Source organism: Cibotium barometz, chromosome 14, assembly GCF_041138505.1.
Source record: "Cibotium barometz isolate CiBa-2024 chromosome 14, ASM4113850v1, whole genome shotgun sequence".
Lineage (NCBI taxonomy): Eukaryota > Viridiplantae > Streptophyta > Polypodiopsida > Cyatheales > Cibotiaceae > Cibotium > Cibotium barometz.
The window spans coordinates 36,989,333-37,050,280 of record NC_141059.1 but is presented as its reverse complement, the minus strand read 5'-3'; the positions used below and the strand labels follow the sequence as shown (position 1 = coordinate 37,050,280).

The 60,948-nt window shown below is 42.5% G+C and overlaps 2 protein-coding genes and 1 long non-coding RNA gene across 4 annotated transcripts in view; 1 reads left to right on the top strand and 2 right to left on the bottom strand.

Annotated features, from left to right (window-relative positions):
• Positions 1 to 895: 895 nt before the first annotated feature.
• Positions 896 to 3,291, bottom strand: LOC147631979 (uncharacterized). The gene is made up of 2 exons (XR_015267271.1): positions 2,365 to 3,291; positions 896 to 2,241 (listed from the first exon to the last, which is right to left on the bottom strand). It is a non-coding gene; the product is annotated as an uncharacterized LOC147631979 (long non-coding RNA).
• A 5,149-nt stretch (positions 3,292 to 8,440) lies between these two features.
• On the bottom strand, positions 8,441 to 34,251 carry LOC147631978 (uncharacterized). The gene is made up of 2 exons (XM_086808514.1): positions 34,104 to 34,251; positions 8,441 to 11,132 (listed from the first exon to the last, which is right to left on the bottom strand). The coding sequence occupies exon 2, from the start codon at positions 11,130 to 11,132 to the stop codon at positions 8,892 to 8,894; it is 2,241 nt and encodes a 746-aa protein (XP_086664640.1). The 5' UTR covers positions 34,104 to 34,251; the 3' UTR covers positions 8,441 to 8,891.
• A 26,613-nt stretch (positions 34,252 to 60,864) lies between these two features.
• Positions 60,865 to 60,948, top strand: part of LOC147631977 (protein TOPLESS-RELATED PROTEIN 2-like) — a 7,852-nt gene continuing 7,768 nt past the window's right edge. Inside the window, exon 1 of one of the 2 annotated variants that reach the window (XR_015267270.1) lies at positions 60,865 to 60,948. This exon is cut by the window's right edge and continues 224 nt beyond it. The gene's annotated coding sequence lies outside the window, so the exon portion shown is untranslated. The other variant, XM_086807912.1, reaches the window with a different exon arrangement.

Here is a 60,948-nt window from a genome sequence, read left to right as displayed (position 1 = left end):
TCGATGAACAACCTAGCTAACTTAGGAGTTTTCATTGTTTTTTTAGTAGGTATATACTTGGCCATCTTGGTTAGTTGGTCAACCACTACCCAAACCGAATCATTCCTTCAATTCGTTCTAGGTAAATCGGTGATGAAATCCATGGAAATACTTTCCCATTTCCCTTTGGAAATATCCAATGAATTCAACAAACCTTCAACCTTGAGGCGCTCATGTTTAGTGACCCAACACTTCTTGCATTTTAGCACAAAGTCCTAGACGTCCTTAAACAAAATAGCTAAGTTAGCAAGGCAATTCATTGAAAATATCTATCGACTATATGGCTTACCTGCCAATATAGTTAGTGATAGAGATACAAAGTTTAATAGTCATTTTTGGTGTGCTGTGTTTAAGAGATTGGACACCATGCTAAGTATGAGCACGGTTGATCATCCTCAAAGCGATGGTTAAACCGAGAGAGTCAACCAAGTCTTGGAAGATATGCTATGAGCATATGTACGTAAAAAGCAAACCAATTGGGAAGATTATTTATCCATATTGGAATTTTCTTATAATAGTGCCAAACATTCAACAACGGAATTTAGTCCATTAACCATGAGCTCCAGTGGCCGTTGGACTCGAGAAAGAAAAGATACAAAAGGTTAAAGATTTTCTTCAAGATCTCCAAGAGATGACAAAAATCACGAAATATAATGTTAAGAGTGCACAACACCATGCTAAACATTATGCTAACAAAGATCATAGACAAATCATCTTTGAGGAAGGTGATAAAGTGTTTTTAAAGGTTCCGGCACACTCTGCATCTTTGAAAACAGGGAGAAGTCCGAAGCTATCCCCAAGGTATTGTATGTGAGAAAGAAGAGATGAGAGAAAAGACAATGTACTCAAGAACTCATCAATGAACCACTAGCCAACTTGATTAGAAATGAACTACAATGTCTCATATATATAGGCACAAGATGAACGGATCTCTAGATAAGTTCCTCCACCCAAAAATGTGTAAATAGGAAAAAATAGAAATGAATGCTATAAATCCCAAAAATACCTAGAGGCTAAAGAGTGTGCCACTAGCGTGACACTATCTGGAGATGACACCTATCCAACACCTCCTCTTCAGGTCCAGATGGGAGGACCAACGCCAACGCGCTAAAGAAGATAATCCAAGGTAGGTCGAGGAAGAGGCTTAGTAAACAAATCAGCAACAATATCTTTGGTAGGACAATACTCAAGCTGAATGCGACCTTCAGAAGTCCAATCACGAACAAAATGAAAATGAACATCAATGTGTTTGGATCGTCCCTGAATAACTAGATTTTTGGCTAAAGCAATAGCACTCTGTGAATCTGAGTAGATGAGTGTCGAAGTAGATGAACATCCAAGGTGATTCAGAATTTGCTGAAGCCAAAGTGCTTCAGAAGTGGCATCAAGATATGACTTGTACTTTGCTTCTGTCGATGAAGAAGAAGTAATTCGCTGCTTTTGACATTTCCAAGAAACAAGTCCTTTACCAAGCATAAAACAATAGCCTGACGTGGAACGCCTAGTATAAATACACCCTACCCAATCAAAATCTGAGTAACCAATAAGTGTATCTCCACCTGCATAAGAAATGCCATACTCAAGAGTTCCATGAAGATATCGAAGAACCCTCAAAGCTGCCTGCCAATGCGATCGACGAGGCTGTGAATAGAATTAGCTGAGAATACTCATAGCATAGGAGAGATCTGGCCGAGTGTTAACCAAATAAAGTAGAGAGCCAATAAGTTGGCGATACTCTGTAGAATCAACCGGAATCATCAATAGATATGTATGATGCCGCTACGAATCAACGAGCTTGAATACCATTGTTGAGGTAGCCATGACTACGTTACTCCCTTCTTCATGACAAGGGTGCTAAGAGCTCTAGGTTCTCCTCCCAACCACAACCAAAATAAACATGACCCTCTAAGATTGGACCCAACTCTTTTATTAGCTAGTTGCTCTTCACATGTGCCCGCCACTCTCACTAGCGTCCGGCCACTCGGGTCCGTACCTTGTCATTTTGGCTCCCCTAAACCCCTGTTCAAATAGTTGGGCTCTCTAAGCTCCCACTAATTTCGTTGTCATGACAAGGGGAATATCAAGATCTACGTCAATGGTAGAAACATTCCCAGCCTTTCCGCCGCGAGACCAAGGGAGATCGTACCATCTTAGCTTGGTGAGACGAGTGGTCACTAGTTGACGTACATGGTCAAGCTCAACCTGAGACAACGAGGATAACATATGAGAAAAACCCCCTAAACCACCTCCTGGGTGAGAATCAGTTGATAAATAACAAAATGCAATAAATAAATAAATAAATGACAGGGTGAGAACAGGAACTACCATAAAGTGTGACGTCCGCCGCTAGAGACGTGGTCTCGGCAATGTCAATGTGTCGGCAGTCGAGGCTTTGCGGCGTTGGGCGACAATCTCCTGCCCTCTAGGGTGATGCTAGAAAGAGAGAAGAAATATTGCCTCCTTTTGTTGCCCCTTCAAGCAAAAATGAGAGAGAGAGAGAGAGAGAGAGACGGAGCTGCGTCTACGCATATAGGCGCCTGCCTCGTGCTTTGTGTTGTTGTTGTGTTGCGTGACTGCCTGGGTTGCTGCACAATCACAAAGAGAGAGAGGCTTTAGAGCCCTTGTGTGGGGGTGTGTGTCTCTCGGTTACACCCTCCAAACCACTGCACCAAGGGCTTCTTGATGATTGTGCTGCGCTTGTAGGGGCCAGCAAGAGAAAGAGAGTGATAGTCTCTCCCTCCTTGCTACTACGTAGAGGTTGGAAGAGAGAGAGCGAGAAGGTGACCTCCCTCCTACTGCTGTGCACACATTGGAAGAGGGAGAGAGGAGTGAGCCCCCCTTCCTTGTTGCTATGCACATTGTAAGAGAGAGAGAGAGAGAGAGAGAGAGAGAGAGAGAGAAAAGTTGCCGAGAGAGAGAGAGAGACGCCCAAACCACCCCGCTAACCAGCTCTTTGTGGCTCTAACCCCCCAGCTCAAGCTTCTCACATACAACCAATCTCCTCAGTCGACCCTGCAATAGTGTTGGTCGGGGCCTGCTGCGCATGCAATGTGGCTGAGAGGATATGGCGATATGTCATGTGCGCCTCTCGCCTTAAGCTCCCCCCGGTTGCTACGCACATCGAAAGAGAGCTTCACGATAGATAGATGCTAAGCCTTGTTGTAGTCTGCCGAAACGGCCTCCTTAAAAAAGCCCACACATAGTTTTCCTTGGAGGCTTACCAGCTTCAAGCTCCTCCACACATAGAGCCGTGGTGCAATTCTGTCGTGGAGAGAGATAAAATGATCCCTCCACTACACAAAAAAAAAAATCTTGATAAGGTTGATAAACCTTTGTGGGCCCGACCCCTCTTCACACGACTAAGATGAGAACCAGGCTCTATACCAATGTCATGTTACGGTAGCATCAATGCGTCGATTGACGGAGGAAGAGAGCTCTAGATCACCATAGAGGGAATAGGGTGTATGATGGCCTGCTTGCCCACACATACCCGACCGCCCACAAAACTACGCACGGGCGCTCCCTGAACCCCGGCTCGCTCACTGCCCACGCTCTGGTGGGCGGTCTCGAAGTCCTCTAGACCAACCGAGCCAGATAGACCAATTGTAGGAGGGTGGTTGATTCGGTCCATCTAGACCAATCGTAAAGGGTGGTCTACAATATAACCAACCCTAGGTACTATATATTGGCAGGTTCAGTAGCCTCTTCTATTCTATTGAGATCATCGATTGAGATCTATCTTCACTACATTATGGCCCTTACTAGTGTATGACATTCTCTATCTCATAGTCTACCTAGATCACGATTAAAGATCCTTGTAAGTGTATAGGTGGATAGATGCCATCAAATTCAATTTATAATAGTTATTTAGTATTATTCTCTCTCTCTCTTGCTCTTATTTCTTTTATGGAAGATTCTATCATGTGTGAGCACACAAGTCGTATTTTCTTAGCCATCCAAGAATATAGAAGCCATAACTCTTTTTGAAGATATCATTTTCTAACCAAGGATGTCCAAGGTTATGTATTGATGAAGTGACAAAAATGTTAACAAAGGTAAAATGTTTAAAGTAGCTGGTTTGCTACACCCATTAGAGATCCTAGTTGGAAAATTGGAGTATTTCCATGGATTTATTGTAGGACTATCATGACACTGAATGTGCACGATTCCAATGTAGGTATTAGTTAACCAATTGAAAAAAATGGCACATTTTATTCCAATAAAAAAGAACGTTCAAACTCTCCAAAATAGCTTGGCGATTTATGGAGAATACATATAGGCTTTATGGGCTACCAGTTGGTATTATTAGTGATCTAAATAGTAAATTTAATAGTTATTTTTGGAGGGTTGTCATTGAGAGGTTGGATAGAGGTTACATGTGAACATTCTTGTAACCAATTTATATGGTAGTGATGTGTGGACATAGGCTAATAATGGGTTGGAACACTTTTCTCCTCTTTAGGAGGTTATTTTCCTCGAGCTTTCTTACACACTCTCTTATGAGTAAGTGTATAAGTGACCTTATCATGATTATTGCTTTTGAGATTGTGCATAAATTTGCTCAACTGGGAGACCATAAATTGAATGTTTGGCCTCGCATTGCATAGATAGTTGAGGTGCCCAATAGTTTGTTGATAAAGTGATACATCAAATAGGTCACCCGTAGATACTGAACCTAGCACTTATCTATATTGGTGTAGCAATAGGCTTAAAATCTTCAAGACCGTAGTCTCTATATGTACTTTGACTACGACATCATAATACCATCACCATACTATATAAACTGTATGCCCAAATAATAATGCAATGATCCCAAATCTGTCATCTCAAATGACACATGTAACTGAGCCTTGAAGGCTAAAATATTCTCTTTACATTAGGGCGTGTGAGCAACATGTCATCAACATATAAAATAATGATAAAAAATAGTCCTTACTCCTTTTTACATACAAGCCCTCTTTACATAAAGGGTACTCTCAATTGAAATGTTGCAAAAACCATTTGCAACCAAGCATGCATGTATCTTCTCATAATATGCTCTGGGAGCCTGCTTTAATGCCATATAAACTTCACCTATATACTTTAGACTCTTGTCCCTTCTAAATAAAACCATGAGGCTGAGATACATAAACTAATATGCTGCCAATGTAATAACACAATGGATTTAGAGCTTTCTTTAAGACCATATAAAGCTTTTCTTAACTTGTATACTTTAGACTCTTGTTCCTTCTGAATAAAACCATGAGACTGTTATACAGAAACCTCCTCATGCAAATCACCATTCAAAAAGGTAGTCTTGATATCCAACTAATGTATAACCATCCATAATACGTTGCCAATGCAATAATACACTGGATTATAGTCATACGAGATGTGAGGGAAAGGTCTTATTATAATCTATGCCCTTCTCCTGAGCATAACCCTTTGCAGTAAGCCTTGCATTGTAGCGGTCACAACACTACCATCAGCTTAATGCTTAAGCTTATAAAACCACTTCATATGAACCAATTACTTTTTTACCATAAGATAAATCTACCAAATACCAAGTGTCATTTTTATAAAACCACTTCATATGAACCAATTACCTTTTTTACCATAAGGTAAATCTGCCAAATACCAAGTGTCATTTTTAAGGATCGAGTCTACTCATCCTGCATGGCTTGCATCCAATGATCAATTTCTTGTGCTTAGCAAATAAGAGAAAGAATAACATACATGATGAGAACTTGCACGTGTTCTGCTAGGCAAAGGTGTAGCTAATTTGCTATCCCACACAATGTCTACACACCAACCATTTTGGCATACTCTTAGGGATGCTTGTATTTCTCTGTCATTTCCTTATCCACTGCATCATCCACAAATGATTCATCAGTAGCTAATCTATGGGCTGAAATTCAATCTAATGTTCAATCGGTATGAGTTGATTTGCAGCACCTTGTTGAGCATTCATTAATAGCTGATCTATAGGCTGAAATTCAATCTAATTTTCAATCGGTATGGGTTGATTTGCAGCACCTTGTTGAGCATTCATTTGCTCCACATATGGTTGTCCAGCATTTCACAAAGGTAGGAGTGCATCAGAGATATCTTGTGAGCATACAATTCACTATTTTTTGTCGTTAAACTAAGTACATCTCTATCACACCAAAATCCGCCTTGTGGGCAATGGTAAAGTCTATACCCTTTGCTTTCTGAGTTGTATCCACATAAATGCATTTTACTAGCTTATCATCGAGCTTGTTGCATTGTTACTTAGGCACAAGAGCATAAGCAAGTTAACAAAAAACACACAAATGAGCCATAGAGGGCTTGCTGCCATTCCAAGCTTCATAAGGGGTAATGATCTTCAAAGCTTTGGTGGGGCATCTATTTAGCACATAAGTGGCACACATAAATGCCTCCAACTAAAAACATGAGGCAAATCATGGCCTTTAACCATGTAAGCCATAACTCCTTTCATATATACTTGAATTTGTATAAAAAGTGCCACCTATACAAATTCAACCATAGAAACAAAGTGTTTAAAGCATGTAAAAAACCTTTGACTTTTCCTTCAATAGATATACCTAGGTTTGACTATAGTAGTCATCATCAATAAAAGTCACAAAGTAGAGATACTCCCCCGTCGATGGTGTCCTCGTAGAACCACATACATCACTATGTATAAGCTGTAATTTCTAGACGACTCTTACTAATCCATCTTTCGTGAATGATGCGTGTTGTATCTTTGCCCAAAATGCATCCCTCACATACATGTTTGATAGGGGCTTTAAGCTTGGCAACTTTGACACCATCTCTTTCTTTTTAATGTGCAATAAACTATCAAAATTCAAGTGACCATAGCGAGCATTTCGCCATAGCTTTGCATCACTCATAGCATGTAATTGAACAAGCATTATGTACCAGTCTCTCATACATGTCCAGCCTAAAAAGCCAATGGCTTATAGTACCGAACACGAATGTGATGTCTCCATCATTTTGGTAATAAATTATACACCTGTCCTTACCAATAAATATGACCATTAGACCCACCCTAGCAATGGCAGAGACTAACATCAATGTCTTTTGAATGCCCGACACAAATAAGACTTCTAAGAGAGTATTGTTCCACCATTTACAGTAGTGAGCACAACCACATTTCACTAGATATGAGGAGTTGTTTGCACATGTGACTCTGCCTCCTTGAGGAGTACGGGAAGAACACAAATCATGCTGCTAAGTAATGTGCTTGCTAGAGCATCACTTTCAAAATACCAAACATGATGTTAATCTATCACTAACATGTATACATCATGGATAGAAGGGTCATAAACTAAAGTGCACACTAATCATCATGTGCATAGTTTGCTGACTTTTTCTTTTCAGCACTTGGTGTTGATACATCAACCACATCCACATGTATGCCGGACTCTTTATTCTTCTTCTCCAACCTTTTTCTACATTCATTAATATAATGGCTTGGCTTTCAACATAGGGGTGCTCTCAAGTTGGTGACTCCATCAAATGCTTTCCCTCTCTTTCTAATTGTATGAACCAAGGGAGAGGCAATGGCAAGACCCTTCAGCGCATCAATCCCACCTCACCTTCTCATTTGCATGCCGTACCAGCTGTTCATCAAAAAGATACCACATTCCACACACTCCAACATCTACTGGTCTAGGGCATGTTAGGGCCCATTTTCTGTAAGAACAGAATTTCCACTCACTGATGATTTCCTACTTTCTCTGGAGATCTTGCACTGAGGGCATAGTCCACCACTGTGGGTCCACTAATATAAGCCCAAATGCCACTATTTATGAGATTATCCTGCAATCCACCAGGTTTGGTATTTTCCCTCCACTCATGACCACCAGAGCAGGCTGGCCCATCTCCTCACTGGTATGATATGGCACACTATTGGCCCTTATGGTTCATGAGCAGATGACACTTACCCATCAAGCACCACCGACACCAAGGGGGCAGGTGCTTGAAGGATGAAGGCTAGCCCAGCTCCCCACTCTGAGGATGTCGCACGATTGGGATTCCAACTGTTTTATGAGTGGTAACATGGTTTATAGTCATGAGCACCTCCCTGGTACCATTCAAGAGGCCTTTCTTGTCCAGAGGCAAGGATGGGATCACTTGGCAGTACAGACCACTACTTACGCTCTTTTGCCCCTCCATGAACTGCCAGCTATGGAGAGAAACCTTTTCTTTCTAGACTTTTACACTTTCTCATATGTACTAAGGAAGGGATCTCTTTTTTGGGGGACTTTTTTTAAAAGCACCTTCGTTCTTTCTGGAAAGAAAAAAAGCACCACTCCTTGGGAGAGTCCTGGGCCAACTGGGAATGTTGCGTAATAAAATCAAAGAAAAAATGCTTCATAGTGGAAAAGGGGAGGTTTCATTCAAGTCCAGAATCTTCAACAAAAATTACATGCATTGGTTAGCCAGCTTGAATAATTCAAGCCAAAGAAGCTTCTACAACCAGGTCTGGCCGTATAAGGTTAGCCATGCCAAACACAAGACTAGCAATCTTCCATCACCAGCAAGTAAGATAACACTTCATGTGTAAATCAGGGCCTGCACAGAAGGGAAAGGTAAGGGTGGGGTGCACAGGGGGGGCAGCACACAGTGTAACTGCACTGCTGTGAAAACTGTGATTTTGACACTTCAGGAAACCTGCACAGAAGGGAAAGGTAAGGTTGGGGGGCGGGGGGGGGGGGGGGGGGGGGATGGAATGGAATGGAGCAGCACACACTGTAGCCGCACTGCTGTGAAAACTGTGCTTTTGAGACTTCTGGAAATTGTTACAAGGGTTTGTTTAGGGCACATCTACTTGACAGAGCATATCCACACAACTTCTTGCACCACTACTCAGAGCGTTTCTCCAACCATCCACTACTGCTCCTCACAAACGTGTCCTTGATACCGAACTCTTCATTCTGTGCCTTCCTTTTCTCATAATTTGCAGTAGAAATCGGTCCCCTTTTAAGCCGCCGATATAGCATCGCCTCCCAAGGCCATAACCGAGCTGCACCAAAACTCTCAGAAGCCAACTCTTGACCACCATCATGCACACCAGCTCCTCTATGTCCCTCTTTCATGATGGCCACATAAATGCTGCATTTCGTGTCCAAAACCTGACCAGGATGGACTGGTTCTGAGCCCTTGAGACTCGCTTCTCCTGCACCTTTTGAATCCCTTGAGTGGTGTTCATTCACAGTAGTGGAATGATGAACAGAAGGCTCAGCAGCACTGGATTTGATGCTTTTCGAACCATGTTTCCGACCATTTGATTGTAATCCGCTTTCATAATGAGGCCCTTCAGTGCCAGTCAAGTTGTATTTCTGCTTCTTGGCCTCTCTTGACCCTAGATGTCTTCTATCTTTCCTCTTTGCATATCCCTGGTCGGAATCCCGACCCTCTGATGAGTATTTACTCCCGTCTTTTTCCTGCATGTCTTCATCGGTGACTCTTCCACTGACCTGCTTTTCTTGCAGTCCTAATCCCATTGCAGGCTTGTATGAGATAGCCACTTCCCTGTCAGTTTCATGTTTTGGAGACCTTGATCCTCCCTTGGAGTTACTGCAAGGTGAACCAGCCTCCACTGACTTGAGAGACTGAGAGGGAACATCATGCAACCCTGGTGAGTGTAATTGTGATGACCGGGACTCAGACTTGGTTTGGGATCTCCTAGAAGGCGAACTTCCTGAGCGTGATCCGGACAGAGAGCTGGCAGATCGTGAACGGGACCTTGATGGCTGAGATCGAGATGACCGAGAATGAGAGACAGAGCTTGACGACTGCAAGTGGGACTTGGAGGACTGCGACCTTGAAGCTATTGAACGAGACCAAGAACCCGATCGTGAGTGAGATCGTGATCCTGAGGGAGAGCTGGAAGAAGACCCGGGACTCCGTGAGAGGGATAGTGAATCTGAAGATGACCTTCGCCGCTTCCTTGTGGAGCGTGACGACTTCTTATTAGACTTTTTATGTTTATGTCTTCTCTTGCTCCTCCCTCTGCTCGAAGAGTCCTTCGGACTCTCAGACCTGTGACGCCTCCGTCTGCTCTTTTCGTGAGATTTGGTGTCTACTGGATCGTAATGTCTTCTATCAACTGTAGAGTCACGTTTTCTCAGATGACTCCTTGCATAGCTTGCTTCCATGTCTCTATTGAACACTCTTCTGGAGCCATCCGTGCCTCTAAACCGACCACCACCCATGCCTCTGAAGCCCCCACCACCACGAAAGTACCTGAATTCATTTCTCCTTCCGTCATAACCACCATCCCTTGGGAGCATGTTATTCAGTCTCGGCCTTGATCGGCATTGCCACTTTACATGACCTAGTTGACCGCAGTTGTAGCATCTTTCCTGAGGTCTTCCTATGGCAGCATCACGGCCTCTTTTATACTGATCAAATGAGTTGCGATATCCACGTGAAGACTGCTCATGGTGCTTATCCTCAGGAGATCCTTGAGCCTTCTCATGTACGCTGCCTCTGGTGTCCTTCCTATCTTTGCCATCCAAAGGGTCGTCCTCATCCTCCCTAACACCCTCACCCATTATGTGCTCGAGAGAACCCTCCATATGGGGGTCCCAACGACCATTGTCTAATGGATCCACGTCCTTTGGCTCTTCCTCAAACAACGATTCTTCCAATCCTGGATCTTTCCACTCCTCTTCTCTCGCAATACTTGTCGCCATGTCTTCCCTCGTTTCACTGGCCCTTGAACCATCCTTCACCTCATCCAGAAGCTTAGCTTCTCTCCTGTCATCGTCCGACCCTCCCTCTGACTCCAAAGATGTCGGCCTCCTGTTAACTTGGCTCTGATACTTATCCCAGGAAGCCCTCCCCACAGAATTTCCCTTGTCAGAAACTCTTTGAAAAGGTCGATGTCTTTTGGCCCAGGATATGTAGGGTTGTTCCCCACATATTGACCTCCCATGCAAGGCTTTTAGTGCTCTCTCAGCATCACGATGCTCCTCATAAACAACAAAGCCGAAGCCATTTTTCAGTTCTAGATTGCTTCTGCCAAACCTCCTGAATGCATTCTCAAGTTCCCGATGCCGGACATGGGATGAAAGGTTCCCCACAAACAGCGATGACATCTAGCAAAAAAACAAGTTACAACTCTTTGTTAAAAACGTAACAAAGGTTCAGAACTTTGTTAACATTACAGAACATGCAGCTTAGACATCAGATGTAAATACCATGAGAAAGAACAGCTTGTCATTACTTTAGCAGTAGCTGATCATCTTAAACAGGCTCCTGTTATCACAAGGATGGGCTGACCTCTCTGACAACCCATGCACTCAATACCCAAAACAACCAATAGCCCACAAACAGGAAGCAAGGAGCAAGTTACAGCAGGGGCATCAAAAGAAGCCTTGGAAACCGTGAACAAAACTGGACCTCAAACACGCGATCCTCAACCCAGCTACCCAACTAGCCGCTCAGGTCAAAAAGAATGAAGTTTCTCTGGCAGTATATCTCTGTACATACAAGTTATGCCCTTCCATACTAACCTCTTGGACTCCCAAAAAAAAAAGTTACGTGCCCAATGCCCATCACGAGACCTCCTAGTTGTCCATAAATTTGCTGAAAGCTGCACATACTGCTGAGAGACATTTTGCTTAGCATTGTTACTGCTCTAGCTGCTTATCCCTCAGGTTTCTGCCCCATGTTTCGATTGACACAGTCCTTTGATACTTGAGTCCTTTGGACAAGGTTGGTGCAAATGTGATTATGCTCCTGTACGGTCATTGCTCTATGGACCTCTCCCTAGGGTTTGTCATCGACAAGTTCGCAAGGCATATGCATATGAAGGTCGCAAGCTGGAGCTTTCCCCCAACATGCACACGACAATCCCTCATGTAACTATTTGGCCCTCCTAGCTCTATTTCACATAATAAAATCCATGCCCAGACACCAGACATGTGGAAAAAGACATGGGGACAAGGTCCATAAGAATTGATTAAGAAAAAACACCATTCTTGGTCAAAAAGCAAGAAAAAGCAAAAAGTCAAACAGGGTTGACCACGAGCCAAGGGCACCATTGGAAAGAGGAGACTAAGCCAGACCAAAAAGCTAAAAGCCGCTTTCTCAAAAAGCAACTCTAAGGCCAAAAAGCAAGGGCCTGAAGTTGTAAAAGCACAAATCAAGAACTTTGGTATTATTAATAATATTTAATAAAAAGACAAAAGCAAAGCAAAAGCATTACATTTTGGCAAAAAGCAAGGCTTCCCCAAGTATAAAAGAAGCATGAGCCTCTCTTGAGCATCAAGTTGAAGAAGAACCTCTTCATTGCGTTGCCATCTTCATTCAAGCATGGAGATTATCTTCTTCATCATCATCTATGAACCAAATCATGGAGTTTTTCATTGCTACCTGCTGATTTTAGAGCGCCTCCAGCAACTGTAATGCCACGTCACCATTTTCCGTGCGACTATACGTACATAAAATTCCAAAATTCCAAAAACTGCTCAAAAAACCCTAAAAACTGCTTTTTGGATGTTTTTATCGCCCAAAAACCATTAAAACACGTTTTATATCAGTTTTCTTGGGAGAAAGAGCTTTTCCATGGTTTTCTTCATGGACAACGCTATAGGAGTTGTGAAAAATACTCATGGGATGAGCGAGTGTTTCTTGGACTTGGACATATAGCTCGGACATGGAGAACTTGGACATAGAGCTTGGACGTGGAACATGAAGCTTGGATATAAACATGGAACTTGGACATATAGATTGGACATGAACATGGAACTTGGACTTGGATCTGGACTTCGACTTGGATTTGTATTCATTGGACTTGGATTCTGTCATGTGCATGAAAGATGCCATGGACTGTCATGTGCATCAGCAATGCCATGGACCTTCTCAAGACTAAATCCAGAAGGGGCAAGCAGATAAAGACTATGAACCAGTAGAAGATGGACTTGGAGCAAAGATGGATCAGAAGGGCTGTCGGCTGCAAGGAAAAGGGGATGTTGGCTGTCGGCTGACGTCAGCAGGAATGGTGGGCAGCAGGCGCATCAATGACAATGACCAGCAGTCGGGTAGCACCAAAAAGGACCAGTCGGCTGATATAAATGACATTTAACTCATTTATGACTGGCCGACCAGCAGTCGGCCAGTTTCCCAGCAGTCCTAGAAGTCCAAGAGCAGGTATAAAAGGCCAAGGGTGCTCCTCATTGTAAGCATTCTCTCCCACTAGGGGATTGGGTCACTAGAGGTCCCAAAGGGGACAGAATTTAGGTTTAATCACCTTTTTATGAAGGCAGCCAAGGGCTGCAAAGACATGTACCCTTTTTGTACAATAGATATACTGAAATTCCAGCACTTCTCACTCTCTCTCTCTACTCTCTCTCTACCTGCGTTTTTGCATCAGATGGTGCGTTTTTGCATCAGAAGGTTTCCAAGAGTGTTTAGGGCTGAAAGAAGACTACCCAGAGCTTCCGCGCGTTACATTGGTATCAGAGCATCAGGCTCAGCCAAGCTAAACACTGATTCAGTCCCATATGATGGTGTACAGGTCCAAGGTACAGGAAAGTACACGGATTCGAAGCCCAAGGCGGGAACACAGATCGGGAAGAACTCCCAGGAGGTTTGTTGGTGGTGTTCCACAGTGCCAGATGGGGATGGCAGTTCCGTGAGCGAGATGGGTTCTAAGGGGACGGTCCCAAGGGAGGTTGATCCTCCAAGGGTGATGTGAGAGTGCCAGACTCAGTTCCAGGAACGAAGACCAAGACGGTGTTCAGAGCCAGGGCAGGAATGGATTGTGGACTAGAGGAAGACCAGATGCATAGATCTTCATCAGAGACAGAGTGGTTTGGAGAACAGATCGGATTTTCAGAGAAAAAGGTTTGCCAGGGATGGATGATGACAGAGGGACTTCGGAACAGGATTGGGATGATGACAGTCATCCAAGAGCAGGTTGGATTCCCGTCATCAAGTTTAGCAGAGGGGGATGTCATGTGCATCAGCAATGCCATGGACCTTCTCAAGACTAAATCCAGAAGGGGCAAGCAGATAAAGACTATGAACCAGTAGAAGATGGACTTGGAGCAAAGATGGATCAGAAGGGCTGTCGACTGCAAGGAAAAGGGGATGTTGGCTGTCGGCTGACGTCAGCAGGAATGGTGGGCAGCAAGCGCATCAATGACAATGACCAGCAATCGGGCAGCACCAAAAAGGACCAGTCGGCTGATATAAATAACATTTAACTCATTTATGACTGGCCGACCAGCAGTCGGCCAGTTTCCCAGCAGTCCTAGAAGTCCAAGAGCAGGTATAAAAGGCCAAGGGTGCTCCTCATTGTAAGCATTCTCTCCCACTAGGGGATTGGGTCACTAGAGGTCCCAAAGGGGACAGAATTTAGGTTTAATCACCTTTTTATGAAGGCAGCCAAGGGCTGCAAAGACATGTACCCTTTTTGTACAATAGATATACTGAAATTCCAGCACTTCTCACTCTCTCTCTCTACTCTCTCTCTACCTGCGTTTTTGCATCAGAAGGTTTCCAAGAGTGTTTAGGGCTGAAAGAAGACTACCCAGAGCTTCCCCGCGTTACATGGACATTCTCAAATGCTGGTCTAGAAGAGGCACCAGATAAAGAGTATGAACCAGATAGAATCAGAGATTGGAGCACAGAGTGCTATGGGCAATATGGACTAGAGCAAGGCTTGGAGAGCAAGAGGAAAAGCCTGTCGGCTGCACACAGATGACATAAGCTGAAGATCACAGCCTGTCGGCTGTACCAGAGGAGGTCGGCTGCAAGAAGGCGGTCCAGTACATTGTGTGGCGCAGCCCGACCAGCAAAAGAGGAATCCAAGCATCAGTCGGCTGGTCCGACAGCAGTCGGCCAGCTCATGCAATATTCCAGAAGAACTATAAATAGCAAGCGTAGCTCTTCATTCAAGTCATTCATTCCTTTATGGGGATGGGTCCTTAGGGTCCAAGTAGGGACCAGATTTTGGTAATGTTCACCTTTTGTTATGAAGACAGCCTAGGGCTGTAGATTAGGTATCTTTTTGTACCATATTAATATACTGAATTTCCAGCATATCTCTCTCTCTCTACTCTCTCTTCATGTCTGCGTTTTGCATCAGCATGTTGCCAGTGGTGTTTAGGGCTAAAAGAAGACCCCCAGAGCTTCCGCGTGTTACAGATTCATTGGATTTAGATTTGGATATTTGGATTTGGTATTAGCCCAGTGAGAGATACTTGTGGGTCATCCCCGTGGTGTGCTCAACATCACAGATCTTGTACGTCAACATTGACATCGACTTGGATATCCTACATCGGCATATTTGTTTGTTTTGTATTCATTGATTGTATCGATCCTGGCCAACGTGCCCGTGGATTATTCCTCAATAAATTCCTGAAAGGGGGCGAGGCCTGTTCCCCGCTTAATGTGGTGTATTGTGCAAGATCCCCATTCCCTTTTCTCTCTCCCCTTGCTTCTTCTATTCCTCTTGCTTGAGTGATTAGGCTACTAACTCTAATCTAACATGTGTGGTGTGATTAGGGTTAGGGTTTGGGAATGATTAGTGCTAATCACTTGTCCTCTTATTCTTATCTCTTGCTTCTTCTCTTCCTCTTGCTTGAGTGATTAGGCTACCAATGTGATTGTCTTCCATGGATATCCCACACGATCTTTGTGATAGAGGTTGCACCACCTATTGGATTAGAAAAACTTCCTCAGTGTAACAACGAGTGCGGGAGGATGGCAATTACGAGTGGCTAGGGTGGAGCTCTTGAGCCTAGCTTGGGCAGGTCCTTGAATGACCAACTGAAGTGCATGTTGGAGTGGGATTTTTACAGCAGGTTTCTCCACATCATGGCGTTACATTGGCTTTAACGCTCTCTAATGAAGACCAAATTAAAAGTCTTGAGAATGTGAAGAAGCAAGCCATAAAGAAGCAAAGTGCAGTGATCCAAAACCTGCTTCACTAGAACCTCCCAATAAGCACAAAATTTCCTTTGATACATTGGACCTCTCAGGACACTTCTGCTTTCATGTCTCAAGCTATGGAGCTGTTATGGAAAACAAAGTCTTCTGTGCTAAAGCTTTAAGACTTATGCGGATGGCAAAAGTTTGTTCCCCGAGGATGCATGGCGGATTGAATGTGCTGAATATTGTGCATCATGTCTTGGCAAGGAAAATTCCTCTCCTACTCACCTTTTTTCGTCAGACGCAGCATATGCTTGCAACCATGTGCACGGCCTTACGCACTTCTGGACATGGTGCATAAATCACTGATCACTGGGAGGTCATTTTGGGCAGATTTGTAGGTTCTATCCCGAGCTGCCCTTTTGCCACTTCACTTATTTTGCGATTGGAAACAGGTCCTTTCGCATGCTCATTGGGCAACCTTCCTTTTCTCATGCCAATTCCCTTCGGCAGGAAAGCATTTACTGGAGTGCTGTTTTTGATTCTCCATTGGCCCTGCAAGACCATGGGCCTCATGAACGGAACAACCATGAGGTTGTTACACAAATTCTTGATGGGAACCGTGGCCATGACATCAGAAGAGTACCATGACTTTCAGCAGATCAGACGACCTCTCAGAGATGAAGAATTTATTTCTTAGAGAACCAAAAGAGAACACGAGCAAAGAAGGGCTCAAATGTTTACAGATTTCATCAAGGATTGAGTCATTGATGTAATATGCGGAAGCTCCGGAGAAAGATCGGTAACTTCAAAGCTCAGAAATTCAGCACTCTTTTCGCGACGGAACTTAACGCACAACACTTGAAAGGAGAAGTGCAAAAAATAGAGAGAGAAGGGGGAGATGGAGAGGACACAGTATTGGGTCCCAATTACCCTCTGTAGGGCCCCCACCACGGATGGTGTATTTGCTTTATTAGAATGATGTAAATCTGAAAACAAATACAGAATTCTTGACCTTTCTTGGCTGGGAAATCCCTGCCCCTGACCTTCAGAAGTCCCCCCCTTTGCTTAGCAATCTCCTTGGCTTGTCTAGTCCTTGATTGGCTTGAGCTCTTGGTGAATACTAAGATGAATGATGGGATTGTGGACCTCTCCTATTTATACTACCCTGCAGCAGTAGTCGGCCAGTATAAGAGCGGCCAGTAGACAAATCCCACGACTGAGTAAATTCAGCATTAAATGCTCAAAAAAATCCTAATAAATGCTGCGTATTTTCCCTAGCAAGCTGGGGAGGCAGGCGCTTGCTTCTAGAAGGCTGGGCATAGCCTTTGCCCACAATCCATGGGCTGGGCAGCCTGTATGGGCTGCCCCATACTTGCCCTACAGCCCTATGAAGGCTGTAACCTCCTGAAAATAGCCTTATTCTTGCCTTAGGGCTGTCCTACAGCCCTTCCATGGCTGGTGGGTCTAGCCTGGGCCTTACTGGCCCACATGGGGATGGTTCTACACCATTCCCATGCCCACACTAAGATCCGGGGTAGCCCTATGGGCTGGCCCCTTGTCCTAAACATAATCTACTCAGTGATCTGGCATCCGGTACCATAGCAGATACACAGAACCACTAACATCATTCTAGAGGGAGACTCACAGCGCGGACTGGCACTGTTTCATGTGCAGGACAGTGCACATCTGACCTTGGACTCGTGTGCAAGACAATGCACACCTGACCTCGGACGACTGAGATGGATCCCTGGATGACTCGTCCCGGACTGGGCTCACATGGGACCAGTTCACCATCCCAGGTCCTGCACCTTCTATACAGAAATGTCTACGTGGCATCCAAGTGCGGGATGCACGTGACATCCCCTTCTCCTTAACTTGACGGAAGCTGCATAGCCTCCAAATAATCCGTCAATAACGCCGGATAGTCTTCAAAGAACTCTTTGTCGAGCCATACCGCTTCATGAGTTCCTCGGTCCTGAAACTTCGTAAGGAGCTGTCGTAGTCTTCGGCCTGAGCCATGCTTGAAACGATGCGGAAGGATCTGTTCTGGAACCATTACTTCTGCTTCATCCACAATGTCTCGTTCCGCTTCGTCTTTGACCTCTGAAGGGGGTGGTGGACCTGCATATGGCTTTAACCAACTGACATGAAATACATCGTGCATAGTCCAACTCGGAGGTAGCTTTAACTGCATAGACACCTCATTAATCTTTTTCCGGATGGGGAAAGGTCCGAAGCTCTTGAAAGACAACTTTGGGCATCGCTTGCCCACCTGTTTCAGTCTTTGCTTTATAATCCGAAGATAAACCCAATCTCCTTCCGAAAACTTCATATCCCTTCGGTCTTTATTGGCCTGTCGAGTGTAGGTTAGCCAATCTGTCCTTTACTAACTCTAAAATCTCCTGGTAAGACTCCGTCACTCTGTTCGCCTCCGATACTGAAGACGAAGTCCTGGTTAACGACTGGAAAGGTCTTCCAAACGCTGCCTCATATGCAGTCCTGCCAATAGCTGAAGAAAAAGAGTCATTCAAAACAGCTTGAACTAAAGGCAAAAACGATTCCCACTTACCTTGCTGATCGTGGACATAACGCTTCAGCACATCAAAGGCCAACTGGTTGTATCTCTCTGTCTGGCCGTCTGTCTGTGGGTGGAATGCACTGGAAAAACTCAGCTTAGTACCAAAATTATCAAACAATGCCCTCCAAAAATGACTGGTAAACTTGGCATCTCGGTCTGACACTATGGTTCTAGGAATCCCGCCAATCAGGTACCAATGCCGAATGAATAACTGGGCAACATCCTCGGCGGTCACATTGGCCCTGCAAGGAATAAGCATAACAAATTTGCTAAACCTATCAACAACAGTTAAGCATTGCGTATTACGCTTACTCGGACTGGGAGGCAGATTTGTGACAAAGTCCATCGAAATGTCCTGGAAAGGACCCTCAGGAATTGGCAAGGGCTGTAACAACCCTATCTTCTTTCCACGAGGAGCTTTCACCTTTTGACAAATGTCACAACGTTGTACATATGTAAACACATCACGCCTCATCTTTGGCCAATAGTATTGCCGTTCTAATTTCTCCAGAGTCGAATTCATGCCCCTGTGACCACTTGTAATGGCGTCATGGGCATCATGGAGAAGAGCTGCCCAGAATGACTTCATGACACATAGTCGGCCTTTGTAGAAAAGCCAACCATCGCGTATCAGAAAATGGCATGGTCTTGTGGCATCCAAAGCCTGTTTCCACTGAGTACCGAATTCCTCGGAATCCGCGTACGCGTGCTTCATGTCCTCTAGTCCTATACCAACAAGGTCAAGTCTAGTGGTCTGAATCGTAGATACTTGTCCCTTCCTGCTTAAAGCATCGGCCACTGGATTGGCCTTTCCTGGAAGGTACTCAATCATACCACCGAACTGCTGGAATATCCGACTCCAGGGGTGTTGTCGATCACTCCACTGTGCACTTGGCATCGTCTGAATCCAACGCAATGTCTGATGGTCAGTGCAAACCTCGAAGTCACGGCCATACAGGAAATGTTTCCAATGTTTCAAGGCCTGTATAACTGCTAGGAGTTCACAATCATAGACTGAGTAGTTCTTTTCGGCGGGCAGTAACTTACGAGACATGTAAGCTACTGGATGACCATTCTGTTGCAATACACCTCCAATTGCGATGTTACTCACATCGGTGATCACTTGAAATGGTTCGTCCCACGAGACAAGGGCTAAACAAGGCACTTCTGATAAAGCCACCTTGAGGTTCTGGAATGCCTCCAACGCTCGTGGAGTCATTCGTATCTTTTGCCTTCTTGTTTTCACTCCCTTTAGCAGATCGGTGAGATCTACCGAGAGATCGGTGAGATCTGCCGAGAGATCTGAAAACTTGTCGATGCGGATGGAATATGCCAAGCATATACCCACAAATGATCTAATGTCATAAGCCGTCTGAGGTACTTCCCAGTTAACAATCTCGGCCACTTTAGCCGGATCAAGTCGAATGCCTTCAGCACTAATTATATATCCTAAGTAATGCACCTGGAACAGATAAAATTCTGACTTCTTTTCATTGACGTAGAGCTCGTTGCTTTCCAGCAACTTAAGGACTTTCTCCACATCAATGTCATGCTGCTCAACTGTAGCTGAAAATATGAGTATATCGTCCAGAAATATGAACACACTTTCCAATCAAATCCCGGAAAATACGCATCATCATGCGGTTAAATGTAGCTGGGACGTTCGTCAAACCAAATGGCATGACCACAAATTCATAGTGGGCCCGTTCTGTACGGAAGGCTGTCTTGGGGATGTCCCCCTCGACAATCCGTACCTGGTGGTATCCACTCTTTAAATCCAGTTTTGAGAACACCTTTGCTCCATTTAGCCTCTCGAGAATATAGTCAATTCGAGCCATCAAGAATCTGCTCTTGATAGTCAGCTTGTTGAGTGCACGATAATCGACACACAACCGGGAAGACCCATCTTTCTTCTTGACAAACAAGATCGGTGCTGCAAATGGCGACACGCTGGGGCGGATGAAGCCAGCTTGCAACAATTCTTGATAGTCAGCTTGTTGAGTGCACGATAATCAACACACAACCGGGAAGACCCATCTTTCTTCTTGACAAACAAGATCGGTGCTGCAAATGGCGACACGCTGGGACGCATGAAGCCAGCTTGCAACAATTCTTGGAGTTGGCGGTCCAACTCCGATTCCATTGCCTTAGAAAGGCGATACGAAAACTTGCTCGGGGGTTCCGAGCCTGGGAGGAGGTCAATCCTGTGATCCTCCGGTCTGGACAGGGAGAGCTAGGGAGGGAGGCTGTCCCGAAGAAAAATCCTCTGGAACTTTTCATGGAGAACCAAGTACTTCTCGAAAGCACTGGCCACCGTCTGGGCTGTCTGGATGTAAATCATCGCACACTGTGCGCCTTTCCTGACTGCTCGCCTAGCCTGCAACAAGTGGCTTATGAGCGAAAAGTTCGGAATACCTGGCTCACACTTAATGGTCACTGGTGTGTTTGACACATTCCGATTGATCTGGAACGTGTGCTTGTCCCACTTGACATCAAGAAGAAACTTGTGAAACCACTTGATACCCAAAATTATGTCTGCTCCTACAAGAGGGGCAACCATAAAGTCGCGCACAAACTCTATGACCTGAATCACTAACTTAGCACCTAGAGATTCTGTAGGGATGAAAGAGTGCACGAGATGAAGGCCGGATGCAATGGCTTGAAGCCTTGAGCAAGAGAAATGGAGCGTGAGCCTCTATGAGGGTGAGCGTGGAGATTCGAAAATCAGAGAGAGAGAGAAAACGTACGATTCTTGGAGTTGGGGTAATGCTTGTGTGCTTTAGAAGCCCACTTACCCTTTTTTATTGTTGTGGCCTTTGGGCCTTTAAAAAAAAATAGTCCTAGGCCAAGTTCAATGTGAACTTGGCCAAGACTTTAAAAGTATACATTGAGCCTTATAAAAGGCTATATACAAATACAAGGGAGGCATTTAGCCTTTAACCCAACAACCTCCCACTTAAAGGCATAAATGGCGCCTTTCAGCTATGTAACTCCCACCATCTGTATGCATAGCTGATGTTGTGCTTTGGGTAAGCACTTAGTGAGAGCATCTGCAGGGTTTTGTGACGTATGGACTTTAACCATAGTGAGAAGTCCATCCTCAAGCACCTCTCGAATGAAGTGATAACGCACATCAATATGCTTTGTGCGCGCATGAAACATGGCATTCTTTGCCAGACATATGGCACTCTGGCTATCACAACCAAGCATAGGTGCCTTGTCAGGCAAACCAAACTCCCTGCATAAACGTGCCAACCATATGGCTTCCTTGGAAGCCTCAGTGGCTGAAATATATTCAGCCTCTGTAGTAGACAGTGCAACTATAATTTGTAGTCTAGAGCACCATGAGACGGCACCTCCTGCAAGAGTAAACACACAACCACTTGTGGATTTGCGTGTATCCACATCACCTGCCATGTCAGAGTCACAAAATCCCTTCAACTCCAAAGGACCCTTACCATAACAGAGGCATTTGTTTTTAGTCCCTTTCAAGTACCTCATAATGGACTTTATTGCATCCCAATGCAATTTGCCTAGATTAGCCATAAAACGGCTCACAACTCCCACTGCATGGGCTATGTCAGGCCTAGTAGCAACCATAGCATACATAAGTGAACCACAAGCTGATGCATAAGGAACACTTTGCATCTCATTGGTTGCCGTGTCAGACTTGGGACAATCTTCCTTGGAGAATTTCACATGTGGCTGTAATGGCACACTAAGTGGCTTTGCATCAGCCATGTTAAACCTGTCCAGCACCTTTTCAATGTATTTTTCTTGCAACAAATACAATATGCGCTGGTCTCTTTGCCTTCTAATTCTCACTCCAAGAACATGCTCTGCTGCCCCAAGGTCTTTCATAGAAAACGCAGATTTCAGCTGTTGCTTAAGAGCATCAACAGTGCCTCTTTTCTTACCAGCAATCAGCATATCATCGACATAGAGCACAAGAATGATAGGGCTGCCATCCTCATCAAGTTTTGTATACAAACAGTGATCTGCATGGCTTCTTTTGTAACCATGTTTGAGCATAAACGCATCAAACTTTTTGTACCACTGTTTAGAAGCTTGCTTCAGCCCGTATAAGCTTCTATTGAGCTTACATACCATGTGTTCCTTTCCGGGAATCACAAAACCCTCGGGCTGTTTCATATAAAGCTCTTCCTCAACATCACCATGCAAAAAAGCTGTATGTACATCCATTTGGTCTAATTCCAAATCAAGGACAGCCGCTATGGCAAACAAGACACGCAAAGTGGTCATCTTCACAACAGGAGAGAACACTTCCTGAAAGTCTATGCCTTTTGTTTGCGCATATCCCTTTGCAACCAGCCTTGCTTTATACTTGGGTTTTGCATCAACTGTCTTGATTTTATACACCCATTTGTTAGGAATGGCCTTCCTACCTTTGGGCAATTCAACCAAGTCCCAAGTATCATTAGCATGCAAAGCTTTAACCTCTTCCTGCATAGCAAGCTCCCACTTGCTGCTGTGCTCACATGTCTTTGCCTCCTTGTAAGTAAGAGGCTCCCCCTCATCTGTCAACATAATGTAATGCAAAGAGGGATCGTATCTACTCACATTCCGTCTTGGACGAGTAGAACGCCTCACCCAATGATCCACATTATCCGGAAATGGGTTTACATCAGGTGGGATAACACCATCATCAAGTATGGGCTGCTGTCCATCAATTTCAGCACCATTTTCAGCATTGATAGGCTGCTGTCCAAGCCCTTCAGGAGCCTCATTTTGCTGTCCAACATTATCTGGCTCAAACACCACTGGCTCATCAACATTTTCAGTCATATGTGGTGCATCCTGAGGGTCTAAAAGAGGCCTAATAGGTGGCTGTACATGCTGAAATTTGACCTTTTTATGGTCACCATGAGAGGCACAATTGTGTTTAAGCAGCTTTGCCTCATTAAACACAACATCCCGGCTGCGTACAACCTTTCTGAGTGAAGGTAACCAAATCCTGTAACCCATTTCGCCTTCTTCACCATATCCCATGAAGAGGCCTTTAATGGACTTGGCATCGAGTTTACTTCTCAACTCAGGTCTAATATGTGCAAAAGCTTCACAGCCAAAGACGCGTAAGTGATCATATGAAGCAGGTTTGCCAGACCAAACCTCTTCAGGGATGTCACCTTTGATAGACATGTGAGGGGATCGATTGCATATGTGTACTGCAGTTTTCAAAGCCTCTCCCCAAAAACCATGTGGGAGATTAGCTGTGGACAGCATGCATCTCACCCTCTCACAAAGTGTCCTATTGTATCTTTCAGCCACACCATTAGAAGAGGGGCTGTATGGAACAGTAAGCTCCCTCTTAATGCCTAAATTTTCACAAAATCTCGTAAATTCAGCACTTGTGAACTCCCCCCCATTGTCTGTACGCAAGCATTTCAGCTTTCTACCTGTTTGGGTGGTCACAAATGCATGAAAGCGCTTAAACGCAGCAAAGGCTTCATCCTTAGATTTAATCAAAGAAACCCAAATTTTTCTAGAATGGTCATCCACAAAAGAGACAAAATAATTTGCACCCCCCATAGACTTGGCGGGCATGCTACACACATCAGAATGGACAAGATCAAGCACACATGGCTTACGAGAGACACCGGAGTAATAAGAACGCTTCACTTGCTTGCCATATTGACATTCATTACAAAATTCAAGCTTTGTGCCTTTAGCATCAAGCTTATTCAAGTTACAAAGCTTCGTGAGGCCCTTTTGGCTCATATGGCCAAGCCTCTTATGCCACAATTCCATATGGGAATTAATTTCAGCCAAGGCAATAAACTTGCCCAACAAGGCCTTGCCATGCAAGCAGTAAAGTGTCCCTTTCTTTGTGCCTTTCACAATCAGCCTTGAGCCTTTAGTCATTTTCCATGATCCTCTCTCAAACAAGATGCTGTAACCATGCATATCCATCTGCCCAACAGAAAGCAGACTCTTCTTGATTCCCGGCACATATCTAACATCATGCAGCACAAGCTCATTCGTGCCATCCGTAGAAAGATGCACCGTGCCAATACCCTCAATGGAACATGCATGATTGTTTCCAAGGTATACATGGCCATGGCTGCCTGCAGTAAACGTGGAAAAACACTCCTTAATAGGAGTCACATGAAACGAGGCACCGGAATCAACAATCCAAGTCTGAGACAATGCATCGTTCACAGTCAACAAAGCATTAATGAGATCACTTTTAGTGATCTGCATATCATGTGTATGAACATAGAGAGAGGCATCAAACTCATGGACATCATCAGCTGACAAAGTAGCACATAGAATGTCCTCTACATCTGACAGTTCCTCAATAACAACACTTGAGGCCACATTGGCCTTCTCTTTGTCCTTAGAGCTGTCCTGTGCATCTACCTTGACTTCCTTCTTCTCTTTCTTTTTGTCTCCGCCATTCTTTCTTCTTTCCAATTCTGCTTTGTAGAACTTGCAATCAGGTTTCTTGTGACCTTTCTTGCCACACTGATAGCAAGTCACATCACTTTTGCCCTTGCTGGCATTTCCCCTTTCCTTACTCTTACTCTTACCTCTCTGTGCATAGGCAGTCTTCTTCTCTGTCCTGCCTCTAACCATGTTGGCTGCACTGCCTCCCTCTCCACTTGCTTTCCTCCTGATTTCCTCGTTCAAGATTGAACCCCTAACACCATCAAAGGTCAGATTGGGGTTGTTAGACAACGAAACCACCAATGTTTCCCAAGAATCAGGTAACGTCATAAGCAAGAAGATAGCTTTCAGCTTATCCTCAAAGGGAGGCATGCCAGAATCCTGTAACTGTGATAAAGTACCTGTAAACAACGACAAGTGCTCTGCAGCGCTCTTGGACTCATCCAGCTGCATGCCAACAAGTTTTCGCATCAAATGCACTTGGTTGACCGGCGTTGTATTTTCATACGTTGCCTTTAACTTTGCCCATAGCTCAAAAGCAGTGACAAGACCTTTGAGATCAACCAAGATCTCGTCAGAAACGGCCATCTTTATGTACGTAATAGCCTTCTTGTTCAAAGTAGCCCATGCATCCTCAGACATGTCCCCTGGCTTCTCTGCCTCTAATGCCCTGTCACAATCCTTGAGGAAGAGGATTCCTTGAATCCTTTCCTTCCATAGGTCAAAACCTGTACCCTCAAACCGCCGGATCTCAAAGAGATTCTTCACGTTGGAGGATGACGCCATAGCTGCACAAAAGGGCTAACAATCTGAAATTTTGGGCAAAAATGCACCAAAATTGGAGTATAGCCTCACAGAAGTGTGCACTGCAGCTCTAAATGGTCACAGGAGCAATTTAAGGCAAAACGGGTCCGTTTGGGCACAAAAATCAATTCTGAATTTTCAGCGCAGAAAATTACAGCAAGTTGATTTGTGCCTAAAAACAACAAATTTTGTTGTTTTTACCCTCAAAAGACATACATAAGGCTAATTCACAGCCTGTAGAAGCATGTAGCATGAAAAGCCCCAATTTGTAGCATCAAGTTTGCATGGAATTGAGCCACAAATGGTCATACATGAGCAAATTTGGTCAATTGTGCATAAATTATGTCAATTTGCATTTCCCTCAATGTAAATGCATCCCCCGCACGCTTATAAAAACCTGCGCAAATCTGAAATTTGCTGTAAACCTCTGTTTTGGCGACCTGTTTGCGGCAATTTCGGTGTTTTCGGGTTGTGGGAAGCAAGAGGAATCGTTCCCTCAAGTTAAAACATCAAATAAAAACCTGTGTTTTTGCTGTCATAACCTGTTTTTGCCCTAATTTCAGCCTGTTTAGGGCTGTTTTGGCACTGTAGGTACCCTAAAGTACTCCGGAAGCAAGGGGCTTCGCGATAGAAGCGCCAAATCTTGCTAAAAAACACCTGTTTTGCTGCTGTCCAGCCACCTGCACTTTCTGTTTTGTAACCCTAATATGCTCTGATACCAGTTGTAGGGATGAAAGAGTGCACGAGATGAAGGCCGGATGCAATGGCTTGAAGCCTTGAGCAAGAGAAATGGAGCGTGAGCCTCTATGAGGGTGAGCGTGGAGATTCGAAAATCAGAGAGAGAGAGAGAAAACGTACGATTCTTGGAGTTGGGGTAATGCTTGTGTGCTTTAGAAGCCCACTTACCCCTTTTTATTGTTGTGGCCTTTGGGCCTTTAAAAAAAAATAGTCCTAGGCCAAGTTCAATGTGAACTTGGCCAAGACTTTAAAAGTATACATTGAGCCTTATAAAAGGCTATATACAAATACAAGGGAGGCATTTAGCCTTTAACCCAACAGATTCATACTTGACGCTCGTTGTCATACCTGTGCTAAAACCCTCAACCTGTTTGTCCACCGGAGTCAGCTCAAAACGGGCACGCCTAGCAGCCTGTTCCGTGACCACATTCTCCGTGCTGCCGCTGTCAAACAAGACGACGACTCTCTGGCCACCTATGTAGCAAAGGACTTGAGCAATTCGTTGCGCTCATACTCCTAGTCATGGGCGCCCTTCTGCTTATCTTCGAGCTCCCGGCTAATAATTGCTCCAACTGAAGCACCAGGGTTTGAAGAACTAGGGTTAGCCGCTGGGGTCTGTGTGGGAGCTGAGCTCACCACAAAAGTTGTGGAGGCGGCGGCGGCCTTTGGAGGCTTCTTCGGACAATCCCGAGAAGTATGTCCTTTTATATGACAAAAGAAACATCTACCCTCCTTGTACTGAGAAAGCTCCTCAACACTCAACTTGCCACCTGTCTTGCTTGCCTCCGCTTTTTGGTCTGGAGTAAGCTGAGACGCATTGTTCGAGTTCTTGGAGCCAGAGGCTCCCGGGCTCTGTCCTGGGAAAGAGCCCGTCTGGTTCTGGCTTTTGCCCCCCAAGGTGTTAGCCCTGGGAGAAGCCGTCTGGGAAGTCTTGGGCTTGCCGCCATTGTGTTTCAGTTCTGCACTCTGCGCAAGCGAGAGTGCGTCCTCAAAGGTGGCTGGCCTAAACATACGCACCTGCCATTGGATTTGCGTGTCCAGGCCATACAAAAACTGCCCTTTCTTGTCCGTATCAGATAAGCCTAATTGCAGACATAAGATCGAAATTTTATTGGCAAACTGAAGGACTGGTTGCGCGTTCTGACGCGCTCCCCTGAACTCGTCTTCGAGTCGCTCAAGGTAGTGGGGCGGTAGAAACCGTTGCTTAAGGTCACGGACGAACTCGTCCCACACATAAGCTGCCATACCTGCTCTAGTGTGGGCATGAGCCCACTGAGTCCACCAAGGAATGGCCTCACCTTCCAAGTACCAACTAGCTAAGATCACTTTGTCAGTATCTGTTTTCCTCACTGCGGCAAAGTAAGCTTCAAATTGATGTAACCATGAATAAAGAGTTGTGGGATCGAGTTTACCATTATTACTTACTGGAATTCATTTTCTCGAGAAAATGATTCGAGGGCGTCGCCGGTGTCAATCTGGTGTCCAAAGCTCTGAGGTAACGCTCGTGTTCCACGCGTCGCATGGCATTGTCTTCTCGTTGTCGGATCTCCAATGCACGCATCTGCAACTCAAGCAAGGAGCTTGGCTGCGGCTGTGACCCCGCGAGAGGGACCCTGTGACGAGGATCTGGTATCTAGGATACGGAAGGAGAGGGAGGAGGAGATGGAAAACGCGACGCTGGAGGGCGGGTACGCTCCTCCAGAGCCAAGATCCGCGCCTTCTGCTCATCCAACTTGGCTGTCTGTTCTGCGAGTGCTCGCATCATCTGCTGGAACATGTCTGTGACACTCAAGCCTCGTGCCCTGGGTGGGCTGCCTGGTGCACTCTGGTCCCATGGTTCTGGGTCTCTCTCGTCGCCGAAGCTCGCCATAGCAGGAAAATGCAATTCCTTTCCGAAACGCAATCTGACCATCCACTATCTGTGTGGGAGACTTCTGGAGGCTAAAAACCAACCGTCCTTCGAGGGACAGGAGTCACTCCGAAAGGGGTAGTCCACCGGCGTCTAAAAACCAACCACACGAGCGAGAAAAATTTTTTGGTTTTCTTTGCTGAATCTTTGTCCTTGAAGTAGGCTCTGATACCACTGTAATGGGCGGAAGCTCCAGAGAAAGATCGGTAACTTCAAAACTCAGAATTCAGCACTCTTTTCGCGACGGAACTTAACGCACAACACTTGAAAGGAGAAGTGCAAAAAATAGAGAGAGAAGGGGGAGATGGAGAGGACACAGTATTGGGTCCCAATTACCCTCTGTAGGGCCCCCACCACGGATGGTGTATTTGCTTTATTAGAATGATGTAAATCTGAAAACAAATACAAAATTCTTGACCTTTCTTGGCTAGGAAATGCCTACCCTTGACCTTCAGAAGTCCACCCCTTTGCTTAGCAATCTCTCTTCACTGTATATATATTGGACTGGAACTGATCGTTATTTTACTTGTAATGGTTACTTAGACATGCTCTAGTTGGGTGGCAACAATGCCGGATAGCCCAAGGAGCAAGATTTGTATATGGGAGGCAACGATGCCAGATGACCCATTGGACAACAATGATGCCAAATATATTGGACTTTGCAGTCGGCGGGCGATCATTGCGACCAGATGGCCCAGATGATTGTATTGGATTTCGCAGTTGGGCGGTCATTGCGACCAGATGGCCCAGATGACTGTATTGGATTTCGTAGTCGGGCGGTCATTGCGACCAAATGGCCCAGATGACTGTATTGGATTTTGCAATCGGGCGGTCATTGCGACCAGATGGCCCAGATGACTTGGATTTCATAGTTGGACGGTCAATGCGACCAGATGGCCCAGATGACTATTGATGAACTCTCGGGTGGTCCCAATGCCCAAATGGCCTTGAGGATAGTCTAAGCGGTCCTAGTGGGCAGATGGCTCAGCACGGTTTCAATGAGACCAGACAGGACAATCCATGAACAGGAGGATCATTACTTGTGCATTGCATACTGATGTATGTCTAAATTTCTTTGACTTTGTGTGCTGTTTTTGATGTATGGACAATGCTTGGATTTATGGCATGTGATTATTGATAGTCCACTAGGCTCAAGACTACCTGGCCAGTACTTGGAATACCCAGTAGACGCGAATGATGCATACTTGTTTGTTGACTAGCTTGTGTCTAGTTTTTGCAGGAGATAAGTATGCATTTATTTTATCTAACACATGTGACAAGCCATGAAGATGTACCATCAAGAACAAGGACATCGGTCAAAGAAAAGGCACTGAGATATTGCTAGTTGAGCAGATGACACCACATATATGGGAAAGACCAGATGCACAAGCTCTGTAACACGCGGAAGCTCTGGGTAGTCTTCTTTCAGCCCTAAACACTCTTGGAAACCTTCTGATGCAAAACGCACCATCTGATGCAAAAACGCAGGTAGAGAGAGAGTAGAGAGAGAGAGAGAGAAGTGCTGGAAATTCAGTATACACTATGGTACAAAAAGGTACATATCTTTGCAGCCCTTGGCTGCCTTCATAAAAAGATGGCTAACCCTAAAATCTGTCCCCTATGGGACCTCTAGTGATCCAATCCCCTAGTGGGAGAGAATGATTAATTCTATGAGCATGTGGACCTTTTTATATGAGTCTTTGGACACTTTATGCTGGCCGACTGCTGGTCGGCCAGTTCCTTGTCCATACAAGCCTTTTTAGCCCTGCCCGACTGCTGCCGGTCCTTGTCTTTGATGCGCATGCTGCCCACCCTCTGCTGACGTAAGCCGACATCTCTTCTGGCAGCCAGCATCCACTGTCCTGCAGCTGACAGCCATCTGATCCATGCTTTGCTCCAAGTCCACTTCAGATGCTACACCTGAAGCTCCTACATCCTGGTTCTACTGGTTCATAGTCTTTATCTGTTTGCCTCTTCTGGATCTAGCCCTGGAAATGTCCATGGCATCTGTGATGCACATGACATCCCCCTCTGCTAGACTTGATGACGGGAATCCAACCTGCTCTTGGATGACTGTCATCATCCCAATCCTATCCCGAAGTCCCTCTGTCATCATCCATTCTTGGCAAACCCTTTTCTCTGAAAATCCGGTTTGTTCTCCAAACCACTCTGTCTCTGATGAAGATCTATGCATCTGGTCTTCCTCTAGTCCACCATCCATTCCTGCCCTAACTCTGAACACCGTCTTGGTCTTCGTTCCTGGAACTGAGTCTGGCATTCTCACATCACCCTTGGAGGATCAACCTCCCTTGGGACCGTTACCTCAGAACCTATCTGGCTCACGAAACTGCCATTCCCATCTGGCACTGTGGAACACCACCAACCAACCTCCTGGGAGTTCTTCCCGATCTGTGTTCCCGCCTTGGGCTTCGAATCCGTGTACTTTCCTGTACCTTGGACCTGTACACCATCATCTGGGACTGAATCAGTGTTTAGCTTTGCTGAGCCTGATGCTCTGATACCAATGTAACACGCGGAAGCTCTGGGTAGTCTTCTTTCAACCCTAAACACTCTTGGAAACCTTTTGATGCAAAACGCACCATCTGATGCAAAAACGCAGGTAGAGAGAGAGTAGAGAGAGAGAGAGAGAGAGAACTGCTCGAAATTCAGTATACACTATGGTACAAAAAGGTACATATCTTTGCAGCCCTTGGCTGCCTTCATAAAAAGATGGCTAACCCTAAAATCTGTCCCCTATGGGACCTCTAGTGATCCAATCCCCTAGTGGGAGAGAATGATTAATTCTATGAGCATGTGGACCTTTTTATATGAGTCTTTGGACACTTTATGCTGGCCGACTGCTGGTCGGCCAGTTCCTTGTCCATACAAGCCTTTTTAGCCCTGCCCGACTGCTGCCGGTCCTTGTCTTTGATGCGCATGCTGCCCACCCTCTGCTGACGTAAGCCGACATCTCTTCTGGCAGCCAGCATCCACTGTCCTGCAGCGCCGACAGCCATCTGATCCATGCTTTGCTCCAAGTCCACTTCAGATGCTACACCTGAAGCTCCTACATCCTGGTTCTACTGGTTCATAGTCTTTATCTGTTTGCCTCTTCTGGATCTAGCCCTAGAAATGTCCATGGCATCTGTGATGCACATGACAAGCTCACCAAATGGGACTAATACCTTCAAACATATGGAAGTACTTCATGTGCTTGGAACACACGGATATACATGGAACATATGGATGTGCTTGGAACACTTGCAGTCCGCAGTTGAGAACAACTGCGATGTAAGAGGGAGGGAATGTAACTATTTGGCCCTCCTAGCTCTATTTCACATAATGAAATCCATGCCCGGACACCAGACAAGTGGAAGAAGACATGGGGACAAGGTCCATAAGAATTGAATAAGAAAAAGCACCATTATTGGTCAAAAAACAAGAAAAAGTCAAAAGTCAAACAAGGTTGACCACGAGCCAAGGGCACCATTGGAAAGAGGAGACTAAGCCAGACCAAAAAGCTAAAAGCCGCTTTCTCAAAAAGCAGCTCTACGGCCAAAAAGCAAGGCCTTGAAGTTGTAAAAGCATACATCAAGAACTTTGGTATTATTAATAATATTTAATAAAAGGACAAAAGCAAAGCAAAAGCATTACATTTTGGCAAAAAGCAAGGCTTCCCCAAGTATAAAAGAAGCATGAGCCTCTCTTGAGCATCAAGTTGAAGAAGAACCTCTTCATCGCATTGCCATCTTCGTTCAAGCATGGAGATTATCTTCTTCATCATCATCTATGAACCAAATCATGGAGTTTTTTTCAGAGCGCCTCCAGCAATTGCAATGCCACGTCACCATTTTCCGTGCGACTGTACGGATCTGTACAACTGTACGGACAGAAAATTCCAAAACCCTAAAAACTACTTTTTGGATGTTTTTATTGCCTAAAAACCATTAAAACAGGTTATATATCAGTTTTCTTGCGAGAAAGAGCTTTTCCATGGTTTTCTTCATGGACAAGGCTATAGGAGTTGTGGAGATTACTCATGGGATGAGCGAGTGTATCTTGGACTTCGACATATAGCTTGGACATGGAGAACTTGGGCATAGAGCTTGGACATGGAACATGAAGCTTGGACATAAACATGGAACTTGGACATATAGGTTGGGCATGAAGCTTGGACATGAACATGAAACTTGGTTATGAAACTTCGACTTGGATCTGGACTTAAACTTGGACTTCGACTTGGATTTGGATTTGGATTCATTGGACTTGGATTCATTGGATTTAGATTTGGATATTTGGATTTGGTATTAGCCCGGCGAGAGCTACTTGTGGGTCATCCTCATGGTGTGCTCGACATCAGAGATCTTGTACGTCGACATCGACATCTACATCGACTTGAATATCCTACATCGGCATATTTGTTTGTTTTGTATTCCTTGATTGTATTGATCCTGGCTAGCATGCCCGTGGATTATTCCTGAATAAATTCCTGAAAGGGGGCGGGGCTTGTTCCCCGCTCATTGTGGTGTATTGTGCAAGATCCCCATTCCCTCTTCTCTCTCCCCTCTCTCTCTTTATATTTTTATCTCGTGGACACGTGGTTGAGTCTGTCACTGCACGCCCCACTAGGCTTACCCCCCCCCCCCCACTCCCGCCTCTCTCTTCCTTCATGCACTAGCCCCCTTGCATGTTGAACCTTGTTCCCCATTCCACTTCTCCCCTGCACCTCTTCCCCCTCGTAGAGCTGTGCTGATTCAGTTTCGCCCTGGTCGTCCTCTTGTGTGCCACTATTTTGAATCCCAGTGCCTGTCTTGCTAAGAGCATTGTTGATTTTTCCCATTGCGTAGCTCCCCTTCCCCAATTTTTGTTTGGCTTGGGCACTCATTTGTGCCGGTTAGCTGTTTTTCGGGGTGCTTCACGCTGCCGAGAGATGGGAGCCGTCTCAGTCCACTCACCCTTTTCCGATTTGTGCCAGTTAGCTGTTTTTCGGGGTGCTTTACCTGCTCCCTAGGTTGCTGCCAAGAGATGGGAGCTGTCTCAGTCCACTCACGTTTTCCCATCTGTGCCAGTTAGCTGTTTTTTTGGGCTCCCTCGGTTACTGCCAAGAGATGGGAGCTGTCTGAGTCCACTCACCCTTCCTTTGCCCAATTCTTCACACGGCTTTTTTCTTTGTTATTGTTTCATTTCTTCTTCTCCCAATTACCTTTCCTTTCGTGGTCAGCTGCACTCTGATAGGGTATACTGGAAGCCCCATCAGAAGACTCCTTGGAAGCCCCCCACTGCTCAGCTGTTTAGCTGATGCACTTAGACGACCCTTCAAGGGCTCCAAATCACCCTGGTTTGATCCAAAGTTTGTGATAGCTTCCCTTGTACCCTCATAATTAGATAGAGAAAATCTTCTTACATACAGCAGAGCTCTAAAGCCAGACAGCAACAGCACTCGGTGTTGCATGCTGCAATATTTTTTTTGAACACTTGGTAGGAAAGAGGCCCTCAAAACAGACCGAAACCCCTAATTAATCCCGGCAGTCCCGAGAACCTTACGTAATTTCCATAAACATAATCACCCTTAGAACCCTAATCGGCAGTCTCGGAAAAACAGAAAAGCGAAAACTATACGGACCTAGAGACATCGGCAGTGAATGCTGATGGAATACAGAAACCCTAGCCCTAATACAAACCCCATACAAAGGAGCCATTTTTTTAAAACCCACAAACGTAATCGAGGCAAAGAGAGTCATGGCAGACCTTTGGTTGGAGCTACGACGGGGCGAAGGCCTTCCGTGATGGCAGTCCAATCGAGGGTAGTCTCACCATCACCTGCTGCACACTCATAATGTATAGCCCTGGTTCAACATCAAAATCGCAGAATTAACCAAAAAATTACAAGCCTCGAGTCTCGACTATTCTCTAGTAAGAGAGGGCAATAGAAAAGTAGAGAGAGGAGAGAGAATGACGAGAGAGAAAAGGGGAAAGAGGAAGGAGAAAATAGAGAGAGAGAAAGAAAGAAAGATATATTAAAGTCTCCTAAAGGCTGAAATGGCCCATGAGACCAAAACAAGGTACAACTCATGATGATGATGTCTCATCATGACAAATCTGAAAGAAAGAATGAAAATAGTAACATCCTAAGAGAGCTAAGAGCTGAAAGCTGAATAGCTGAATCGTCGCAGTAAACTCCTCCGGTGGCGGGCAATGATGGCTCGAATCTGCTGATGGTGAGGGAGTCGAGAGAGAGGTATTAACGTCGGTAGAAAGAGAGAGAAAGGACAAGAGGAAGAAGAATGTAGAGGAGTGAGAGGGAGGAAAAACGTGGACCCACTACATTTCTTAATGGCTCCATTTCTTCCAAAAAATCGTAGCTTCTACAAAACTACAAAACTAATGAGACTCGAACAAGTCAACGTGTCCAATGGAGTTAGATTTCGTATCAACTCTACTGTAGACATATAGAGATCGGCCAAACTGATTACGGGCTTCTCCCCTACCAACCCTCATAGCTCACAAAACTTAGGCCAATAAGGTAACGATTGTGTGGCGCACACACCTTATGAGATTTTTGTGAAAAGAGGTCAATTGCACTGTTAGCGTGAGAGGTTGGTGAGCCTAGCTACTAGAGGCGATGGAAGGAGAGCTTGGAGAGTAAGCCGATTGCATGGGAGGTGCATGAGAAGCAACCACATGCTTGGGTTCTTATGACCATAAGGGTGCTCGAAAGAGATAGAGGCGATGGAAGGAGAGCTTGGAGAGTAAGCCGGTTGCATGGGAGGTGCATGAGAAGCAACCACATGTTGGGTTCTTATGACCATAAGGGTGCTCGAAAGAGATAGGGAGTAGCATTTATATAAAAGGCTTAGGAGCTATATTTGTAGCAATATCTATTTTTAACAATGGCTTCTGGATTAAGATTAGATTTGTTTTAAAAAATACCTTTGGTAACAATACCTTCTCAATGGAAATATAATCAAATAAAGGGATATATTTCATTGTATTGACCATAATCACTTGTATATTATTTGTATGTTTAGAAAGCCTTTCTTAAGTAAATAGGGCACCAAAAGATTGTTTTTGGGTCAGCAAACAAAATAAATTTAAGACTATTTGATTACTTTTTTCACAAAAAACCAAAAAGACATTTCATGACTTCAAGGATTTTGGATGTTGTTGTGGCATGCACACACCATTCTCTCTCTCTCTCTCTCTCTCTCTCTCTCTCTCTCTCTCTCTCTCTCTCTCTCTCTTTGCTCCTTTCATTTTTTAGGGTTCTCCAGTTTCTTATGTGCTTGTGGAAGAGCAAGTCACAGTGGGGGTGTGGTGGAGGAATAGCTTGGGGAGGGGGGTTGTGGTGGAGGAGAAGCTTGGGGAGGGTGTGGTGGAGGAGAGCCTTAGGGAGGGGGTTGTGGCAGAGGAGAGGCTTGGGGAGGGGAGTTGTGGTGGTGGAAGAGCAAACTAAGAGGGGGGGTATGCATGGGGAGGGTGTGGTGGAGGAGAGCCTTAGGGAGGGGGTGGTGGAGGAGAGCCTTAGGGAGGGGGTTGTGGCAGAGGAGAGGCTTGGGCAGGGGAGTTGTGGTGGTGGAAGAGCAAACTAAGAGGGGGTTGTGGCAGAGGAGAGGCTTGGGGAGGGGAGTTGTGGTGGTGGAAGAGCAAACTAAGAGGGGGGGGTGTGGTAGACGAGGGGGGTATGCATGGATAAGTTTTTTATTTTAGTTTTACTCAAATAGAAGTTGGGTGAATGGATAAGTTTTTAACCTTAGTTTTACTCAAATAGAAGCTGGGTGAATGGAATACCCAAATTAGGAAGCCTAGTTGTACTTTTAGATGCAAAACCATTAATTAAAGAAGTTGAAATTTCAACCCTTTGTATTTGTTAAGGCTTGAAATAATGGTGAGACCTAAATTGCACAAGTGACATATCCTCTCATCTTTAGTAAAGATCTTTTGCATGTCCTTGTATAACTATATAACTTCAACCCTTGAAGGTTCAAAAGCGTTGGCCAATTTGAGAGATGTAAAGAGACAATTCTCACGGGTTGAATTACAAAACATTTCATTTAATTAATTTTTCTTTTTTCAAGTTGTCTCTTGTCTTTGTTTTTTTACTCTTGTTTGAAGGATGTCTAAATGTTCTTATGCTCCTCCCAAGAGGAGGGAGACAAAACATATTTGAGCCTTACATCACAAGACGAAAACCCCCTCCCTCCCTATGATGAGGAAATAGTTGGCTTTGGCATGCCTTAAAAAACCCTCAAATTGAACATCATGCTCCAAATGCAAAGTATAAGAAGGTTCAAGATTGAGGTGTGTTTCTTAGTTGAAACTTTAAGGGATGGTTTGAGGTGAAGCAAGCTCTATTGCATGTGCATGTCTCCCCTAGTTGTTGCAAGTGAGGTTGCAAACAAGAGAGACTACCCTTCAAATGTTTTTCGGTAGCGTAAGGGAGAAACGAGTAAACAAATGCATTTCTAGAATAAAGAATAAAGATGGTTGCACACTCACTGACAAATCGAATATTGGAACGGCCTTCATAGAGCACCTCTCTTTTTTTAGCGATTCAATCCCACCTACAATAAGAGACTCTAAGAGTCATCTTAATGCATTCCTAAGTTGTCTCCTAAGTATCACAAACAAGTAGGTCCTTTAATGGTTGGTGTATCTCCTTAGGAGGCCCTTCTCTGAAGATGAATTCAAATTCGAAGCTAGAAAAATGAGGAAGGAGAGATCACAGGGCTTGAGGATTTATGGAATTTATAGATGACTCCACCGATCTCAACTCACTCACAGCTACCAAGAGGAGGAAGAGAGGAAGAGAGGAAGAGGAAGAGAGGAAGAGAGGAAGAGGGAGTCGGGATTCTCTCTAGGATATATGCCCACCAAGGACAGTATCACTCACCACCTAAACGTACAAGCCTTCTGCTTAACATCATCTAATGCTAGACTATCTTGCACTGCATCACCCTTCAAGTCGGCCACACTCTCTCACTCACACCACACTATTCTAACAACTCATAATAAAACAGACAAGATAGGAGCCAACAACATATTCATTCTTCATAAGCTTATCCAAAATCCATGGACTATTTTCCTCTCAATTCATATATACTTCTCAAAGGAGATATAACCTACATAATATGCTACTCTTAGCTCTAGGGGTGGAGTCACACATGTAGCTATTTATATGGTATTAATGTTGTGCTGACGTAGGCTAATAATGGGCCGGGGCACTTTTTCCCTCTTTAGGAGTTTTTCCCTGTAAAGTGATCCTATCACGTCACTTCACTTGTACTTCACTTATTCTCTCATCAATCTACTTTGAATGTTGTGCTTCCATCTGTCTCTCCTTACTTATTGCGTCTATGTCTGAGTTGCTGCTTTGATCTCCACTCCAACAATTGGTATCAGAGCAGGTTCTCTTTGCGACGACTAGCCCCTTGTCATCTTCTCCTCAAGTTTCTCTTTTAATTATCTCAGATTGAGCAATCCTTATAGGTGGAGAAGATATACTACATAATGCGATGTTAACTCCATTAAAACAAAGTTTTTATGCGTTCATAGAGCATTTTGAGTACATTTCAAGGCTCGTTTACTGTAAGGTTTTCGTAAGCATCCCAGGGGAAGTAAGCTTGAAATATTTTTGTAGTAGAACAAACCAAGTGAGATGACAAGGATGCACATGCACATGCATTAGTGTCACTTTCAACCAAAAGGAGTAGTATTCTAGATATTCACTCATGTAAACCTATGAAACATGGTTGGGATGCACTTGTTGTGCTTCACTAGGTCCATAATGAGCTACGAGTTGCCTACTTACACAAGCAGTTAGAGTCTGAGGATATGAATGAGGGAGATTTAATGGATGAGTTCCTCACAAGGATTAAAGATATCAGGGAGTAGCTAGCATGTATTGACTATACCTATCCAGATATTTCTCTGGTGTCTATTATTCTCACAGGTCTACCGGATTCATACCAGGACACTTCAGCGAATGATAACCCCAATGCCCTTACTTTTGATGAGTTGGTTGCAGTGCACTTGCAGGAACAACAATCTCAACAAAACCAATCTAGTATGCATGTGGGAGATGAGGCATTGTTTGCAAGTCACAAAGATAAAGGAAAAGCGTTTTTTCAGAGGGCGACTATAAGCCAAAGGCAGAATCAACCCACTCTTCTAGAAAGGATGCCAAGAAAAGGGGTGATAAGCCTAAAAAGAATGGAAAATGCAACTATTGTTTGGAAGCTAGGCCATTACATTAATGAATGTAGAAAAAGGTTGTGTTTGATGCATCAGCACACCAAGTGCTCACAGCGAACAATGCACAGGATGATGGGGCATTCATTGTACATAGGGCATTCATTGTACACCAAGTGCTCATCGAGTGCTCATCGAACAATGCACAAGATGATGGGGCATTCATTGTACACTGCAGTTATGATCCTTCTATCCATGATGTACACCAAGTGCTCATCGAACAATGCACAAGATGATGGGGCATTCATTGTACACTGCAGTTATGATCCTTCTATCCATGATGTATGCATGTCAGTGAGACAAATTAACGTCTGTTACTTTGATAATGGTGCTAGTAAGAACATTACTTCTCAGTGTTATTTTTTTTGCCTCACTTGAGTCTTATCCTCAAGTGAGGAATAGTCACATGTGCAAATAACTCCTCGTATCCAGTAAAAGGAGTTGGTAAGGTTATTCTCACTGTTTGTAAATGCTGGGACAATCACTCTCTTAGAAGTTTGTTTGTGATAAGTTGAAAATGAGAAAATATCTTTGATTTTTCTTTGATCGAGTAAGACCAGCTATACTTACTATAGTCATCAATGAATATAACAAAGTATACGTTTCCATCCAAAGAAGTAGTCCCCATTGAACCACACACATCACTATGTATGCGAGATGTAATTTGTGATCAACTCTATCTATTGCATGTCGATAGCTTCATGAAGCTGGGATATATAACTTTTTTTTAAAGCTGGCGCAGACTGGGGAGTTCTGTGAGAACTAGGTTGTTGGCGAGAAAGTTTGCCAAGGATGCATCCTTCACAAACATATCTTGATGGTGGTTCAAGTTGAGAAAGATCCTTTAACATCCCATGTTTCGGGAAAAGCATTAAACCACCAATAGAAGTGTGGCTAAACCTTGCATGCCACAATTGGAGTTCTTTTATTACATGTCTGGAAAACAAGCCAAGCAACATCACACTTGTCATACATGTCTAGCTTTTTCAAACCCACCACCACTGGGGTTAAAGATCCAGTGAGTACAATTTGTTTGCCATGTTCTCTATCACACAAATTACATTTATCATCTACAAATTTAACATTAAGATCCCCCTTGCTAGAGTAGGCATAGAAAGTAGATTCTTTTAAATTCTTGGAATAAAAAGTACATTCTAAAGATAAAGGTCTTCAAAATTAACAATAGTGAGAACTATCTCACCAATATATGCGAGCAAACTTCTTTGAGAAGTTAAATGCTTAGAAGCACCACTGTAAAGAAACCAATTGTCAAAGATAGTTGCACTAAGGAATGTATCATGTTTAGAATTGTAACTATAAACAACCATTAGTGAGAAGTCTTCATGGATGATGACATTAGCAGAGTCCTCTTTCTTTGAACTCTAATTTCCAGAAGAAAAATTGTTAGAACCCTTGTTGGATTCCTTTTTCCTCTTTTCCTTATTTTGAAGTTTAAAGCAATTCTCAATAACATGACTGAACTTTTTGTAATACTAACAAGTTACCTTCTTCAACTATTTGGCACTAAAATTTCTTGCCCTTATTCTTGCTTCTTTGTAAGAGATTGATCACTACTAGAACTCTTAAAGGAATTATTTCTAGACCATTCCTCCTATAACAATAAGCTTACAAGCTCTTAATATGTAAGAGGGGATGCATTGCCTCTCGAAGAAAGCCAGAGGGAAGTATTGAAATCCTAACAAGACCCCATATGCCTTTTTGTGCGCTTTTGCCGCACAGGTCGTAGCTGGGGACTTGCCGGGCACCGTATGCGAGCCACGAATGGCTGCAAGTATACAACCGGGGAAGGAAGCTCAAAACAGAATGCAAAAGGTGTGTCACTCACCGCTTAACTGCCGCCTTGAAGGATTCCCGCGTTGAAGCCGTGAAGGAGGAGCCGCCGTCGCGCCGCTCTACCGCCTCTCCGCCCGCCGCCGCCGCCGTGCCGCTACGCAGTGCGCTCGATCGCTCTCTCTCACTCTCTCTCTCTCTCTCTCACACACACGCAGGAGAAGGAAACCAAGGAGATAAGGCAAGAGCACTCTTGTATTTACAACACATGAGAATGAGGATTTTAGGGTTACATTTGACTCTTATAGGTGACTTGGCCGTTCACACTTGGGCGCCCATACATGGCCGGCCGACCCTAACCCTTATCCTACTGATATTCAAGGTGCGCCTCTCATCGGCGATCACCCAATCCCTTTATCCTTAACATATGGTACCGACAAGCCCGGCCCATGACTCAGAATATTTAAATTAATGACGTAAAACATAGTATGTCTCAATGTCCGTCATGGGTTAACATGCCCCCCTTCCTGATGTAGATTCCGTCCTCGGAAGCTATGGTATGGTAAGCTCGAGAGGGTTGTTGTGGTAGACCGTCTCTGCAAAACAGGGAAGTAGAGTGAAGGTATGCTGGAATTCAAAAGATATAAAGTGTATAAATTCAAGCATGTGAGACCACAATGGATGTTGCTATGAGAACTTAGTTTAAGGGTCACATGAGTTAGCTAGTGTAGCAAATTAATAGGAGTTTAAAATTATTGAAAGGAATTCAGGAGTTAGCAAGGTGTCAAAGGTTAATCAAGGTTTATAACTGGCCTAAGTCAAGGAAAATAACCAAGCTTAATAAATAAACAGATGACCACACTGTGTCTACTCTAAGAACAAGTTAATACCACGCGTCTAGGGACACAAGAAACATCAGAGTTACAGGAGCCTTTTGCCTCTATTTTTTTTTTTTTTTTTGCACGTGACAATTTTTACACACAATGGCGACCTTCCTAAGGCAAAACTAACATCGATCCTGGTACCATGTTTAACACAAGGCATTATCCAGGAATCTATTAGCTCACTTTAGGCAAGGCTACCCCCTACCAACCAAGGCATCGGTCTGGAGTAGAATACTCCTCGCCTACCAAGTATCAATAAGGCGATAGGCCAACATTAAAGCACATCATAGACTTGTATTGCCATTTATTGTAGGTTTTTTTTTTAAATCCATTTCTTTTGATCCTCGCTCCTGAACTAGAATTTGTCTTGCATCCTTTCGACAAAGGGGTAATAGCTATGTCCTAGAGGTCAACACACACATGGCTAGGTGTCAAACATTAAGATGGTTTGACCCTAGACCTAAGACAATCGTATTCCAAGGTTAACTAAAGACGTCATGCTGCCTAGGAATATTTCCAATAAAGTTAAGCTCATTAATGATTTACACTAGCATGCAAGCAACTTCAAAAACTAAGTAGTACATTGACAATTTCCATGTGGTCATGCATTATAGTTTATGCAATTGATTGAACAGCAAAAACGAAAGAGAGTGGGAATGGAAGAATTACACCTAAAATTGGAGATCTCCCTGATTTGACAAGACAGCTTGCAATTTGATGTAGATATATTTTGATGAACATTGGCAGTCTCAGGACTTGAAAGCGAACCCTTCTCAAACTTTTTAACCTGTACAATCAACTAACAAGCACTATACCTCGAGAGGCACATCAGTGTGAAAATTTCAAGACTTGTTTAAGGAATCTAAACTAGAAAAAACTTGAAAACGCTAACCTACCTACCAGTCACCACACTACTATTGAGGATACGGTAAGAGGATGTTGTAGAGTCCTGGCTCTAGCCCTAAGGCTAAGCCTCTATCCGCATCATCCAAACAAATAAAGTCAACCTCAGTAGTGCCATGAGTTTCATCCGTCCATTCATCATTGTCAGATATTTCCTTTTCATTTTCCCATCCACATAAACTCATCAAAAATGTAACCATGCGAGGATAGTCATCTTGTGGAAAAGGAAAGCATTGGGCTATTGGGGATATGTCCTCTACGGAGTAGGGGTCAGTCATGGTCAATAGGCGAATTAGCCATTCTAATTCCTCAACATTTTCTTCTCTGGCTAGTACATCTATATGATCCCATTCAGTTTCAATTACAGGATAGCACATGTGGAATATCTGAGAAAGGTACAGATGATACTTCTCACCAAAGGTAGGAGTGGATGAAGTGTATGATGATCGGGCATCTGCCATATCTGCAAACATAGATATAGCATCAGTAGGTTTATGACAGGACAATCTAGTTCTTGATTGTATACGGATATTTCTCTTGTTTTTGTGCTCTTGCTCTTTTTACTATTTTTTGTTTTTCTTTTCTTTGTTTTTTTTTTAAAATGTATGAAGCTATATATATACATCCCCTTGAATTTGGCAATTACATGGTCAGGGGAGAAGGTTATAAGGAGGAAGCATTAGAATGTCGAGCGTGAGTACATGCTCCCCCTTTCCTTGGGTAGATCATATTATTTGCAATGATGTTGCAGCCTCTTGGAACCAATTTGTCCAACGGGTCATAGGTTGTGATGTGGGCAGATAGCTTTTTATGACCCTTGTGGCCACATCCAATTGCAGAGATGGTAGTGTACGCTCCCATTGACGAATGGAGGAAATGGTTTCCGATGATACTATTACAAGGGGAGACGTAGACTCATCGGTTTTTTGTTGGGTGTTGGCAAGAGTAGGTGTAGAGCATGTAGAAACTTCTATATGAGTGTGTGCCTGGCATGAGGAGCTAGAAGCTTCATGTGGCTCCCCCCTTCCTGAGCTAGATGGTAATGATCGATATCGTTTGGGAATCCAAACTAACTCTGGAAGAAGTGGTGCGGAGCACTCTGTTACCTTTTCCTTACCACGATCTTGAATTATCGTTGGGGTGGCAACAATTGGTTTGCAAGGTTTCACAGGTGATGTAGAGGGATTCAGCTTATGTTTAGGGACCCAAATCTGGTCATTTCCCTCGTAGTACCCTTGGGCTACTAGTAATTTTTTAGGGATCCATCGTGATGTTACATTGCCCTTTCTCGGGTGGGTAGCTGCTTTCCTTTTACGAGGCTTCTTGGTGGCTGAACGAGATTGAGCAGGGGAAGTAGCTATTAACGAAGCTTTTGGGACCCATTTGTATGTGTTTTTTGGCAGAGTAAGCGAAGCTTTAGGGACCACCTTGCTTGTTTCCACTCTTGGCGTTGAAGCGTTAGAGGGGTGGCAAACAATCAAAGATGGTTTTGCCACTGGACTTGGTGATTTTTCGTTATCCATCATTTTGTCCAGAGTGGATGGCTTAGGAGCGAGATTTTGAGCGGTCAGACCTCGTGTTGGTTCTTGCGTCGTGACTCGTCTGGTTGCCCAATCGATATTGCATTTGGTGGCCATCATCCATTTGCGCCCTAAGTTTACAGTCCCTTCCATGGTACCAGCAGGCATAACCAAAAAGCTTTGAATTATGGTTCCCTTGTCATAAGCAACCGGAGTGTGCAGAATTCATGAGACAGGGGTTTTCTTCTTGTTGATTCCTTGAACTTGGATAGAACTCTTGGATAGAGGTGGTTTTCCCAGTTGACACCACACGCCATATGATAGCAAATTGTGTTGAGCTCCTGTATCCAATAATGCATTGTACAGCACCTCCCCGTAAGGACTCTGTAACTCAATTGGGTATCTTAGAGGTGGGTCAGATTCCAGTGCATCCTCCTCTGCTTCCTCGAAAAATACTTGCGTAATTCCCAAGTTGGCTTCTCGTTGTCTCCTAGCACGCTGTTGACGTTCTTTGGCTTCGACTCTCGCTTGTATCTTTTTAAGCTCAGCTTGTTCTTTAGCTGCCTTCTTTTGATGGATTGCATGTAACTCCTCCTGGCTCAGGGGGTCATAGTATCGTTTGAATTTACTCCCATTAAGGAATCCAATGGTTTCAACTCCGTCGAGAGTCTCCACTCTGATGGTACCTTGCGGGGTAATTTCACATACTCTATATGGTCCCTTACCAGCATATTTGAGCTTCTTCTTTTCATTTCGCACTCCATACATCAGGACTTTATACCCAACCTTGATGTCCTTGTCCTTTAGAAACCATTTTTTCCTTCTATCCTTCTCCACAAGGGCATTGTATACAGCCAATTGTCTTTCTTCGTTTAGCCGCTCAAGAATATATAGACGCTCTACTAAGGGATTACCATCCCAACCCTCTTGAGTAGCAACACGAAGACTAGGAATGACAAATTCCCACGGCATGACTGCTTCTTGGCCATATACCATTTTGAATGGTGTGCAATTAATAGCCACTTTGTACGCAGTACGATAGGCCCATAAAGCTGTCGTAAGCTTTAGATCCCAATCCGTGCGATGAGCTTCAACTGTCTTTGTCAAAATAGAGATTAAAGTCTTGTTGGTACTCTCAGCTTGGCCATTCGCTTGCGGATAATAAGGAGTAGATTTATGATGGGATATCATGAAATTTGTTGTGAGCTCCTTAATCACTTCATTTATAAAATGCGTACCATTGTCGCTCACAAGTTCAAAAGGACAACCGAAGCGTGTGATTATATTTTCAAAGAGGAACTTGGCTGTTGTCCTCGCATCTGCCTTACGTGTCGCTTTCGCTTCAGCCCATTTGGTCATATAGTCAGAGGCCACAATAATATAGCGAGATTGTGTGTTTCGGGCTGCTGGACTAATTGGACCTACAAAGTCTAAACCCCACTTTTCAAATGGTTGGTTTACTTTGATTGGATGTAGGGGCATCTGATCTTTCCTCTGGGGTTTCTTGTATCGTTGGCATTCATCGCAACCCTTCACAAACAGTGATGCATCTTGGAACATAGTGGGCCACCAATACCCTGATTGTAAGATCTTTCGCACAGTTAAGTCTCCTTTGCTTAAAGCTCCTACTACTGACTCTACTGAGCCTAGTACTAAGAGGCGCAAAGTTTAGGGTTTTTGTACTTGCTTCTATGTCATGATGTAAAGAACTTTTTAATGAGGTCATGTTAGTGTGCAAACCTCCTATGACCATAACATGTAGTATCAAATGACACAAGGGAGAATCCATGGGCAAACCTGTTGAGACAGTAGACAACACTGACCTATCCATCCCCACAACGTGCCATATGCATGTCTATATCTAAAACCTAGCTAACCACATCCTCATCATCAGCAGGCCCACTCTTCCTTGACGTGGAGGGTCCTCTTCCACATCCTTGGAACTCTCCACCACTTCAACCCTAAGGCAACCCGGGCTTTTCTTTTTGTTTTGGTGACTCCTCCTTGGAGACTTCTTCTAATGACTCAAGGAATGATCTCTTCCTCCTCTACTGTGTGGTGGAACATGGAGTTGTCATCTTCCCCTTGGGAGATCTTCTTGGTGTGTTCTTCCCCCTCTTGGACTCATGGCTATCACCTGGCACAAATTCATGGCACAAATTCAAAGGATTAAAAAAAATCAATGTTAGATTGCTTGCACCTATCTCTTGCAATTAGAAGGACCATGTCTTGAGATGCTCCTCTTATTGATAACACCTATAAAGGATCATTATGCATAGCAACTATCACGCAGCAATGCATACCAACTATAACGTAGCAATTATCTCATTAGGTAAGTACACATGTCTACCTACTAGAACAATCAACAAAATAATAGGGTGGACCGCGGGCGAGAAGGACCCATGGTGCACAACTACCTATCATCTATCTCCTACAATTAGAAGAACCGCACCTTGAGATGCTCCTCTTATTGATAACACCTATAAAGGATCATTATGCATAACAACTATCATGTATCAATTATCTCATTAGGTTAGGCACACATGTCAACCTACTAATAAAAAAAAAACAATAAGGTGGACCAGGAAGGACCCATGGTGCACAACTACCTATCATTTATCTCGTGCAATTAGAAGGACCGTGTCTTGAGACCCTCCTCTTATTGATCATCCCTAGAGAAAAAATATAATCATGTGTTTTTTGAGGAGGTTATGTAAGAGATAGTAGGAAGTTGAAATGCATTGGGAAGAAAATACATGGTATTTAATGGGAGCTATTTTTGTTTTGTGTACGAGTGGTGTCTAGTCATTTTTTGGGTGCGGGCATGGTGGATGATGAGTGGGTTCTTTGAGAGTTCTTGTGGTTGCATGAAGCATGTTCATGAGATTGAGGTGCATGTTGATGTTATGGCTAGAGCGGAGATTATGGTTGGTGAAGTTAAGTCTCTTATTACGAACAAGCTAGCCAATGCATTCCTAGTGGTGAAGAAGAGCTGGATGTTTACTGGGATAGGAAATTTGTAGGTGGACTTTTGATTTTTCCCTTGATTTTTTTTTGGGGGTTTGAGACTATGTCAGACGTTGATTGGTTTATGTTGTAAATAACATGAGTGTTGTGGCTATTGTGTGCAGGTTTTTCATGTGGTCTTTGTGAAGGAGTTTGTGCCTCATGTGATGGAATGATGTTGGTGTTGATTGGTTGAATGGAGTTATGACTATTTGTTGGTATGGTGTATGTGGTGTTAGTCCGTTTGCACATTTAAGTGTTGTTTTCTTCCTCAGTTGGGTGGACTAGAAAGATATTTGTGGTAGGAGTCTGAAAACTATGATATGTGGTATTGCACTTTTTTTCTTGATAGGAGATGATGATGAAGGTGTTGTTACTTATGTTTGTTGGTCTATGAGTGTGCAATTGTGAATATTACTAGTGTTTTGAAGGGATTATTAATATTACTAGTGTTTGGAGGGGTTGTGTGTCCTTGGAAGTTGTAAGAATTAAGAATATTGGTGATGTTCAGGCCTCAAATTTGAAGCCCAAGGTTAGGGTTCACATAAAAAATGTGGATGCTTCACCTTTCCAGAAGGCATCAAATTGCAACCTTTCTCCAAATTTTGGACTTCAAAGTATAAGAAACATCAAAGAAAAAAAGGATCATGACACTTTCAAGATTTTAAAGAGATCTTAAAAAAAGGACACTATGAAGATTTTAAAGAAACATGACAATTATATAAAACTTAATCAATTAACTATTTTTATCTTCAAATTGGTCTACTTTCTAAAAATGTTATGATGCAAAAAACTACATTTGAGAAATAAAAATGACATCTATGCAATTTAGGTCAAAAATACCTTTAAAAATGATTATATGATTATTTTTAAAATCGAATAAAAGGTTATTGGAGTGTACATGCATTTTGATGCATTGACTATACGAGGAATCACCATTAAGGCATTGCTGTGATGAAGAGGCAAATTAGCAGATAGGTTTTGTGTTTTGGGTGCATTTCGGGAATGAGTAATCTAGATTCCAAAGGCTGTACCTCTTAAGCAATGATGATTGCATGCATGCAGCTAGGGTATAATGTTTGTTGGAGCTAGTCCTCCTTTGTCTGGGAGGTGATAGGTGGGATCTTTTATGTAAGTTTCTTAACTGTAATGATCTAGAATAGGATTTGGCCTTAGGGCCTCTCTGAACTTTTTTTGAAAAGATCTTTCAGTGGTAATATTATATATATCTATATCCCAAAAAAAAGAATCGGGTATTAACTATTTACTTTTGATGAGAGGACCTCACATGTATGGTGAATAGATAAGCTATGCGAAGAAAACTAAATCATAGAAGTCTCCCTCATATTCCGACTCATCATCATGAACCAGACTCGAGCGCAAGCATAAAAACCCTAGCTTTTGGGTGGTTAGGCACGAAATGAACCATCCAAATATATATATATATATATATATATATATATATATATATATATATATATATATATATATATATATATATATATATATATATATATATATATATATATATATATATATATATATATATATAAGGTATACCCCTGGAAACCTTGTAGTTTACATAAAGGTTTCATATGAAACCTTGGAGTAATTCTTAAGCTTCATATTGACAACCTTGTCCATATTCTTTTTTGGAGGGTGCCTATTCACTCTAACGCATTAATAATTTTTTTCGAGGGTGCTTGTCTTCAATTTTTTGACGAAAAACCTTAGCTTCACTAAGGTTCCAAACATTAGTGGTAACATCATTCATCCATAAACCTTACAATTTATTTTTAAACCATAAAGAAAATACAAAACAATAAGTTCTAGTATGAGGGTTATCTTCCAGAAAAGGGATCATTTGTGATATCGACATGTAAATATGATGGGGAGAAAAGGCATGTAACTCCATTAATAAGAGCATCTTGGTCACCATTATGGAGAGAAGTGGATGCCGAGTTCCAGAAGGAGATCAAAGCTAGGCATGAGTCCAAGTTTCTATCTGGGAAGATGCTTTTTTTAGGAAGGAAACCATCGTGACTCATGGCTTGGATGGATGTGATCACTCAAATGTATAAGAACACCAAAGCACGCCATGTCCGTGTTGTGTGCTCCATCATTGACCCTAAGTGGACATCAGAGAGATAGCACTTCTTGCCGGTCTACAAAGAGTCAATGTGTAAGTACCTCTTTTCATTTTTCATGGCAATGAATAATTTCTTTTGTGCTCAATAAAATGGCCTGATTGTAAACTTTTTTAATACCAACATGAACGAGTATGCCATGTGAAACCTAGCTTACGTGATGTGGTGTGGAATTGTAATAACATAAGCAAATGTGATATCCCTGCTTTCTTGGACACCGTGCCCACAAGAGCAAGTGAAAGTACTTGAGTCATTGAGAGCCAAAGATACAAGTACAAAGGGGAAACAACAAAGGTATCCTTTGACGAAAGGATATCTTTCAAGTCTAGTATTTTAGGTATGATTTATCTTAACATATTATGAGGATAGATGGAAGTACAAAAATGTGAAAACTAAATTAAAAAAATTCGTATACGTTTTCTTTGTTTCATAATGGCGGAGCATACTTCAAAGCTCAAAAAAGGCTAAGGAGTTAGTGTCAAGTATAATTCTTGTTGAGAAGCAGGAGGAGGCATTAAGAAAAGAGCGCTCAAAAATGCATAAGAGATTCTTTGATTGTATGGGCATGCCGCCGCACTCCAATCTGTTTTATCATATTGTGTGCAATGTCATGGTGTGTGCAGTGGTCTTCATTAGATTCACGGTATGTGCCTTGGTCTTTGATATATGCAGGTGCTTAATGTCCTCAACCCAAACCTTAGTGATCAGTGGGTGTCTAGGGTGCTAGGATTGAGGTTTGAGAGTCCAGATTCTGTAATCACCCTACAAAAATTGAGGTCATTGTCCAATGCTAAGATACAAGAGAGAAATGTTGTTGTCTTTATTGGATTCAAACAAGAGGATGAAAGATATGTATGGTATGCGGACCATGCTGTAGACAATGGCTACCGAGTGTACATACTTATGTAACTTGTATGTAAGATTTGTATAAGTCTACATTCAAATATCATGACTAAGGTCTATCTCTCTTGATGAGCAAGAGGCTCGCCAGGTTGTGTTGTGAATTCTTTTTGGAAAAGGTGGAGACCTATTGGAAGTAGCACAGACTTTGGAGAACCTTGAGAGACTGTGTACCTTATAAGATTAGCTAGAGGGGACATAACTAGTGAGGTCAAGAGAGCAAGCCTTGGAGGCTAGAGAATCAAGGGAGGGGCAAGGGAGTCAACAAAGAAAGAGGAATAAACTAAGTATGGCAGCATGTCGTGTGGTGTTTAGGTGAAGCTTGTACTTAAATCACTCTCATTTTTTTCCACATTGATAGTGGAATTATATTTTTTTGTGGTTTTAAAATTTACTTTATGGATAATGTCATGAAGATATCTTTCTCATTTGGTGGGGAGAAAAGATTGACAAGATTACCTGTGTAAGGGATGTGTAGTCAGCAGACATAGACAAAGTGTCCCATGCAAACAACGAGCTTTGAGAGTAAATTGTGGTGGTAAAAAGTTGGCCTTCACCTTGCATTAAAATTCCTCCTAAGTAGTAGTCTTGTCAAGGCTATTAAGAAGAACATTCAACCATAGTGATACATGATTAACCATATGGTTTAGTAGCACATTTAATCTTATCTTGTTCTGAAAAAGTTTCTTCAGAGAAGTAATCATCTAATTGACTTAACCATGAAAGCACAAGACGAGCATCCTTTTTGTCATCAAATTTAATAAAAGAAAAAGTTTGATGAGTAATCTTATTATCCTTTTTAGTTACTTGAGCACCAAAAGTAACCTTGATATGTATGCATCTTCAGAAGTAGAAGTAGAAACTTTATTTACTGATGAGGTATTGCTCGAGGATGAGGTATTTTTGTTACTCATCTTGAAGTAATTTTTTGAGGAGTTGAATTCGATCTTCAAAGGTCGGTTGTGGAATTTGCTCCCACAAAAGAGTGAGCCCATGATTTTGCTTGGTGTATTTTAATCTTGCGAGGCTCAAAATAGCTTTCACTTTTATAAATATCTCGACTTCAAACAAGAAATAGCTTACTTTATTAAACGTGTAAGTCTATCTACTCAAAATAGGTATGAACCCTTAACCATATGAATATGTAAGCTTACTTTATTAAACGTGTAAGTCTATCTACTCAAAATAGGTATGAACCCTTAACCATATGAATATGTAAGCTTTCATATTTCCAAATTTATGTAGATTGAAGATTCTATGCAGATTTTAATGTAGATTATAGTGCTATTATAGATTTGGGCAATTTACAGTGCAATTTGCATTTCAATTGCAATTCTATACAAAGCTTACTGTGCAAAACCAAATTTCAAGAATCTTGATGCAGAATTAAAAAGTTTATAAGATTAAGTGTAAAAATCAATAAATCTTGATGCAAACTTGAGCAGTGAGTGATTCTTAATTGAAACTTTCCTAATCTTAATCATTTCTTTGCAAGAATTATGTTTCTGTAAGAGCAAATTATTGAAACTACAAAGAAATCAAGAAATGTTACAAAGTTTGAAAGATAAACACAATTATGGTGTTCTTGCTTAATTTGATAGAAGTAAACAAGATTATTGAATCTTGTTGGAAGAAATGTAAGATTATTACACACTTGGTGGTTTGAAGTAAGCATGACAATTTCTGGACCAACAAAGAGTTTACAGCAGCAATGATGTATACTAATCAATATGACCAGTGAGATCAATTTGGATAAAGTTTGATCTCTTCTCAAGAAACACTGAATAGACACATTTGCAGAAAGCAAGATACAAATAGTTTACAAGCTTTTATCAATAGATTTCAATGTGAGCTGTGCTGGGAATTGAACTCACTCCACTGGTGTAAGCCAGTGCACACCATACACAAGGTTCCTAACCTACAAACTAGCGTTAGGACATTCTTGGGAAGAAAACTAAATTGAGAATGCAAGATGTATATACATTAATATATAAGATGTTGGTTATAATGGGAGAAGACAAAACTAAAACATTAAACATTAAATCAATTAAACTTGCATTAGTATTATGACTGGTTCAAGCAACATTAGCAACAAATCTTGCATACAACAAAACCAGAGCAAGAAAACAGAGTAGTACAGAGAAACATTTACAATTTACTCTTAACATCGCCTTAAAAAAAAATGGAACATATTCAAGAGTTGTAATTCTCCACAGCTTTCTTTACCTTGCTTGCTTTTTTCTCCTTCAAGAAATGTGGAAGGCATGGGCTCTAGGTTTCAATACACAAAAGGTATTTAGTATCTCACTATGTAGTCGAGAAGTGGCTACTACAAGGATTTTTCTTAGAACCAAATGCTGGAGTTGAACTGCTTTTAAGTGACAAAACAGACTATCAAAACACAACATAGAGGTGGGCTAAACCCATGATGCCCCTCAACTTTCAACGTTTCAACACAACATAGAGGTGGGCTCATCAAGCTAAACCCATGATGCCCCTCAAATTTCAACGTTTCAACACAACATAGAGGTGGGATCATCAAGCTAAACCCATGATGCCCCTCAGCTTTCAAGATTTCAACACAACATAATATAGGTGTTTTTTAAAAAAAAACTTCCAAGTGGTGTGGCTTATGATCAAGCGCAAGGGCCCATGGGATCATCAAGATAAACCCAGAAGCGACATTACATCCTTATACATAGGCAGAAGTGAGAGAGAGATGCAATCATATGTTGGATCAATTACCTTCCCTAGCTTTGCCAACCGCAAGTAAGTCGATTCCAAGCTCCTTAGTCTCCTTGTACTCCTCGATGGCTTTGCAAGAAGATAGAGAAAACTTAGTGTCTGGACCAAGTTCTAGCAAAGGGGGCCATCAATCATAAGAAGCAGGAGCTTCCAGGCTACATTAAGAGGAGAGGAGGTACATCACGTCCATTTAATGCATGAGCACGTCCGTTTAATGCAAGAGCACGTCCATTATCCATAAGCTAGCTCATCACAATGGTGATTTTTTTTAAAAAAAAAAGAATAAACAAAACAAAACAACCCCCCAAAAAAATCATCACTTTGATTGGAGTGCCCTCTTAATCACACAAGACAAAAACAAAAAAGAGAACCAACAACTTGTGAAGAACATCACTGAGCAAAGAGCTCTCAGCTCATTGGTAGCTGGCCATGTGAGCACCTGAGGAGAAGGAAGAGAAGAAGAAGAAAAAGCTTTAGGCAAGAGTAGCCCTGCCAATGTGAAGGAGGAGAAGAAGACTTTTTTTAATTGAGTTTTAAAAATGGACCTACATTAAGCCTTAGGGTTTGTCGGTGCCCATTCACACTAAAGTTATCTCTTTCCCTTTTTCACATCTTCCCAACCCATTATCCAAGAGTTCTATCCAAGTTCAAGGAATCAACAAGAAGAAAACCCCTGTCTCAGGAATTCTGCACACTCCGGTTGCTTATGACAAGGGAACCATAATTCAAAGCTTTTTGGTTATGCCTGCGGGTACCATGGAAGGGACTGTAAACTTAGGGCGCAAATGGATGATGGCCACCAAGTGCAATATCGATTGGGCAACTAGACGAGTCACAACGCAAGAACCAACACTAGGTCTGACCGCTCAAAATCCCGCACCTAAGTCATCCACTCAAATATTAGATAATGAAAAATCATAAAGTCCAGTGGCAAAACCATCTTTGATTGTTTGCCACCCCTCTAACGCTTCAATGCCAAGAGTGGAAACATGCAAGGTGGTCCCTACAGCTTTGCTTACTATGCCAAAGAGTACATACAAATGGGTCCCCAAAGCTTTGTTAACAGCTACTTCCCTTGCTCAATCTCGTTCAACCACCAAGAAGCCTCGTAAAAGGAAAGCAAATATTTTATTATAAAAGTATTACTTTTAACATAATTGAATTTCATGCATAGAGGTATGCATAAAAGATAAATATTTTATTATAAAAGTGTTACTTTTAGCATAATTAAAATTCATGCATAGAGGTATGCATAAAAGACGAATATTTTATTATTTTATTATAAAAATATTACAAAAAATAATAATTATTTTATTATAAAAATGTTATTTTCATCATATTGAATTTCGTGCATAGAAATAAAAAAAATAAATAAATTATTATTTTATTATAAAAATATTACAAAAAAAAAATTAATTATTTTATTGTAAAAGTGTTACTTTTATCACAATTGAAATTCTTGCATAGAGGTATGCATAAAAGATGAGTAAGATGTGTATGGGATGAGGTAAGAAGTGTATGTGACGGAATAAAGTACTTATGGGATGAGTTAGTATGTGATAAGATGAGTTAGGATGTGATAAGGGATGTATGAGATGTGATAAGATGCATATGAGATAAGTTAGGATGTGATAAGAAGAGTTAAGATATGATAAGATGTATATGAGATGAGTTAGGATGTGGATAAGATGTATATGAGATGAGTTAGGATGTGATAAGATGAGTTAGGATGTGATAAGATGTATATGAGATGAGTTAGGATGTGATAAGATGAGTTAGGATGTGATAAGGGGTGTATGAGATGTGATAAGATGTGATAAGATGCATATGAGATAAGTTAGGATGTGATAAGAAGAGTTAAGATGTGATAAGATGTGTATGGGATGAGATAAGAAGTGTATGTGATGAGATAAGATGAATATGGGTTGTGATAGGGTGAGAATGGATGTGATGAAAAAGAATAGATGAGAAGGCATATGGGGTTATATGAATGGGAAGGAGGAAATGGATGTATGTATGTATGCATGTAGATGTGAATGTATGCATGTGGATGTGTATGTATGGATGTATGTATGTGGATGTGGATGTATAAATAAGGATGTGAAAATGGATGTATGCATGGATGTGTATGAAGAATAATGAAGGTGAATGTGTCGTTGATATGAATGAATGGATGAGAATGAGTACATATGAAGGGAATGTGGAATAAGTAATGTGGATTGAGGAGGGATAATGTGGAAAGACGGAATTCGATATAGAAACTGTATTTTGTGACTGTTTATAAATGCTGTTTGTAAATGACTGTTTTATGTCAAGAATGCTGGGAAAGCATTTTGACCATCTTGTGATTAAGGTCGTGGAGACCTAACTGATAAAGTTGCAACTGCTGAGACGGAGAGTCAATGGAGGACATCTTGCGTAGCAAGGTCGGCCGAGGTCTTGACCAGCCTCGGTGCGATTAAAATGGTGAGCTTTCGGTACGGTGGATGAGGGGCCAAGGAAGCGACCTATGAGTGAAGCGCTAGGTCACCTGCGAAGGATCCTAGAGGGTGCTGACCATACGGTGCTCGGGCTCTGGGTCGCCCAGGATACCCACGCGTGCGTCAAGGAAGATATTGGAACAAGAGTAGGAGTTGTTTTCTGAAATCGGGCATGGATCTGGTTGATTGACCTTGCTAGTCTTCAATGGATGAGTCCATGGCTCTTTATATGGATCTGTTGGTTGATCTTGCTGATCTTCAACGAGAGTCCATCTTGATAAGTGATTATATTGCCGAGTATTATGGGCTAGGAACTAGGAAACGGCCCCTGAGGGTGGTGAGCGTCCTAGTTGCCAATGATGCCATAGATACTTTGATGAAGGAATGATGGGAAAATTAAGAATCAACTGGATAAATTGGAAGATGGTGATCAGTGATACTATGGTTTTATTAAAAGATTGTTTTAAATTGGTTGAATCTGTGAAAAGGCAATTTCATATTGGGTGTGTGAGTGGTGTGACTAGTTTTATTTTTGCATGAACATCCGGCTAGGGGGCCTTGGAACTCTTTTCCTTGGTACTCGGGACAAAACCTAACCAAATTCTTAATTGGATCCCATCACTACAGTGGTTGGGCGGTTGGCTAACCCATGGGATCGGATGGGGTTAGGCTGGACTGATGGATCCGTAAATCGAGACTCAAACTTTTGTTTTTACGATAGATAAAATAAATCTCGGACAGCAACTGTTCTATGGATAGGAATCAACGGCTGTGCCTCTTGAATGGGGAAAAAAGCGTTGATCCCAATGATCCAAGTGCATGTTTCTCCCTTGATCTGACCAAGTATCTTATAGATGTAATTGGATCAGCTCGATCAGAAATGATTTTGACTACGTTAGAGTAAAAAGTTATCCTGGTAGAATCGCCCGTGCTTTCCGGTAAAGGAAGTTTTTCCGGGCTCGGTTTTGGAACAACCGACGGATTAGTCTCTTATTCGGATATCCGTGGGTGAGGCCCCGAATGTGGGACCCCTGTCCCGCGCGAGAAGTGCTACTTTCCGCTGCCAGTATCCTGAATCCGTTGCTCGGTGGGAACAGGGATCTTACAATCACAAACAACTCGATCCACCCGAATGTTGCTAGGAATGCTATGAAAACTAGGAGTGATGGTCATATCCGAAATCTCTCCACATGTAACAAATCTAGAGGAGTAACCCAGCACATCTAATAACCTCGGGTCTAAGGATTGCACTCATTAGCATGGAGTACACACATGTCCCACTCATCATAGCGAGTAGCACCTATTGAGCTCAGAATGGAGTACACACATAGCTTCTCAAGAGGGAGAAGTCCACCATGAAAGCTTAGAGCTCCAAAGAGTAAGAGTACTCATGAAAGTATAATGATAAAAAAGGGTACAATGTCCATGAGCCCTATGCCTTATATAGGGCCCCCCTAAAAGTACATATGTAAATGTCCCTAAGCCTAAGTGCCTAGGCCCCATTTCCCATGTGCATGTGCACCCAAACCTACTTCATTACATGAGGGATTACTAAAACCAGCATCATACTCTCTTATCTTTTTCCATGCTAATTTCCACTCCTCTCGATCAACCACAGACATTGAAGGTCCAGTAAATATATTGCATTGGCCAATGATAGTTGAGCCTCTTCTAGCGCCATTTACAGGAAAGCATTACTGCTCGAAGCTTGCCTCTTGTTACAAACACTACTACTAGCACCATGTGACCCAAAGTGCTATGATAATGTTGTTCTCTCCATTCTTCTATTACATTCTCTTTAATCTTGGCCACGTACATTCACATTTATAGCTTCTTGTTTTGCATATCTAGCATTTTGAGAGCATGGCTGGCGAAAAAGCCTTAGAAGGAGGTTGAGGTGTATGTGAAAGAGGATGAGAATTTGCAAAGGACACTTTGAGTCTTTTTCCCTTGATAGTCTCCTCTATCGATTGTCTTAGTCGTTTTCATGCACTGATCGGATGATCACATTTTTCTTAAAGTTCCAAAAAATGGTCCCAAATACGTGGGGCACCTCCTGATTTATGTGCATGATAATAATTACATTCCGACTCTATGAATTTTCCACACAAATTATTACAAAATGGCCACTCGAGTCCATGACATTTTTTCCAATGTTGTGCACTACTTGAGTAGATGTTCTGTCTAGACACGTAGGTATATCAATTGGAGAATCCTCACATTGTGACACATGTGGATTTGAGGTGTTGTATACAATCCATTTTCTACTAGATATATGTGCTCACGTTTGTAAGAGGTGCACAATTTACTAAAAAATATGCATGTTATAAATATAAGAGCAATGATGTAAGTTGTGTAACAAAACACTTTTACCATTTATACCTTTAAAGAACTTCCATACATATAATACATGCTCTTTAAAATTAAAAAACTCTTTCAGCACGATATAGCTAAGATGTAAGATAATATAACACAAAAGTATATCATACATGTCCAACTACATATAAAAAAATAAGAACATACCTTAGAAAAAAGATGAACAGGACATGAATCACCACTAGCAAGGACCACTACAGCCTAGCAAAGGACTCATAGTCCAAACTGCACTCTGTAATAAACAAGCCATATGAAAGAAGTACCTTAAACCAAGGGAGTAGCACAATACTAAAGGATCAATACTCCAATGGCTTACACTTCAAAACAAAATAGAGATAAGAAAAGAAAAAGGGCCAATGTTGCCCAATAGTAGGACAAATGGTTTGATCACTTTGTAGACTCATGAAAAAGGTGCTTTCTTCAGACAACAAGATGCCAAACACAAGGGTGCATGCTAGAATAGTATTAACGGCACATGGTATGGATTATGAATGTATACATGCATGTGTCAATGATCATGTGCTATTTAGGGGTGCTCACAAAGATGTAACTCAATGTTCAAAATGTGGTGGGTCTTGTTACCGAATTGTTTTGCAAGGTATGATGATTCCTCAAAAGGTGTTAAGGCATTTTCCTATCATACCCCACATTCAACACATGTTTCGGTGCAAGTCTATTCCCAAATTCATGACATGGCATGGACACAATTGTTCCACTGCGTAGATGGCATGATGAGGATCCTTGTGGATTCACTCACATGGCAACACATAGAGGAGGAGTGGTTATAATTCAAGTACGAGCCACATCACTTATGAGTTGAATTGGGTATGGATGGATTCAATACATTTGGTCTCAAATCATGGAGGAGCACAGGGCCAGTGGTAGTAGTGAACTACAATATCCCTCCTTGGAAGTCAATAAATAAGGGTCATGTGATGCTAGCTCTTCTCGTTCCCAAAAGACATAAGGTCAAGAACATGGATGTGTACCTTGAACCTTTGATCGAGGAGATTGAGACACTATAACATGGCATCCGATTGCATAATGTGTCATGACCTCTTACACAAAGTAGCATAGAGGTGAAGGAAATTTTAATGTGGACAATGCATGACTTTCTAGTATATTAAGATTTCTCATGTACATTTTCTATGCCCAATCGTCTTCCTATGATTTGAATTATCAAATATTATTTGTCTCTAAATATGAATTATTTGTGCATTGTGCATAATTAGGACTCACAATATCAGGTCACAATGCTTGTTCGATTTTGTGGACCATCGCTTATTACGTCATGGCCACTCGCACGATTTGTAAGTTCTCTCTTCTCCATTTGTCACTAAGTTTACTTCATGTGTCGTTGTGATTTTCATATTTCATGCACGTTAAAATTTGCTGTAGGAAAGGGTAACATGTCACCCCAACGTCTGGGGAGAATAGGTACTACAAGCACCACAACAAAGCGGACACTTAGGAGTGGCTTAAAAGCCATGGAGTGGCACGGAAGCAGATATCGAATGAGCTCGACATGCCAACTTGGTGAGTCTATAAACTTGATTTTTACTTATCATCCAACTTGTTTTGCTTGTGGGGCTAACGTGTTTTCATTATATTACTATTTAACGCAGGAAGACGAGGATGTTGAAAGTGACAATGATGATGAAGATGGTGGAGCATGTGGTGAAGGTGCGGGCAAAGATGAACACGAAGACGCACCACAATTAATTAATTTAATTAGTGCTTTTATGTTTATTCATTTTTTGGGCATCAACACTTTATGTATTTTGCAACTGTGTATATAATTTGCAAGTAATAAAAACCATGACATTGTTGTTTTGCATTTTCTTTTGTTTTGAAGTGTCTGTCTTTAAAAAAAGTTTAAATTATGTGTTAAAAAAAAACGGGGACAGAGTGGGTGAGATATGTGGGTACATGTGTCCCCACATATCTCACCTATTCTGTTCCCATCTTTTTTAACAGTATGCGACTATAGCCACCCATGGCTATATGTGTTGCTGTAACCTTGGCATGTGTGCGGCTATAGTTTCTGCTGTAAGCCTGGCTATAAAACGGCTATTTGCATGAGTACATAGCCATGCATATAGCCGCGTGATTCTTTTTTCTATTTTTAGATCCTTTGAAATTTATGCGGATCTTTATGCGGCTATACTTTTCGTTTGTTGTAGTACATTTTGTATTTTCATGATTAGTAAGCTCTATGCTCTGCCATGCACCATTGGTGGCATTTTGTATTATGAAGACATAAGCCATGCCTTTAATGCCAGTGGAATTTGAAGACATAATAATTTTATTAAATATGAATATATTATATTGTTTTGTTTCTTGAGTGAATTGTTTGTTTCCTATTTCAAGCTCACTATATGATATTTTTCAAGCATATTGTTTTGTTTCTTGAGTGAATCATTTGTTTCCTATTTTAAGCACTATATGATTTTTTGAGGTCATATATATATATATATATATATATATATATATATATATATATATATTGGGTGGGGGGATGAATGGGATAGGCTGTTGTCGTCCCGTTCTACCTAAAGTTTTTTGTTTTCTAGAGCCTCACAATAGTAATCACAACATTAGATTTTGCAATTAGTATTGTGACCTTTATAGTGATGGTTATTGTGGTGCATCCATTATATGATTATTGCCATAAATTTTGTGAGGATTAATGGGTGAATTCTCCCAAGTTTAGGACCATAACAATAAATGTCATTTTGTCAAAATTCCCTCGCCTTCCTTTTGTAGTGATGCTAGCCTGCCTTCAATGTTCTCCCTCATTATGCCGTTATGTAAGAAAGCCCTCTCCCTCCTATTGTAGTGATGCTAGCCTACCTTCAATGTTCTCCCTCATTGTCACACTAAGAAGCTCCAAGACATACGGGTATCTAGAGAAGCTCTTCCTTGATAAGATGATGTAAAGAGAGATCATCTAACTTAATTTTAATCTTGCTACTAAGAAAGAAAATTCCCTAGTCTAAAGAATAACATAAGGAGAAAGAAAAATCCCTAGTTTGAAGACTAACTTCATACACACACACACACACTATATGCCAGGTTTCATTTAGACATACATGCATTCCCAACAAATTAGATAGCAAGAAACAATAAGAAGAACTCATCTCTCATGAGCTTATTCAAATGGGGATTGTTTTTTGAATTTGAAAGTGCGTACGAAAGCTTTACAAAATTATATAAATAAAGGAGTTATTTTCACACTATCCATAATGTTACAACGAAAGTCATGGGACTTTTCCATTCTTCCACCCATTGTGCACATGGTTAGGTTGCTTTATACCATACCAACATCTTAATTACAAAAGAGAGTGGCACATGTGCCTTACAAAAAGTATGGGCATTGGTAACCAATGTGGTTACTCAAGGAAGAAAATATCATGCACATGATTGGCAAAAAAATACCATATACCCTTGAGACATTTCTAAATGTATAAGAAATCTAAGCGAGTAAAGAAGGTTCACCGTTCTAGGAGAAAACGAAGGCGACACGTATACAAGGAGTGGAAGAGTGGATTCGTGGTGGTGATTTTACTTTACACGCATAAGTGTATGCAGCC

Bases quoted from the DNA above. Each gene is read 5' to 3' on its own strand.
- LOC147631978 (XM_086808514.1), bottom strand. From the start codon at position 11,132: ATGTCATCGCTGTTTGTGGGGAACCTTTCATCCCATGTCCGGCATCGG.